The sequence below is a fragment of the Cololabis saira genome, chromosome 20, assembly GCF_033807715.1.
Source record: "Cololabis saira isolate AMF1-May2022 chromosome 20, fColSai1.1, whole genome shotgun sequence".
Taxonomy (NCBI): domain Eukaryota; kingdom Metazoa; phylum Chordata; class Actinopteri; order Beloniformes; family Belonidae; genus Cololabis; species Cololabis saira.
The window spans coordinates 8,291,796-8,363,687 of NC_084606.1; the positions used below are offsets into that span (position 1 = coordinate 8,291,796).

General features: G+C 45.5%; 3 protein-coding genes across 6 annotated transcripts in view; 1 reads left to right on the forward strand and 2 right to left on the reverse strand.

The window, feature by feature from the left end:
- Positions 1–5,876: 5,876 nt before the first annotated feature.
- LOC133420422 (NACHT, LRR and PYD domains-containing protein 3-like) lies at positions 5,877–44,423 on the forward strand. Its single transcript, XM_061710116.1, has 13 exons — positions 5,877–6,785; positions 14,818–14,950; positions 15,033–15,218; positions 15,342–15,458; positions 16,127–16,205; positions 20,822–21,032; positions 21,624–22,999; positions 24,684–25,273; positions 31,847–32,020; positions 33,817–33,990; positions 38,496–38,669; positions 41,813–41,859; positions 41,990–44,423. The coding sequence occupies exons 2-13, from the start codon at positions 14,862–14,864 to the stop codon at positions 42,514–42,516; spliced, it is 3,744 nt and encodes a 1,247-aa protein (XP_061566100.1). The 5' UTR covers positions 5,877–6,785; positions 14,818–14,861; the 3' UTR covers positions 42,517–44,423.
- A 5,711-nt stretch (positions 44,424–50,134) lies between these two features.
- Positions 50,135–57,920, reverse strand: LOC133420235 (uncharacterized). 3 transcript variants are annotated; one of them, XM_061709863.1, is made up of 4 exons: positions 57,664–57,920; positions 56,302–56,357; positions 51,529–51,888; positions 50,135–51,049 (listed from the first exon to the last, which is right to left on the reverse strand). In XM_061709863.1, coding segments are annotated over exons 1-4 (621 nt in total). In that variant the 5' UTR covers positions 57,666–57,920; the 3' UTR covers positions 50,135–50,846. The 3 variants fall into 3 exon arrangements, with proteins under 3 accessions (XP_061565847.1, XP_061565848.1, XP_061565846.1); XM_061709864.1 differs by having other exon boundaries at positions 50,135–51,046; positions 51,529–51,891; XM_061709862.1 differs by having other exon boundaries at positions 51,529–51,891.
- Positions 57,921–70,469: 12,549 nt separating this feature from the next.
- Positions 70,470–71,892, reverse strand: part of LOC133420233 (uncharacterized) — a 4,304-nt gene continuing 2,881 nt past the window's right edge. For both annotated transcript variants that reach the window (XM_061709859.1, XM_061709858.1), the window contains exon 6: positions 70,470–71,892. This exon is cut by the window's right edge and continues 316 nt beyond it. The gene's annotated coding sequence lies outside the window, so the exon portion shown is untranslated.

The window sequence follows — 71,892 nt, forward strand, 5'->3', positions numbered from 1 at the left end:
TACTCGGCTCCTGCTCTCTCTCCATATTCCTCCAGATGAAGCGTAGCACTGGCTTGTCAGTGGGTAGCAGGCGGATCTGGTGGAACATGCCCTTAATATCCCCACTCACCGCCACAGCATGTTGCCGGAACCTGATGAGGACACCAAGCAGGGTAGGTCCGAGGGCAGGTCCAGGAAGCAGAAGGTCATTCAGGGACAGACCTTGGTACTGAAATGAACAGTTAAAGACAATCCTGTCCTTACCGTTGTGGTTCACCATGTGGTGCGGAATGTACCATGATTCTGCAGACTGGTCAGCTTCATCGGCAGGCACCTTTGCCACATAACCAGCCTTCTCCAGTTTCTGTATCTCATTGCAGTAGACTTCTGCCCTGATCGGGTCCTTGGCAAGTCTTCTCTCCATGCTGCGAAGGCATGGCAGCACAGCTTCCTTTGGAGCGTGAAGTAGAGTAGCATTCGCTCGCCGGAGCAGAGGGGTTGCATAGCGTTGGACTCCATCGATCCCAACCCTAGTGGTAGATGATTGGAGCAGAGTCATGGCTTGCTGGTCCTGCTTGGAGCGGGTGGCTGCCTTCTCGCTTGTGTAAGGAAGAGTGTCGACCTGCCAGAGGCGCTCAACATTCCTGAAGAGCTCGGTGGCCGGGGAGACAGTGGAGATGCGGAGGCACTGTGAAGAAGGAGTAGACTGGGCTAAGCTGGTAGGACCCTGGAGTGACCAACCTAGTCGTGTACAGACACCGATGGGACCACCTGATGGGCCTGCACGTATTGGCTGTACAGGGACCAAGAGGTGTGGCATATCTGAACCTATCAGAAGCAGTGGCTGGGCATGGTCGACTGGTCGCAAGGGCAGGCCACGGAGGTGTTTGTACCGTTTCTGTAGTGCAGCCACTGGGTAGGAGTGTTCAGCGAGGCTCAGGCCTTCGGCAGAGAAGGCCTGGTGGATACGGAACTTCAAGGAGGGCATACACATTGGAGAAAGGTCAAAGGAGATGGAGCTGCCCTGGAGCTGTTCGACATGTTGTTGGACTGTCTGTAGATGGAGTGTCTCTGGCTGCCCGGAAAGGTTCAGGTGCTGAACGGCTTGTGGAAGAACAATACTCCGTTCAGAGCCGTCATCCAAGACAGCGTAGGTCTCCAATGTTTGGTCGCCATTCCTTAGGATGACCTTAACAACCTTTAACATCACCTGTTGTGGTCGGTTGGGCCGGTCAAGGTAGACCTTAACGGGTGGAGTAGTCACCATGTTGACTATGGTTCGAGTTTGCTGGACAGAGTCATGCAGAATGGTAAGGTGCTGTTCTTTGCATGTCTTGCAGGGGCGTTTCAGAGTACAGTCCTCTGGAGCATGGTTGCGCCCACACTTCCAGCACCGTTTACCCTCTCGGATCCATTTCACCACTTGGCTGGTGGACAGCTTCTTGAAGTTGTCGCAATTATTCAAGAAGTGCTCCTTATTGTCACAATGAGGGCAATATGGCTTAAACTTCAAGGCAGCCTTAGAGCGAGCAGGTTCTGAAGGGTTGGCGACTTCTCCAGCATTGAGAAGAATGGTTGTGGTCTTCTCCTTGTGGTAAGTGACACGATCCTTCTTGACTGGCTTGAGTGCATCACACTGATATAGCACTGCAGCTCGGCTTGAGAGGCGTTTGGCTTGTGACTTCATCTGAAGCCAGGTTGCCAGGTCTGCAAGGGTGTAGGTCATATCTGACCCAGTACGGAGGATGCCACGGCTCAGACAGTATTCGATGAAACTGTCCCTGAAGGACGGGGGCATTTTGCTTAGAAGTCGATCCACATGTGAGCCACATCTCAACTCGTACCCATTTGGGCCTTCAAGTGTCCCGAGCATTCCCACAAGAGACTGGATGGACAGGGCGAATGAGTCAAAGGCCTCAGAGTCTCCAAACTTGATAGCGGGCGAGTTGAGGATAGCACCTAGCTCCGACTGTACGAGCTGCCGGGGTTGACCATACTTGTCTTGCAAGGCTTGCAATGCAGTGGTGTAAGGTCGGACATCATACATGTAGGCTCTAGCCAGTTGTAGGGCACTGGGAAGTTTCAAGTGGCTGAGGAGCACTTGGTATTTATACTGTTCAGTCAGGTGCCCGTGGCTGCCCATCATGTTATCTAAGGCCATCTTTAGAAGAGCAAAGTCACTTTCGCGATCACGCTCAAAGACTGGCAGTATCGGCTGGGGAACCCCATATGGCGAGGGGATCAGCATCTCTGAGCCTGGATGCACTGGAGTGATTGTAGGCAGTATAGGAGCTGTATGGAGTGCAGCTGAACTTGTATACTGGTAGTTTTGAGCTGCGGGATAGGTGGTCACCCTATGGACAGGAGTCTGTGCTGCTGTGGGTCCTGCAGCATAACATTGCTGGGTCTGGATACCAGCTGTAGCTGTTGAAGCTTGGTATGACATCACCCGTGGCTCGGTGTAAACAGGTATGGAAGGAGCGGGATACGACAATGCAGGAGGTGCAGCAGAAAGACCCCTCACCTGTGCTGGTTTGGGTGGCGGGTACTGTGGTGCAGTAGGACACTCTAGAAGAGGCAACTGGGTTGATCTTCCTTCAGGAGGAGGCTCGGTTTCGGGAGCTACTGCAGAGCGCTGCAAGATAGGTGGAGGACAGGGCCGCTCAGACGCGGCAGGAGGCCTGGAAGGAGGTAAAGAGTGGAAATCAGGGTTGCTGTGACGGAAGGACGAGCCAGCAGGGGCATTAGGAGGTGGCGCAGTCACTGCTGGTAGAGAGTAGAAGCTCCTAGGTGATGCTGCACCACTACATGTTCCCTCCCTCTCTGGGTCTCGAAGGAGTGAGGTCAATAGCTTGGCTACCTGAAGTTCTTTCTCTTTCTTCTTAAGGCTTCTCTGCCTGTCAAGATGTTTGGCAATAGCTTCCCGTGCATCATGTGCCTCCTGCTGTAGGCGTTGTGCTTCCCGAGCCTGAGTATTGAGCTGCTGACACTCTAGATCCGCATTGTTGTCTTCTAGAACCTGGCACTGTAGCTCCTCGAGCTCCAGGCGATGAATGTTCTCCTGCAGGATAGCTTCCTGGACTGGGTTCAGAGCATGACGGGGATTTGTACTCGCGGATGAGCGGACAGAGCCAAGGAGGGAGCCAAGACCAGCATTGAGGGCAGACCGGGTGACCGAGTGGTGTGAGGGCCCACTCTTCTCAGATGGGGCTCTAGCCTCGCTAGCCTTGCTTCTGGATGCTTGTGACCGATGTGTGTGCTCACTCCTCACAGATGTGGACCTCGTCTCGCTAGCGTGGCTTCTGGATGCGTGCGCTAGATCCTTTGGAGGTTCATCTGGTTGTTGAGGTCCGTAGCCCACCACAAAGTCATCCAGGTGATGCGGTAGCTGTCGCTCTCTGTGGGGGCGAGTGGAGGTCCCTGTTATGTCCTGGTCTTTTGAATCCATAGTGTCGTGGAGGAGCTCTATCCGGCTCGAAGGACCATGTAATAGAGGTCTAGGGCCTCAACAGTTGCGCTGAACAGAGCAGGCGAACACTATGGATGTGTGACTTCGGTTAGGAAATCACGAGGCAGATCGTCAGGTTTAGGTGGCTTTAATTGAAGAACGTGTGGTTCTGTGAAACACAGTATAACAATAAAACATATTAATTACTAAATGAAAACACACTGACATGTAACATAAAATGTTACATGTGGGCATATAAATAAAGTGCATTCAAATTAGGTAAATAACTCCTTTACATATCAAACCAGATTGTTAACAAAGGAGAAATATCAATTGTGTGAACATTGTAAACGAGGAGCACCTGTCTAACTCAGCCAGCACATGCAGGCTAAAGCAGTTAATGTAGCTCATTCACTGTAACTAATTTACTGTTACTGAAACTCCTGCAGATACAGATCAACCTCTATGTAAGCTTTAATACATAAAGAGCAATTTAAACATAAATACTCACTTTAGGCAGGTACACACACTTCTCCAAACAGGAGAAATCCACACAGCTCTACACAGCTTCTCAGCAGACAGATCAATCAGACTTCCCACTCCGGAACATTCCGCACCTCTTAAAGGGCCAGTAACAGCACACAAACAGTGAACAAACTGAAACTATAAGCTGAACTCTAGGGCTTTCCTACAGAGGCTGTTTTTACCAGGTTATATTCCTGTGTACATTGTACATTTGGCGAAATAAAGTGATTTCTGATTCTGATTCTGATCATTAATTTATGTAAATCTTACATAAACATTTCTAAATTTTCTGGTAAGAAACCAAACTTGTTTTGAACTGTCTGCAGATATTAAACAATATATCTCCTCCCTCTGTGATTGCGAGAATAAAAAAGCTGTTAAAACTTGTGATCCATGTAAGCTGTACAATGTTTTTGCTGAGTAAGTTTTATTTTATTAAATATTTGTCTGTCCTGCTAAAAAACCCTGGCATACTTGATTGTTAATGATTGTTTGTTTGTGTATTAATGTTGTATACGACATTCCATCAGCGCTGGTTTTTTTTATATTATTATTGACAGATATATACAGAAAAGGTACAAAACTTCAGAATAAAATGCAGTTACAAATTAAGGATAGTAAATTATATTCAAATCAAAATAGAAGGCTTGAGGTTTAAGGAGGAAAAAAAATTTGTAATTTTTTTTTCACATAGGCTTCTCGTTTTAACCACTTTGGGGTTTATCCTCTGTTTAAGACTGTCTGAATATGATATTAATATAGCTTTGAGAACAATTATATTTGGAAGTTGGCCAGCAAATTTAGTGAAGTGAACATGATATTTAGCAATAATTAAGAGAAGGTTAACTAAGTATACTTTATCTGGGCTTGTCATACCATTTTTTGATACACCAAATAGTACATGTTGAATTCTCAATTTAAAGGAAGAATCAACTTTAGCATTTATAAAATTATTAAGGTCAATCCAGAGAACGTATATTCCAGAATAAGTGAGATATTGTTTCATCCACATTACCACAAAAAGAACAGAGTGTGTCAATGTTTATCTTATATTTAATAAGAATAGTCTTGACTGGATAGCATCTATGAAGTATTTTAAAAGTAACTTCTCTTACTTTGTTTGTAATAATCCTTTTTCTTGATAAGACCCATGTTTTTTTTCCAATCTATCTCATTATATTAATTTATTCCAATAGAAAACTGCTGCAGGTTTAGAAACAATATCTCTCTGTATAATATACCTAATGCAATGATTTGTAGCTTTATCACTTAGTAAAGGGCAAATATTACCAACATATATGTAATCAGGATTCAACCTTGGAATATTACAATTTTTACCTTTAGGAGCAAAACACAGTAACTTTCTAGCACCGTCTGCATCAAACACAGTTGAATATTCTAACAGGAAAAACATAGATTGAAAGAAATTCTTCATAATTGAGTAACTGACCATTATCATTCAATAGTTGACTAACCAGTAAAATATTATGATCAACCCATCTCTTAATATATAAAGATTTGTTTTTGAATCTAATATCTTGATTGTTCCAAATGAAATATTTGTGGGGAGATAAATTGTGTGTGTACATCATGGACCAGGATAGTAGAAGTTGGCTGTGAAAATTAGATATATTCATAGGTAATTTGGAAATATTGTAGTTACACCTGAGCAGAAAATTTAGTCCTCCTAATAAATTAAACACATGGGCAGCAATAAACCCAAATTGAGTTGGAATCTTTCAAGAAAAGTTTGATCTATTTGACCTTGAAGGAATTCATCAGCGCTGTTCTCAGTCTTGCTGTGAATGACGTGATAAAAGAAGAAACGGCCCCATTACTTCCTCCTTTTGAAAAAAAGGGCGTTTTTTCACAAATCTGGTTTTCTTTTCAAGCTTTTTCTTGTTTTCTCGACCTTTGCGGGAGGATTGATCCGTCGCAGGTCCGAGCTTTGCTCGCGGACTCGGACGTGAAGCTGAAACTGCGAGATGCGACAGTTTGAGGAAAGTTTTTGAAGGGAGCGCGTTTCTTACGCACATGTTTTTTTTTTAAGATTTCACAAGACACAATTCAAATACATGTGACATCAAAGTTAAAAAAAACTAACGGATCTTCACTTTATTTGGGATCCCTTTGGTGTGTTAGCGACTTTATATTGCATCTCTGGTCTGAAATCCTCCTCTTTGCTTCTCTTAGCAACTGCGGTAATGTGAGTTTGTTTTTCGTTGCGTGCGTACTAGAGTAAATACGGTAGGCACGGTTCTCGAGCAAAGTGAAGGTCCTACAAGATACATAACGCCTACGTGCTTTTACTGGAGAAATGTGGAGAAAAATCACCTCCAAAATGAGTCAACTTATTAGTTATATTTCACTGCCGTAAAGGGGAGAAAAATCACCTTTCAGTGCCATTTTACTGTAGTAATGTGAAGAAAAATCTGTTTAAAATTACCCCTATAATAAATGTTACTGTAGTAATGTGGAGAAAAATCTGTTTAAAATTACCCCTATAACAAAAGCCATTTACAGAATGCTGACATTTGATCTTACCTCACATCAATTCCTTCATGTTCCTCTTTTTTTTTTTTTGCATATTGTTCCTGTCATCTCACTCTACCTCTGGTACAATTTTGGTAACATTTTACTGTAGAAATTTGGAGAAAAATCATTTTGAAATGACCCCCTATGATAAACTATACTGTGTATAGAGGATCTTTGCTACCGTATTTACTCTAGTACGCACGCAACGAAAAACAAACAGCGGCTCACATTACCGCAGTAAGGCTTTCATTTGAGGAAGACTGCGTCAGCCTTGTGATTATTTCTCGCCCTTTTTCAGGTATGTTACCAGTACATTTGCAATGTAAATGGTCTAAATAAGTTTGTGATATATTTCTGAGTAGTTAGAGAATGTTTATGTTTGGTTAAAAGTAATGTAGAGCAGAGTTTTACCGAGTCTTGTCGTGTGTGTGTGTGTGTGTGTGCCATGTTGTGTACCTACGTCTAATTTTTCTATTGTTTACAAGTCTACAGGTGCATAATGTAAATGTATTTTGAACACTTGAACGTGTCATTTATTGGTTATTAAGTAGGTTTTATGATTATTTGCGAGAGTCTACTGAAGTTCTTGAGCTAATACTAGACATTATACGTTTAGTAAAATGAGATCTATCGGTGCGTCCGAAATGCCATACTAAAAAGTATATACTAAAAAGTATACTTAAATTCGGCACACTTTTGAGTAAATATCAGTAGTATGCATTAATTCGGATGTACTATTAAAAGCGCACATGTCACTTCCTGCCGTTGGGAGGGGGAGTTGTTACCATGGTAACCTGTCACAGCAGCAGCACAGCTCCGCTCTTTCCCGTTTATTCTGGCCGAAACAAGATGACATTATATAATATTATTAAATACGAATATTATAATATTAATATTATATAATAATATTATTATACTTATGACATATACGTATCACTTAGCAACCAAACACCGCTGCATTGCATTGTGGGAAGTTTCTGCTCAGCTAGTGTCCATCAATCCACACTAATACATTTCTCCAGAATGAGTATGGATAGTACATACTTTTGACTACGTTCTAATGTTTCGGACGCACAAAAAAATCTCACATACTCATTTTGCATACTCATTAGGGTGGAAGTATGCGATTTCGGACGCAGCGCATGTCTCAGAGCAAAACTTGCTGCGTCCGAAAGGCACCAACAGGCAAGTATCTTCTTGCTGTTTGAGCTTGCGTTTGCGTCCGTTCGGGTCCACCAACAACGGCAACGTTCCTCGCGTAGTACGTGAGGAGAGCGGGTCGTACCGGCGGTGACCGATAGGGGGCAGTAAGCAGAGCAACAGTTGGAAAAGTGATATATATATATTTAGTAGCAGAGGTAGTAGCAGTAGCAGATTAGAACAACAAACAAGTTTACATGACAATATTGGATGATGTAGTTATAACATTGCTTTGGTTACAATCCCTGTATAATATAAAGATAAAACAGGAGGTCATATATTTGGGGATTGTTATCTCTAAGGACAAAACAGCAATTGAAAAGATGAATATTTGGAACAATGTGGACAAGTGTAAGTCAATTCTAAGGGATGCAAAGGGATATTTCAATTTTTGGCAGTCTTATTATCAAAAAATGGATAGTCTGTCCAGACTCATTTATCCGGCATTCTCCTTACCCATCTCAACAAGAATGATCAAAACAATAAATACCGTTAATTCTAAGTTCATATGGAGAAATAGATGTCAATATATAAGAAAGATTGACATGGTAAAAAACTATGATGATGGGGGGTTGAATGTGATCGATTTCGATATTATATTACTGAATTTCTCCTCTGGGAGATCAATAAAGTCTTCTATTCTATTATGAACGGTGTCTTGAAACTGAAATGGTTAAAATCTTTCCTTACAAATAGATATAGACATAGACATTCCTTCTGGTTTATTGTTCCTAATATGATTTTCCAAAAAATGGGTGGAATAGACTTTCTTCTACGCTGGGACTGATTGTAGCTCATCACCTTTTAAACTCTCTGCTTTCCATCAGCAAGTCCTTCTCTATTGGAAATTGATGTATAGTCATAATTTTACACAACACACCTGTATGGAACAACAGGTACATTTTGCTCAGTAGAAAATCTGTTTATATAGAGGATTGGAAATCGAAGAGTCGAGAGTCTGGGCTATTGCACACTTTCTGGATGATACTGGTAATATGTTACAGTTTGAGGATTTTTGCAAAAAATACCAAATTCAATGTACTGTTAAGCATTATAAGTGATAAAAGCCATACCAGTTTCTCTGAGGTCGATGGTTAAAGAAGACATTCGTCACTCTAAGGTCTCTCCTGAACTGAGACAGCTCTGCATTAAAGATTTAGATTTTTGTGACTTTAAATTTAACAAAGTCATTAGAAACATTTTGCTAGAAGAATATTACCCTAACAACCCAATAAAAAGATGGTATATCCTAAAGGAATTTGAAGTGGAAAAGATTAGGAAAATAAGAAAAAAATATATTTCATTTCCACTTCCACCGAAAATAAAAGAGGTAAACTTCAAAATTTTACATGAAATTTACCCAACAAATTAGTTTTTGAGATTAAAACTTAATTTTGAATTGAATAATTGTGTTTTTTGTGAAAGGGAAATTGAAACTTTGCAACATCTTTTATTTCATTGTGATTCAGTGCAATATTTCTGGAGTGAGATGCAGAGCTGGTTACAGTCCAAGGACATTCAGCTACATTTAACAGTGAAGACATTTATATTTGGTGTTTTTGTTGAAGACAAGAATTTGGACTTTGTCCATAATAATTTGGTGTTATTGGGAAAGTTCTTCATTCACAAATGTAGATTTTTTAAGACCAAACCATGTTTGACCCATTGGAGAAATGAGCTAAAGCTCTTGAGTAAGTCCTTGAGTCTTGTTAAAGAAAAGAAAGCCCTTAAACTGTTTTCTTTACTTGAAAGATATGATTTAATATGAGATGGCCCTTGTGAGTTATTTTTTTTATTTTTTATTTTTTTATTAATTTTTATTTTATGTTGATAATTAGATTCTCAGTGTATATTTTGTAATACTGATGTTGCTCAACCCAAGGCAAAAGTTTGTAATTCTGATATGACTTTTATGTGCCATATAATGTTTCAATAAAAAAAAAACATTGCTTTGGTTGCCATCTCGGCAAAGGAAACGGTGCCGTCACTTGTGACCAGCTGGTATCAGACCGGGACCAGCTGGTATCGGACCGGGACCAGCTGGTATCGGACCGGGACCAGCTGGTATCGGACCGGGACCAGCTGGTATCGGACCGGGACCAGCTGGTATCGGACCGGGACCAGCTGGTATCAGACCGGGACCAGCTGGTATCGGACCGGGGCCAGCTGGTATCAGACCGGGACCAGCTGGTATCTGACCGGGACCAGCTGGTATCGGACCGGGACCAGCTGGTATCGGACCGGGACCAGCTGGTATCAGACCGGGACCAGCTGGTATCTGACCGGGACTAGCTGGTACCAGACCGGGACCAGCTGGTATCGGGACCAGCTGGTATCAGACCGGGACCAGCTGGTATCTGACCGGGACCAGCTGGTATCAGACTGGGACCAGCTGGTATCTGACCGGGACCAGCTGGTATCAGACCGGGACCAGCTGGTATCAGACTGGGACCAGCTGGTATCAGACCAGGACCAGCTGGTATCAGACTGGGACCAGCTGGTATCGGGACCAGCTGGTATCAGACCGGGACCAGCTGGTATCAGGACCAGCTGGTATCGGACCGGGACCAGCTGGTATCGGACCGGGACCAGCTGGTTTCTGACCGGGACCAGCTGGTTTCTGACCGGGACCAGCTGGTACCATACCGGGACCAGCTGGTATCAGACCGGGACCAGCTGGTATCAGACCGGGACCAGCTGGTATCAGACCGGGACCAGCTGGTATCAGGACCAGCTGGTATCGGACCGGGACCAGCTGGTATCAGACCGGGACCAGCTGGTATCAGGACCAGCTGGTATCGGACCGGGACCAGCTGGTATCGGACCGGGACCAGCTGGTATCTGACCGGGACCAGCTGGTATCGGACCGGGACCAGTTGGTATCACACCGGGACCAGCTGGTATCAGACTGGGACCAGCTGGTATCAGACCAGGACCAGCTGGTATCGGGACCAGCTGGTATCAGACCGGGACCAGCTGGTATCTGACCGGGACCAGCTGGTATCAGACTGGGACCAGCTGGTATCGGGACCAGCTGGTATCAGACCGGGACCAGCTGGTATCTGACCGGGACCAGCTGGTATCGGACCGGGACCAGCTGGTATCAGACCGGGACCAGCTGGTATCAGACTGGGACCAGCTGGTATCAGACCAGGACCAGCTGGTATCAGACTGGGACCAGCTGGTATCAGACCGGGACCAGCTGGTATCAGACCGGGACCAGCTGGTATCAGACCGGGACCAGCTGGTATCAGACTGGGACCAGCTGGTATCAGACCGGGACCAGCTGGTATCTGACCGGGACCAGCTGGTATCAGACCAGGACCAGCTGGTATCAGACTGGGACCAGCTGGTATCGGGACCAGCTGGTATCAGACCGGGACCAGCTGGTATCAGGACCAGCTGGTATCGGACCGGGACCAGCTGGTATCGGACCGGGACCAGCTGGTATCAGACTGGGACCAGCTGGTATCGGGACCAGCTGGTATCAGACCGGGACCAGCTGGTATCTGACCGGGACCAGCTGGTATCAGACTGGGACCAGCTGGTATCAGACCGGGACCAGCTGGTATCAGACCGGGACCAGCTGGTATCGGGACCAGCTGGTATCAGACTGGGACCAGCTGGTATCAGACTGGGACCAGCTGGTATCGGGACCAGCTGGTATCAGACCGGGACCAGCTGGTATCAGGACCAGCTGGTATCGGACCGGGACCAGCTGGTATCGGACCGGGACCAGCTGGTTTCTGACCGGGACCAGCTGGTTTCTGACCGGGACCAGCTGGTACCATACCGGGACCAGCTGGTATCAGACCGGGACCAGCTGGTATCAGACCGGGACCAGCTGGTATCAGACCGGGACCAGCTGGTATCAGACCGGGACCAGCTGGTATAAGGACCAGCTGGTATCGGACCGGGACCAGCTGGTATCAGACCGGGACCAGCTGGTATCAGGACCAGCTGGTATCGGACCGGGACCAGCTGGTATCGGACCGGGACCAGCTGGTATCTGACCGGGACCAGCTGGTATCGGACCGGGACCAGTTGGTATCACACCGGGACCAGCTGGTATCAGACTGGGACCAGCTGGTATCAGACCAGGACCAGCTGGTATCGGGACCAGCTGGTATCAGACCGGGACCAGCTGGTATCTGACCGGGACCAGCTGGTATCAGACTGGGACCAGCTGGTATCGGGACCAGCTGGTATCAGACCGGGACCAGCTGGTATCTGACCGGGACCAGCTGGTATCGGACCGGGACCAGCTGGTATCAGACCGGGACCAGCTGGTATCAGACTGGGACCAGCTGGTATCAGACCAGGACCAGCTGGTATCAGACTGGGACCAGCTGGTATCAGACCAGGACCAGCTGGTATCAGACCGGGACCAGCTGGTATCAGACCGGGACCAGCTGGTATCAGACTGGGACCAGCTGGTATCAGACCGGGACCAGCTGGTATCTGACCGGGACCAGCTGGTATCAGACCAGGACCAGCTGGTATCAGACTGGGACCAGCTGGTATCGGGACCAGCTGGTATCAGACCGGGACCAGCTGGTATCAGGACCAGCTGGTATCGGACCGGGACCAGCTGGTATCGGACCGGGACCAGCTGGTATCAGACTGGGACCAGCTGGTATCGGGACCAGCTGGTATCAGACCGGGACCAGCTGGTATCTGACCGGGACCAGCTGGTATCTGACCGGGACCAGCTGGTATCGGACCGGGACCAGCTGGTATCGGACCGGGACCAGCTGGTATCAGACCGGGACCAGCTGGTATCTGACCGGGACCAGCTGGTACCAGACCGGGACCAGCTGGTATCGGGACCAGCTGGTATCAGACCGGGACCAGCTGGTATCTGACCGGGACCAGCTGGTATCAGACTGGGACCAGCTGGTATCTGACCGGGACCAGCTGGTATCAGACCGGGACCAGCTGGTATCAGACTGGGACCAGCTGGTATCTGACCGGGACCAGCTGGTATCTGACCGGGACCAGCTGGTATCAGACCAGGACCAGCTGGTATCAGACTGGGACCAGCTGGTATCGGGACCAGCTGGTACCATACCGGGACCAGCTGGTATCAGACCGGGACCAGCTGGTATCAGGACCAGCTGGTATCGGACCGGGACCAGCTGGTATCGGACCGGGACCAGCTGGTATCTGACCGGGACCAGCTGGTATCGGACCGGGACCAGTTGGTATCACACCGGGACCAGCTGGTATCAGACTGGGACCAGCTGGTATCAGACCAGGACCAGCTGGTATCGGGACCAGCTGGTATCAGACCGGGACCAGCTGGTATCTGACCGGGACCAGCTGGTATCAGACTGGGACCAGCTGGTATCGGGACCAGCTGGTATCAGACCGGGACCAGCTGGTATCTGACCGGGACCAGCTGGTATCGGACCGGGACCAGCTGGTATCAGACCGGGACCAGCTGGTATCAGACTGGGACCAGCTGGTATCAGACCAGGACCAGCTGGTATCAGACTGGGACCAGCTGGTATCAGACCAGGACCAGCTGGTATCAGACCGGGACCAGCTGGTATCAGACCGGGACCAGCTGGTATCAGACCGGGACCAGCTGGTATCAGACCGGGACCAGCTGGTATCTGACCGGGACCAGCTGGTATCAGACCAGGACCAGCTGGTATCAGACTGGGACCAGCTGGTATCGGGACCAGCTGGTATCAGACCGGGACCAGCTGGTATCAGGACCAGCTGGTATCGGACCGGGACCAGCTGGTTTCTGACCGGGACCAGCTGGTTTCTGACCGGGACCAGCTGGTATCGGACCGGGACCAGCTGGTTTCTGACCGGGACCAGCTGGTTTCTGACCGGGACCAGCTGGTACCATACCGGGACCAGCTGGTATCAGACCGGGACCAGCTGGTACCATACCAGGACCAGCTGGTATCAGACCGGGACCAGCTGGTATCAGACCGGGACCAGCTGGTATCAGACTGGGACCAGCTGGTATCAGACCGGGACCAGCTGGTATCAGGACCAGCTGGTATCGGACCGGGACCAGCTGGTATCGGACCGGGACCAGCTGGTATCGGACCGGGACCAGCTGGTATCTGACCGGGACCAGCTGGTATCGGACCGGGACCAGCTGGTATCAGACCGGGACCAGCTGGTATCAGACCAGGACCAGCTGGTATCAGACCAGGACCAGCTGGTATCAGACCGGGACCAGCTGGTATCAGACCGGGACCAGCTGGTATCAGACTGGGACCAGCTGGTATCAGACCGGGACCAGCTGGTATCTGACCGGGACCAGCTGGTATCAGGACCAGCTGGTATCAGACTGGGACCAGCTGGTATCGGGACCAGCTGGTATCAGACCGGGACCAGCTGGTATCAGGACCAGCTGGTATCGGACCGGGACCAGCTGGTATCAGACCGGGACCAGCTGGTATCAGACCGGGACCAGCTGGTATCGGACCGGGACCAGCTGGTATCGGACCGGGACCAGCTGGTATCGGACCGGGACCAGCTGGTTTCTGACCGGGACCAGCTGGTTTCTGACCGGGACCAGCTGGTACCATACCGGGACCAGCTGGTATCTGACCGGGACCAGCTGGTATCGGACCGGGACCAGCTGGTATCAGACCGGGACCAGCTGGTATCTGACCGGGACCAGCTGGTATCAGACCGGTACCAGCTGGTATCAGACGGGGACCAGCGCCCCCCACTGGCCAGAGTGAGAACTGCAGGTCACGTACGCGTTCAATGTCTTTTTGAGAACGTGCACTTCGACGCGCCAAATGAACGCAGGATACGCGTGGCGGCCATGATGCGTATGCGACCTGAACACCAAGTATATCTCGGCCCTTAGGGTGGAAGTATGGAATTTCGGACGCAGCTTGTATTTTGTTAATGTCAGATGATATGTAACCTCTGTAACTGTGATTATTGTGAATATTGTTTTGCACTTGAGTAAATGCTATCGTTTGGGAAAGACTGCATCACTCGTAATTATTTCTTGCCCTTTTTCAGAGGCGTAACACAAGTGATTTCTACTGCTCAGTAGAAGCAAAAAAAAAACAAAAGAGAGGAACAAACCAGAGCAGGATCAGCTGGTCTCTGTACAACACCAGTGATGTGTGTTTCCTCTGCAGATGAAGGTGTGTGTGTGAGCTGACGTGGACGTGAATTCAGCAGAATGGACCAGTGTGAGGACGGAGAGGAGGGAGTCCCTCCCTCTAAAACCTCTCTGTGTGGGGAACATGAGAGTCGGAGCAAAGCTCAGAGGTGAGATGAGCATCTCTAACTGTCCCTGACTCTTCTGCATGTCAGAGCTCAAGACTCACATCACCAAACATCATTATTACAGGAATCAACCTGGACCTGGACCTGGACCTGGACCTGGACCTGGACCTGGACCTGGACCTGGACCTGGACCTGGACCCGGACCTGGACCTGGACCTGAACCTGGACCCAGCTGTGTGTCGTTGAAGAGTGACAAGTCAATGGAATATATTATTACCTTCAAAGGAGACCAACGTTCTGCTGTAAAGAGGTGAGTGTATCCAAACGCCAAATATTTATGTTTAATACTTTTTAAATAGACTAAATATTTTTATCTGTATAACTTATTTTCATTTAAATAGAATATTTACATTTAACTGTTGTCTTCTATCAGGGTCCATCAGAAAAGAGACTCTTTTGAACATGAACCCAGCTGTTTGTCCTTGAGGAGTGACAAGTCAATGGAATATGTTATTACCTTCAAAGGAGACCAACAGTCTTCTACAGAGAGGTGAGATGTATTTAAACGCATTAAATGTATTTAGATCAGTCCTAATGTTAGGAAATGTCCACATGTTTCTTCCCATGTAGTCCTGGACCCCCGTGCATGGTCCTCCTTCACCTGATGGTGATCTGAGCTTCCTCCTCTTAGATCTTCATCTCCTGTCAGGAGCTTTTTCCTCTGGTCGACACATCTGGAAGTCTTACCTTCCAGAGGACTGATCCTGATGATGATCCAGAGTTCCTCTTACTGATCCTGATGATGATCCAGAGTTCCTCTTACTGATCCTGATGATGATCCAGAGTTCCTCTTACTGATCCTGATGATGATCCAGAGTTCCTCTTACTGATCCTGATGATGATCCAGAGTTCCTCTTACTGATCCTGATGATGATCCAGAGTTCCTCAGCTGCTTCATGTCTCCATCAGTTGTCTGTCTTATTGATGTCGTAACTTTTCTTGGAGCAGAATTGGATCTTGTGAATGTGTGAATGAGCAGAGCTCTCACTGAGGTCATGTGTACGTTCTTGGTGGATCAGCAGGACTAGTAAACCTTCACCACCACCAGTCCTCTGATGGACTGTCCTCATCCATACAGGACTTCATGGACCTTCAGCTGGTGTTTGTCTCTGTGAGGACAGACATGATGTGAGCTAATTCTTCCTGGTTCCTCCACAGAGTGGACCAGCAGATCTCAGAGCCTCCCAGCGGTCCGTCTGTCCAGCAGCATCAGACACAGCTGGACTCCATATTTCAGGTCTGTACATGAACAACAACTGCTTCTCTATCTGTTCTGTTGATGTTTGTCTCCATGCTGGGGCCCGTTTCACAAAGCAGGTTTAGTGAAAACTCTGAGTCTGTTAACCCTGAAATGAGGGAAACTCTGAGTTTTCCGTTTCACAAAGGGAGGTAACTCAAACCAGAGAAAGAGAGGTAACTCTAGCCTGTTTTACAAAGAGAGGTAACTTAAGCTCTCGGTCAGATACCGTAGTAACAGACGCTCTGAATCTAACCTGGTCGCTAGCAGGTTTACTTCAATAAAGCCTGAGTTTCTCTCTGTCTCCTCCCTCAGTGGCATCAATTCAGCCAATGGGCCTTTACGCAATACACATCTGTTTTCTGCACCACGGACAGCAAGCAGCAGAGTTAGAGAGCAGAGAAAGCGTATCTGACAAACACCATTTAACTCGTTCACTTTATTCACTATGTCAGTGCAACAATATCACAGGGACATCAGATTTTAACTTCAAACAGTTAAAGTCCAAATGCAAAAAGGAGAGGGAGAGTAAAAAAAAAGTCAAATATTTCCCTTAAACAGATTTATAAGAGGGTAGGGTGATTTGATATCTTACCTTAAAATGAACTTGCATAATTAATCCATCAGTCGCTACAGCCTCGTTAATATCTTCTGCTGCTGGGAAAAACATTGGACCATCACTTGCCTTCTTTCTTTTTTTTTTTAAATTGCGTGGTTGTCTGCTTCCTTTTCATTTTTGTAAGTTAGTAACACTGCAGAGCTAAAAACCAGATTGATAGCGACCAGTGTCTTCAGGGACGCTGGGACATCACATTTCAAGATATGAGGGGGGTACGAGTGTTGGGAAAGATAATACCTACTGAAATCCATCATGTTCTGATATGAATTTGTAGTTATTTTATATGTATTAAGTAATAGAATAAATCAATACAAGAGTCTTTCCATAAATGTATTAAAAAAAAAACATTACATTTTCCCCTGAAGCCGAGGTGTGGCGGCTGCCGTACCCAATTGACGCCCCTGATCTAAATGACAATAAAATTTCATTCAATACCATTCCACCACTGTTTTCATCTGTAATATTACAAGACAGTGTGCTTAAATGTTAAATGAATACTGGATTCAAACTTACACATTGACTCGGGCAGCAACTTTCGCTAATTGTCTCCTTTACTGCTGCAGCTGTGTTTTTCTTTTCTGAAATATGCTCTCATACTCGCCATACGCACGTATTAACACTTCTAACTCAGGTGGCGTGAAGTATGTGGATCTTGAGATGCAAACTAATGTTTCCTCAAAGGGATTTTGTAAATTGAAATGTTAAATACAGTTAAAAAAAAAAGAAAAAGTATGTGGATCTTTTGTTGTCGCCGGTTGCCATGGTGAATCGTTGTATCAGGGCTCCATTAATTCTGGCTTTTGATAGTTGTGGCGCACGAGCTTAACTCCAGGTGAAACTACTTAGAGTTGAGTAAATTAACTAAAATCCGCTGTTCTGGAACCGAAAACTCAGAGTTTCCGATCTCAGAGTAGATCAACTAAGAGTTCAGGATTAGACTCAGAGTATGTTGAACCTGCTTTGTGAAACGGACCCCACAGGGGTATTCCAGGAAGCAGGTTCAACAAAGTCCGAGTTTAAACCTCAACTCCGAGTTGACTTATCCTGAGAAAGGAAACTCTGAGTTTTTGGTTCCAGAACAGCGGATATGAGTTAGTTCAATCAACTCTGAGTTTGTTAAGCTCGAGTTAAAAAGCCATCATCAGTAGAGCCCTGGGGCCTGTACTACGAAGCAAGTTCAACATATCCAGGATATCTTTTCCTTATCCAGATTCACTAAGCGGGACAATTGCAATCACGCTAAGCGGTCACACGACGGTGGTTATCAACTCGGTATATCAACCCAGGTTTCTCCAATCTGGATATGAGCGCGTGCACATAAAAGGGGCGGTGTTTTCAGCGCATGACCAATCGCAAGCATGGAGAAGTCCGCTGTCAGAGCCGCTTATTTCAGTAGCGAAGAGCAAACAATAATTTTACGGAAATATGATGAGTATAGGCATATAATACAGGCAAAAAGCAACACAGTTGCAGCTGCAAAATGCAGGAAAGACAGCTGGCAAAAGATCGCTGACTGTATAAATGCGTAAATTCATAGGGATATAAACATATATTTGAATATTCTGGGAATCTTAATCTTAAACTGTAAACCATGATCAGCAATATTAAAATAATAAAAGGCTTGCAATATTTCAGTTGATTTGTAATGAATCCAGAATGTATGACATTTTTTTTGTTTTTGTGTTTGCATTACAGAAAATCACAATATTCTAATTTTCTGAGACAGTCCTGTATATATTGGTTCTATAACTATTGTTGTTGACCGATAACTTGTGCTGATGCTGTACCAAAGAATTGGGTTTTTTTATTTATTTTATTTCATTTTTTATTTTTTCAGGAGGGGGGTATTTAGTATTTTAAAGTGACTTCTCAGAATGTTCGAGGGACGAAATTGAAAATCCCTTTTTTGCTATCCCCTTACAAATGCATCTTCTTTTTCATTTCTTCTTGATTTATTTATTTAATTGGTATTAGTTTTGGATTGACTGTACATCGGATTTTGGGTGATGATTTGTTTTATTTATTCATTGATTGATTTATTTTTTATTTTCTCCTCCACCTCTTTTTTCTTTTTTTCTGGATCGTTCATACAGGTACTCATCAGGGAAAGCAAAGGGGTTTTGGTGGTCCCTGAATACGCGTTCTCTTCGGAGGGATCCTCTCACGATCCGCGCACCAAGCTCCACTAGATTCTCTTCGAAAGGGCATGTCATTTTCCAAGAGAGCTGATTGGTCAGTGGGCGGTGCTTTTATACCCGGCGATCTGTATCTCGAACATAACCTGCTCCGGAGCAGGTTAGCGGTTCAGCATAAGTTACCATGGCGATGTGCCCCGCTAAGAAGTGAACCACCGTCGTAGTCCTGAAAACCCAGGGTTAAACCTGAAGTTACCTCGCTAACCCCAAATCCCGCTTCGTAGTACAGGCCCCTGATTCAACGAGTCACCATGGCAACCGGCGACAACAAAAGATCCACATACTTTTTCTTTTTTTTTTTTTTACTTTATTTAACATTTCAATTTACAAAATCCCTTTGAGGAAACATTAGTTTGCATCTGAAGATCCACATACTTCACGCCACTGGAGTTAGAAGTGTTAATACGTGCGTATGGCAAGTATGAGAGCATATTTCGGAAAAAAAGAACAGCTGCAGCAGTAAAGGAGAGAATTGGCGTGGGAGAGAGTTGCTGCAGTCAATGTGTAAGTTTGAATGCAGTATTCATTTAACGCCAGGGATCTCCAACTCCGGTCCTGGATCCACCTATCCAGCATGTTTTAGGTGTCTCCCTGCATGAACACATCTGATTCTAATCAATGGTCGTCATTAACTTGTCATCAAGGTCCGGACAGTTCTGTTGCTGACACAGCTCCTTGTATCATGGTGTGCTGAAGCAGGGAAAGATCTAAAACATGCTGGATAGGTGCTCTCCAGGACCGGAGTGGAGAACCCTGATTTAAGCACACTGTCTTATAATATTACAGATGAAATCAGTGGTGGAATGGTATTGAATGAAATTTTATTGTCATTTAGATCAGGGGCAGCCGCCACACCTCGGCTTCAGGGGAAAATGTAAAGGTTTTTTAATTTTTTTTTATACATTTATGGAATTACTCTGTGTCTATTTGTATTGATTTATTCTATTACTTAATACATATAAAATAACTACAAATGCATATCAGAACATGATGGATTTCACTAGATATTATCTTTCCCAACACTTGTACCCCCTCATATCTTGAAATGTGATGTCCCAGCGTCCCTGACGACAGTGGTAGCTATCAATCTGGTTTTTAGCGCGCTCTGCAGTGTTACTAACTTACAAAAATGAAAAGGAAGCAGACAACCACGCAATTTAAAAAAAAAAGAAAGAAGGCAAGTGATGGTCCAATGTTGCCCCAGCAGCAGAAGATATTAATGAGGCTGTAGCCACTGATGGATTAATTATGCAAGTTCATTTCTCTCTTATAAATCTGTTTAAGGGAAATATTTGACTTTTTTTTTTACTCTCTCTCTTTCTGTCTTCTGCTCCCTCCCTCTCGTTTTTGCATTTGGACTTTAACTGTTTGAAGTTAAACTCGGGTGTTCCTGTGATATTGTTGCACTGACATAGTGAATAAAATACGTTGCGTTTGTCAGATACGCTTTTTCTGCTCTCTCTGCCGCTTTCCCCATTGGCTGAATCGACGCCACTGAGTGAGGAGACAGAGAGAAACTCAGGCTTTATTGAAGTAAACCTGCTAGCGAGCAGGTTAGGTTCAGAGGCTCAGTTGCCATAGTAACTGACTCAGAGTTTGAGTTAACTCGCTTTCTGGAACTGAAAACTACGGATTTCCCTCATCTCAGGCTTAACAAACTCAGGATTTTCACTAAACCCGCTTCCTGGAATACTCCTCTGGTCTCTGGAGACCAGTGGACTGTCAGTCTGTCCAACATGGACCTGATGTTTGTGTCTGTGGTTTCAGTCTGATTGTGTCCTTCATGTGGTCTTCTGTTCCAGCTGCTGGAGGACAACATTGTAATGTTTGTGAAGAACGAGCTGAAGAAGATCCAGAGGGCTCTGAGTCCCGATTACCCAGAATCCCTAGAGCGTGTGTTGCAGGGTGAGGATGAAGAGCAGAAGAAGAGCATCAGAGAGGCGTTTGTGAAGATCACAGTGAACTTCCTGAGGAGAATGAAGCAGGAGGAGCTGGCTGAGCGTCTGCAGAGCAGTAAGAGGATTTCTATGAACATTTAAACTGCTGGATAAATGACCCAGAATGCCTCAGGAGATAAACAACATTCACAGATCAGCCAGAACATTCACCCCCACATGGTACCGCCCCCCCTAGAGTAGCACCCTCCCTGTGCAGGACAGCATTAATATGTTTAACCCACCAACACCACAAGGTAACTGGAAGATTTTAGTCCAGGTTTTCCTCTTCCAGGAATCCTGCTGAATTCCAGATTGTCTTGATGGTTCTACAGATTATTTGATCAGATCATCCTCTGGGGTTTTCAAATCCTAAACCTAGAAAATCCACTTCACAAACACCACAACAATAACAAGAACCAACAACCCACAATCCATCAGGGCTGTACTGCTAACATCCTGGTACTAGAAACTCCAGGAGCCCAGATGTTCTTGTCACTTCCACGTCCTGAATGTTTAGAGGTGTTTTGGTGGTAAAAGTGATTCTACTCAGTATTGTACAGCTCATCGTAATGTTAGTGCTGATCAGTATCGGTTCACATCCTGATTCTTTAGGAGAATTAAGTTGAACTTTATGAAACACTAATTTTTTTTTCCCACTTTTATTAAGGTACTTTTGCTAAAGTGTGTAAAAAGCAGCTGAAGTCTGAGCTGAAGAAGAAGTCCCAGTGTGTGTTTGAGGGGATCATTAAAGCAGGAAACCCAGCCCTTTTGGAGCAGATCTACACAGAGCTCTACATCACAGAGGGAGGGACCGGAGACGTCAACCATGAACATGAAGTTAGACAGATTGAAGCAGCTTCCAGGAAACCAAACAGAGCAGAAACAACCATCAGACAGGAAGACATCTTTAAACCCCCACCTGGAAGAAAAGGACCAATCAGAACGGTGATGACGAAGGGAGTGGCCGGCATCGGGAAAACAGTCCTAACACAGAAGTTCAGTCTGGACTGGGCTGAAGGCAGAACCAACCAGGACATCCAGTTCATGTTTCCATTCACCTTCAGACAGCTGAATGTGCTGAGAGAGGAGAAGTTCAGCTTGGTGGAACTAGTTCATCTGTTCTTCTCTGAAACCAGAGAAATCTGCAGCTTTGAAGAGTTCCAGGTCGCGTTCATCTTTGACGGTCTGGATGAGTGTCGACTTTCTCTGGACTTCCACAACTCTACAGTCGTCAGTGATCCCAGAAGGTCCACCTCAGTGGATGTGCTGCTGACAAACCTCATCAGGGGGAACCTGCTTCCTTCTGCTCGTCTCTGGATCACCACACGACCCGCAGCAGCCAATCAGATCCCTCCTGAGTGTGTCTCCATGGTGACAGAGGTCAGAGGGTTCACTGACCCACAGAAGGAGGACTACTTCAGGAAGAGGTTCAGAGAAGAGGAACAGACCAGCAGGATCATCTCCCACATCAAGACATCACGGAGCCTCCACATCATGTGCCACATCCCAGTGTTCTGCTGGATCACTGCTACGGTCCTGGAGAACGTCCTGGAGAACGTCCTGGAAACTAGAGAGGGAGGGCGGCTGCCCAAGACCCTGACTGAGATGTACATCCACTTCCTGGTGGTCCAGGCCAAACTGAAGAAGGTCAAGTATGACGGAGGAGTTGGGACGGATCCACACTGGAGTCCAGAGAGCAGGAAGATGGTGGAGTCTCTGGGAAAACTGGCTTTTGAGCAGCTGCAGAAAGGAAACCTGATCTTCTATGAACCAGACCTGAGAGAGTGTGGCATCAATGTCAGAGAGGCTTCAGTGTACTCAGGAGTGTTCACCCAGATCTTTAGAGAGGAGAGCAGCCTGTACCAGGACCAGGGGCCTTATGTACTAAGAGTGCGGCGCACAAAAAACGTGCGTACGCCACTTTCAACGCTCACGGTCGGATGTACAAAGAATGACGTGAACGTAGAAAGCTGCGGTCCTTCACTCACACATCAAGGCTTTTGTACGCACTTTTCTGAGGTTTTGTCCGTTGGCGACACTCACTGGTGATGCAGTGAAGTGCAGAATATGAGGAAACTTAACGTCAACAATAAATTCACGACCACGCGAAGGACATGACAATCCCGACATCACCAGATAAATTACACAAGAGTGGAGCTGCAACAATCTCACAATCAACCACATGATCTGAACATACAACTAAAGGCAGGAGCTCCACGATGGAACCAGCAAATCCTGATGGAGCTTTGGCTCCGTTAGAGGAACCTGCTGATGCAGGATCAGGAGCGAGTCTTCAGGCACCACACCAATCTGCTGGTCCAGGACTAAGACTGGACCATCAGCTGGTTCAGGTACCAGAGGATCTTCTGGATCTCTGTCCTGAACTGGACCAGCTGCTCCGGTTCAGACCAACATGATGCTTCAGCTGGAGCTGCAGGTCGGACATCTGTCTGTCACCATGACGACCGTATGGGAGGACTACTGGAGATAAAAGCCAGACCCTAAACATCCCATAACAGTGTCTGGACAGAAATACATTAAAATTAATTTTGAAGCAAAAACCGGTGTTGTGCCAAAAAGTGATTGCCTGCCAGAATCTGATTTCTTCTGATTTGTGGCCGCGGGAGCGCGCACAGCAGCCCGTTGAACGAGAGCGCTAAACCGTCAGATTTCAGATTATGAAGCTCAAGAATGAGATCAAGTCATATTTAGGCAGAAACAACTTTTCATTAACTGTATTTGGCCTTCAATCACTTTTTGGCACGACACCTGTCTCTCCTCCTGCGGATGAAACACTCCGAGTTACAGCAACTTTGCTCTTTATTTCTCATGTTTGCACCTCGATAATCCCGTCGGCACAAATTGTCTTTATTTCTGCAGCAGAGGAATCAGATCGTAATGCTTCATGTTTTAAATATAAATGTATTTTGTTCACATTGTTATACTTATGAGAGTGGTGATCGCGGACATCCATAATGTGTAAGACTCAATAAACGTGTACATTGGTCTTAATCCGTTAGTATATAATATGCATGACAATAAGCGGAACGAGGAGCCGTTTTTCATCCACCAAAAATTCTGGTGTCGGTTCTTAAATTACAAACAAGAAAAGCACAGTGTAATGATGCACTAACGCTGCCCATAAACATTAACAAACCCGTACGATCATAATAAAACCACAACTCTTCACCGAACGCAACGCAAAGCAAAGAACACCATAATGTAGGTGTCAAACTGAATCCCAGAAGGGCCGGTGTCCTGCATGTTTTAGATGTTTCACTGCTTTAACACACCTGATTCTAATTAATCATCATCACCAACTTGTCACCAAAGTCTGGATAGTTCTGTTAATGACACAGTCACTTGTATCATGGTGCAATGAAGCAGGGAAACATCTAAAACCTGCAGGGACACCGGCCCTCGAGGACCGGAGTCCGACACCCCTAAATGCCCCAAAATGAATTATTTATTCCAGCTCAGAGCATTTTCTTGTTAGGATGAGCGGTTTTTAATGGATAATTATCTTCATATCATATTCAAACATATTTGAGGGAGGAGACAAGGCGGAGTGTTGTGCTCCCGCATGTGCGCTCAAATCCACGCTGATTGGGATGTACAGAGAAACCTGCGTGGATTTGGGCGTTGGCACAGCTTTGTACATATGAATTTTTGCGGTCTTGTTAATTCCACGCACGGATTCACGTTGAAATCCACGCACTCTTAGTACATGAGGCCCCAGGTCTTCTGCTTCATCCATTTGAGTGTCCAGGAGTTTCTGGCTGCTCTTCATGTCCATCAGACCTTCATCAGCTCTGGAGTCAACCTGCTGGAGGAACAAAGAAACACAGAGACTGAGCTCCATCAGAGTGCAGTGGACAAGGCCTTACAGAGTCCCAACGGACACCTGGACATGTTCCTCCGCTTCCTCCTTGGTCTTTCACTGGAGACCAATCAGACTCTCTTACGAGGTCTGCTTGAACCAAAACAAAGAAGTTCACAGAACAATCAGGATACATACAAAACAGTTGAATACATCAAGAAGAAGATCAGTGGGGATCTGTCTGCAGAGAAAAGCATCAACCTGTTCCACTGTCTGAATGAACTGAACGCTGGTTCTCTGGTGGAGGAGGTCCAACAGTCCCTGAGGTCTGGACTTCTCTCCACAGATAAACTGTCTCCCGCTCAGTGGTCGGCTCTGGTCTTCATCTTACTGTCATCAGAAGAAGATCTGGAGGTGTTTGACCTGAAGAAATACTCAGCTTCAGTGGAGGTTCTACGGAGGCTGCTGCCGGTGGTCAAAGCCTCCAAGAAAGTTGTGTAAGGACGAACACGGACACATCTGTTTTAGTTACAATTACATGTTGTGTTCTTGGAGGAAACCAGTTAAATTCACTATTCAACTAAGTTCAGGTTCATGTGGGACCAGGGGTCCGTTTCACAAAGCAGGTTCAACAAACTCTGAGTCTAATCCTGAACTCTTAGTTGATCTACTCTGAGATCGGAAACTCTGAGTTTTCGGTTCCAGAACAGCAGTTTAGAGTTAATTTACTCAACTCTAAGTAGTTTCACCTGGAGTTAAGCGCGTGCGCCACAACTATCAAAAGCCAGCATCAATAGAGCCCCGATTCGACGATTCACCATGGCAACCGGCGACAACAAAAGATCCACATACTTTTTCTTTTTCTTTTTTTTAAACTTTATTTAACATTTCAATTTACAAAATCTCTTTGAGGAAACATTAGTTTGCATCTGAAGATCCACATACTTCACGCCACTGGTGTTAATATGTGTGTATGGCGAGTATGAGAGCATATTTCGGAAAAAAAAAAAAACAGCTGCAGCAGCAAAGGCGTGGGAGAAAGTTGCTGCATTCAATGTGTAAGTTTGAATGCAGTATTCATTTAACATTTAAGCACACTGTCTTATAATATTACAGATGAAAACAGTGGTGGAATGGTATTGAATGCAATTTTATTGTCATTTAGATCAGGGGCAGCCGCCACACCTCGGCTTCAGGAATTACTCTGTCTATTTATATTGATTTATTCTATCACTTAATACATATAAAATAACTACAAATGCATATCAGAAGAACATGATTGATTTCACTAGGTATTATCTTTCCCAACACCTGTGGTCGCTATCAATCAGGTTTATAGCGCGCTCTGCAGTGTTACTAACTTACAAAAATGAAAAGGAAGCAGACAACCACGCAATTTAAAAAAAAAAAAGAAAGATGGCAAGTGATGGTCCAATGTTGCCTCAGCAGCAGAAGATATTAATGAGGCTGTAGCCACTGATGGACTAATTATGCAAGTTAATTTTAAAGTAAGATATCAAATCACCCTACCCTCTTATAAATCTGTTTAAGGGAAATATTTGACTTTTTTTTACTCTTTCTCTTTCTCTCTTCTGCCCTCTCCCTCTCCTTTTTGCATTTGGACTTTAACTGTTTGAAGTTAAACTGGGATGTCCCTGTGATATTGTTGCACTGACATAGTGAATAAAGTGAACCGAATGAGTTAAATTGCGTTTGTCAGATACGCTTTTTCTGCTCTCTAACTCTGCCGCTTACTGTCCGTGGTGCAGAAAATTAATGCGTATTGCGTAAAGACCCATTGGCTGAATTGACGCCACTGAGGGAGGAGACGGAGAGAAACTCAGGGTTTATTGAAGAAAACCTGCTAGCGAGCAGGTTAGTTCTATTTCGTCCCTACTGACCGCCAGGCGGTGCTGTAAGCACTGGATATCTCCCCCTCGCGCATGCGCATGTCGAGTACAATACCAACAATGTCACGTCACCCGTGACCCCTGCATGACCCCCGGAAGGGTATATCTTCCGGCGTCAGCATGGGATCTTCTCCTTATTTCTTCTCGCATCGCGCGTCTGAAGTACAGGACGGAAATAGGAGCTTTGTGAAAGCTTCTTCCTTTCCTCCTTTTCCTAAAACCGCCGGCCCCGTGCAGCTTCGTGCCGTAAGGTAGGAGTAACGATCTCTGTCGTCCTCCGAGAGGCTGTGGCCGCGCGGTATTTATTGGTATTTATTGGTGTTCGTTGCGGCGGCGGCGGCGTCTCCCGCCCCGCCCCCCTGGCCCAGCTGACAGAAGGTAAGCTGTTGGCTGCGCCCGACACCTGACCATTCTGTGCAGTTATTTTTTCTGCGGAAAAAAAAAAAAAAAAAGAAGACAGAAAGGGATTATTTTTTTCTTTGGAAAAAACTATACAAACACCTTTTTTGGTCTTTCTTACAGCCGTGGTGAAGGCCACGCCCCTCTCCCACCGGCTCATTTGTGGTGACGGCAGCGTTTCGCTCCCTCTCCCACTTTATTAATGTGACATTATTTTTTCCTTGCAGATTATTTTTTTCTTTTGAAAAAAATAAAAAAAAAAGGAAAAAAAGAAGACAGAAAAGGATTATTTTTTTCTTTTGAAAAAACAATACAGACACCTTTTTTGGTCTTTCTTACAGCCGTGGTGAAGGCCACGCCCCTCTCCCACCGACTCATTTGTGGTGACGGCAGCGTTTCGCTCCCTCTCCCACTTTATTAATGTGACATTATTTTTTCCTTGCAGATTATTTTTTTCTTTTGAAAAAAAAAAAAAAAAGGAAAAAAAGAAGACAGAAAAGGATTATTTTTTTCTTTTGAAAAAACAATACAAACACCTTTTTTGGTCTTTCTTACAGCCGTGGTGAAGGCCACGCCCCTCTCCCACCGGCTCATTTGTGGTGACGGCAGCGTTTCGCTCCCTCTCCCACTTTATTAATGTGACAACATTATTTTTTCCTTGTAGATTATTTTTTTCTTTTGAAAAAAAAAAAAAAAGAAGGAAAGAAACGAGAGAGGATTGTTCTCTTCTTTTTGAGTAAAGACGCCTATTTTTGCCTTTTCTCATAGCCGTGGTGACGGCAGCGTGGCCCTCCCCTCTCCCGCCTGCATATTGGCGGTGACGGCAGCGTGCTCGCTGTGGTGACGGCAGCGTTTCCGCTCCCCTCTCCCACTGACACACCTGTGTTGACGGTAGCGTGGCCCTCCCCTCTCCCGCCTGTATATTGGCGGTGACGGCAGCGTGCTCGCTGTGGTGACGGCAGCGTTTCCGCTCCCCTCTCCCACTGACACCTACGTGGTGATGGCGGCTCGTCCGCTCCCTCTCCCACCGGCACATCCGTGGTGACGGCAGCGTGACCGCTCCCCTCTCCCACCGACACATTCGTGTGGACGGCAGCGTGACCGCTCCCACCGACACATTCGTGTGGACGGCAGCGTGTCCGCTCGTCTCTCCCACTGACACATCCGTGCTGACGGTAGCGTGGCCGCTCCCCTCTCCCACCGGCATATTGGTGGTGACGGCAGCGTGCTCGCTGTGGTGACGGCAGCGTTTCCGCTCCCCTCTCCCACCGACACATCCGTATTGGCGGTAGCGTGGCCCTCCCCTCTCCCGCCGGCACATTGGCGGTGATGGCAGCGTGCTCGCTGTGGTGACGGCAGCTTTTCTGCTCCCCTCTCCCACTGACACATCCGTGCTGACGGTAGCGTGACCGCTCCCCTCTCCCGCCAGCATATTGGTGGTGACGGCAGCGTGCTCGCTGTGGTGACGGCAGCGTTTCCGCTCCCCTCTCCCACCGACACCTACGTGGTGACTGCAGCGCGTCCGCTCCCCTCTCCCACCGGCACATCCGTGGTGACGGCAGCGTGACCGCTCCCACCGACACATTCGTGTGTACGGCAGCGTGTCCGCTCCTCTCTCCTGCCAGCACATCCGTGGCGACGGCAGCGTGTCCGCTCCCTCTCCCACCGGTCGCGCTCCACCGGTGATGGAGCGTTCATGCCCCGGGTGCATGGTCGCCCTGGACCCTGCGGATGACCAGGACCTCTGCGTGTCGTGCCTCGGCCCTGAGCAGCGGGGCCGTTGGCCAGCCTCCCCTCATCTCAGCCGGGGTCTTCTCTGAAGCGATCGGCAAAGAGAGTGGTGGGGGCCCCCAAACGACGGCGGATGACGAGCCAGCTCTCCTCGAAGGTAGATCGCTTGGCTGCCGACATGGAGCAGATGACGGCGCCCCTCCTCAATCTGCAACCTGGTACTGGCCAGGTGGAACCTGCCATGCCAGAGTTTGGTCTGGGGTCGCCACCGCCGCTGCCGGAGGACGCCATCTCCATTGCAGCCTCGGCGAGCCACTTCAACGTGTCATCAGGGGACCCGGCCTCACAGCGCTCGGGGTTCTCCTCGCACTCATCTGCCCAGAGCTCTCGGGAGGGGACGGTTTGTTCCTCCGTGCAGAGCATTATCCGCACTGCCCTGGCACACTTGCAGCCGAATGCACCGCGTGCGGAGGTGGCCTCTAGCGCCTTCCACAGGCGCAATCCTTCTCCGGTGGAATTCACATTCCGTCTTCGTCAGATTTTTTTTGAGGGAGCTGCACTCATGCTGGAGAGATGTCACAGCCGGCTGATGACCGTGCTCTGACGGCGATGGAGGACGCTGCTGTGGCTGGTCTCCACCACATGCCCCCCCCATCGAGCCCTCCATTGCAGCACTGATAGTGGCTCCTGATGAGGCTCTGAAGCCAGATCCCGAGTGCCCCTCTACCCAGAGTAGGGTTACTGATGGGTCCGCACGCGCTACATCAACGTGCTGGAGCTCTGGGCTCTGCACTTCACACTAACATTTTTTGCAACTCCTGCGGGGGAGGCACGTGCCGGGTCGGTCGGACAGTGTGTCCACTGTTCCTTGATCGGCCACCAGAGGGGGCCCCGATTCTGCACAGCTGCTGCAGGTGTCCCGGGGCCTCCTAGCGTGGACAGCTCCTCGCCTGCCCGGCCTTCGGGCGATGTTCCTGCCTGGAGACGGGAACCGGGTGACGGACTTCCTCTCCCGGCGCAAGCCGCCTTTGCAGAGGGTCCTCCAGAGGGCTTACGGGCTCCTCTTGGTGGCCCCCTTCCGACCGGGGAAACATAGTTTCCACTGCTGCGGAGGCTCTGCTGCGACACAACATGACGCCCCCCAGAGGGACCGTCTTTTCCAGCCGGGGATTCAGGTTTTGCACCCCGACCCCGTCGTTTTTGGCTCTGAGTCTGGCCGCTGCGGCGCCCGACCCATTGTTGTCAAGCTGTCCTGAACCTGTCAGGGCTGGCATCTCGAATGCCCATGTGCCTCCCACCCGCCTCTGGTATGAGTGCGAGTGGGGGAGATTCTCTGCCTGGTGTGCAGACGGGGCAGAGGACCCTGTTCTTTGCCCCGTGGCCACGATCCTGGGGTTCCTTTCGGTCCCTCCTGGATGGTGGCCGTGCTCAGTCCACTTTAAGGGTGTATGTGGCGGTCATTTCATCGCAACATGCCCTGGTTGAGAATGCCACCGTGGGGTGCCACCGGCTGGTTTCTCTTTCTCAGGGGGGCTCTGAGGCTGCCCCCCCCCGAGGAGCCCAAAGGCCCCAGTTTTCGATTCCATTCGATTTTATTTATATAGCGTCTAATACAACAGATGTTGTCTCTAGACGCTTTCCAGAGAACCAGAACATAAACATGAATATAAACCCCCGAGCAGTGTGGGACCTGCCCATGGTGCTAGGTGCCCTCTCTTCTCCACCCTTTTGGGCCCTTGGCCCGGGTGGGCCTGAAGTGGCTCTCTATGGAGATAGCTTTTCTCCTCGCCATGACATCGGCGAGTCGATGAGTTACATGCCCTGTCAGTCAGCTCAGGGGCTACGTTGTGGCCGAACGTGGCGTTCCTGCCCTAGGTCCTGCAGAGAGTGGGCCGAGCCCTTTGTGCCCCGTACGGGCCCTTGCTGCTTATGCTACCGCGCCTGTGCGACGGTCGGAGCAGCTTGTTCTCTGCCATGGTGGCCCCAACAGGGGGCGTGCTGTTTCTGGACAGCGCCGTCCCACTGGGTGGTGGACACCGTCGAGCCCACCCACAGGGCCAGTAGCCGCCCCTTACCAGTGGGGGTGAGGTGCCACTCGACCAGAAGCGTCGCAGCTTCTTGGCTGCCCTGCAGGGGGTGCCTCTGGAGGACATCTGCACCGCGACTTCATGGACGTCGCCAGACACGTTCTCCAGGTTTTACCGGATCAATGTCGCCACTCCCCAACCATTGGGCGTGGTTCTACTCCCGGGTCCTTCTGCCCCTGATCAGTGAGGTATGTGACCGGGATTCTATGTGACATTGTTGGTATTCGTCATCCAGTGCTTACAGCACCGCCTGGCGGTCAGTAGGGACGAAATAGAACGAAAGTTACGCCTGTAACTACGGTTCTATGAGTCCCGGATGACCGCCAGGCCTGCCGGTCACTCCGAATCCTCGTGCTCTCGCGAGAAGATTCTAGGAGAAGATCCCATGCTGACGCCGGAAGATATACCCTTCCGGGGGTCATGCAGGGGTCACGGGTGACGTGACATTGTTGGTATTGTACTCGACATGCGCATGCGCGAGGGGGAGATATCCAGTGCTTACAGCACCGCCTGGCGGTCATCCGGGACTCATAGAACCGTAGTTACAGGCGTAACTTTCGGTTCAGAGAGTCTGTTACTACGGTAACTGATTGAGAGCTTAAGTTACCTCTCTTTGTGAAACAGGCTAGAGTTACCCCTCTCTCTCTGGTTTGAGTTACCTCCCTTTGTGAAACGGAAAACTCAGAGTTTCCCTCATTTCAGGGTTAACAGACTCAGAGTTTTGACTAAATCTGCTTTGTGAAACGGACCCCAGTTCTCATCAATGATTCATCTCAGGGAACTGTACATGCAGAGAAGAGAAATGCAGCAATCACTATGATCCATGCTTATTTATTATTATTTGAAATAATCAGCATTTATTGATGCTATATAATTTTTTTTTTTGTTAAATGACAATCAACTTTTAAATAACCCCATCATTTCTCTTTAATCTCCTCTGCAGGTTGAGTGGTTGTCACCTCCCTTGGGACATCTGTGCAGTTCTATCCTCAGTTCTCAGCTCTCAGTCCTCCAGTCTGACAGAACTGGACCTGAGTAACAACCCCCTGCATGATTCAGGCCTGGAGCAGCTGTGTCCTGGACTGGAGAGTCCACACTGTCACCTGGAGTCCCTCAGGTCAGAATCCACCAAGTGTTCCTGACCGTTAGAACTGTTTGTTTGGTTGTTTAATTAGATCCCTGTTAGCTGCTGCCCTTTCACAGCAGTTTCTCTGGGGTCTCGTCAGAATCATCAGCTTAATTACAACATTATCATTAATTCAAATACATACAGTGCCTTGCGAAAGTATTTGGCCCCCTTGAACTTTGTGACCTTTTGCCACATTTCAGGCTTCAAACATAAAGATAGAAGAATCAACAACAAGTGGGACACAATCATGAAGTGGAACGAAATTTATTGGATATTTCAAACTTTTTTAACAAATAAAAAACTGAAAGATTGGGCGTGCAAAATTATTCAGCCCCCTTAAAGTAGCACAATGTAACTTTCAGCTTTTGTTGAGTTTGGCGGCTCCTTTGGACAAAAGCGGTAGTGCTTTACCAGAAAGAACACTACGTTTCCCATGAGCACCAGCATGTTCTGCCGGAAAACTCCTGTCCCCGTCGCGTGCATTTGTTTTGATAGCGAATGAAGACGGGACGGACTTTCAAAACTACTTTTCTGTTTCAACAAGTGAACAGACGGAACGCAAAAAAAAAGATGTTAAACTGCTGGAAAGGAACTGGAATTTACCAGGATACCTTAAACAAGGAAGTCAGGGAGCGGTATATGGAGAAAATAATGATTATTAATGGTTTGTGTCCATATGAGTGGAGCTCCATTCTTTAGTAAGGATTTACTGCCGCAGTTCTGCACAACCAACGTCTTAGGCTACCTTGTTTAAGAGTGTCTGGCAGCTGCTTTGGTAAATGTTTGACTCGCCATGTGTTTCAATAAATTTGTATAATAGTACAACATACAGTACATGTTTTTTATCACTCTTACTTCTCTTTTTTTTTTTGACTGCTATATTATGGTGAAGAGGCTCCGAGACATGAGCAATATTTTTGTTTTCCTTGTGAGATTATTTTTTTCCTCTGCAGCTACAAATAGAGTTAATATCTTTTCCTCAACAAACTAGTTTTATCTGAAGATTGGGGTTAATCGCACCGCAGAGAGCTGGCCAGCAACTGCGTTTAGCTGGAGAAGTGGGGAATAAAACCCGATCCGACCCCGGTCTGTGTGTTTGTTTGTTTGTGATACTGTGTGGAAGGTTATGTTTGGTCATTACAGCCGCGATCCAACCGAGCCGACGACTCTTTGTTATCTCAGATACTTGGCCTCCGTGGTTCTGCCTCCGAGCAGGAAAGCGGTGAAAAGTTAAACCATTAGCGATCTTTTCCCCACGTCTGTTATGTGGAGCTGCTGCAGCCACAACACAGCAACGGGTTACCAGCTTCTGCTGAGCTCTGCACTCCACGCCCCGCCCATTTTCTTCTCGACTACGAATCGGGAAGGAGGGGGAAGTGACGTATGCCGTAAAGCAGTCAAAGCTGTAAAGATTTGTAGTTTTTTAGTGTGGCAGGGTTCCTACCATGCACCTCAAAGTTACATAGTGCCAGTGAAGGCGATACAGACCCCTCAGACCATGACAAAGGTTCATTAAACCTGTTGGAAGTTGATGTACCATCACAATGACTCTGGAAATATCATATTAAGGTGGAAAAGTTACATAGTGCTGTTTTAAGTCAAGTTGAAAACCTTTTTATTGACTTATGTCTGTCTGTCTTTAATTACTGCTTTCAAATTCTTACATTTTCAAGTCATTTTTTAAAATGTTTTTATGTTAAGCACTTTGAGTTGTCTTGTACATGAAATGTTATACACAAACTTTCCTAAATAACCCCATCATTTATCTTGAATCTCCTCTGCAGGTTGAGTGGTTGTAACCTGTCAGGGGACATCTGTCCACTTCTATCCTCAGTTCTCAGCTCTCAGTCCGCCAGTCTGACAGAACTGGACCTGAGTAACAACCGCCTGCAGGATTCAGGACTGAAGGATCTGTGTCCTGGACTGGAGAGTCCACACTGTCACCTGGAGTCTCTCAGGTCAGAATACACCTAGGGCCAAATCCACAAAAGGATTGCGCGGCTTTTGCGGCCGCTAAACCGGTGCAAATGAGACAAAAAGAGAGCGTCTAATTCACAAAGCACCCGCAAAGGGCGAATTGCACCACAAACTGCGCTGCCAAGCAAATAGTGGCAGTCTGCGCCGGTGCCATTTGCATGCATGCAAATTAGGTAATATTCATACATTCGGCACAAGATTGCCCCCTTTCTATGCAAATAAGCCTCATTGCAAAAAGCGCCTAATTCAAAAAGGCCAGAGCTATTTGCCACACGCAAAAATAGTGGAGCACATACCGTGTTTCAAAAGCGTGTATTAAACTGCGCGCAAACTCACTCCTCACTCCCCATCTCTCTGTTTCTCTCTCTCTTCAATGTCATTCAAGCCTGAGTGATACTGAATGATATTAAGGGTGAAATCTACAGTCAGACATGACTGTAGACAGTCAGATCAAGTGGGGTTGTGGACTTATCGGATTTAAAAATAAAAGTAACAGGACGGAGTTCAGGATTCATCCATACATAAGGGGCTGCTTTATTACAAACAATTCCACCATATAAACATATAAATGTAGAATGTGTGTGTTTAACAGCTGACCTGTAGGTGTGTGTAGCAAAACAAAGAACATGAATTACCATTAGATCCTGATCTGATCCCGATCCGGTGTTAATGAAGTTACTGGTGCTGTGCCTTGTGCGTAAATGCGCACAGCCTCTTAACATTTGACATTTAATTAGCTTATGTCATACAGACACTGAGGTCTTTTGATGTGTGTGTGGAGATGATGGCTATGTTCTACCACACGATGGTGGCCAGTGCACTCTTTTTTGCTTCTTTTTTTTTTTTTTTTTGCTGCTTTGCCTGCAGCGGTCGGGTCCGCAGCCTCCGCTCACTGCGCTGCAGAACGAGCGGTTAAGATAAGAAATCAAGATAAGAAATCCTTTAATAGTCCCCCAGAGGGGAAATTTCCAGGTTACAGCAGCAAAGGGGATAGTGCAAAACAAGAGGCATCAATATCACACAATATCACACAACAATAATAATAATAATAAACACTATACACTATAAACAGTATATACAATAATAATAATAATAAGAATAAGAAGGAGAATAAAAATAGTAATAAATAAAAAAATTCTAGTATACAAAAAGAAAAACAGATGGATATTTACAGATGTTATTTATGCCCGTTGCAGAATGGTTTTTATTGTCAGGATTGTTTGTATTGTTTGTGGTCTACTGTGAGCAGTGCTGGTTGTGTAGTCTCACAGCTGCAGGGAGGAAGGACCGTCTGTAGCGCTCCTTCACACACCTAGGGTGAAGGAGCCTGTCGCTGAAGGAGCTCTCCAGCGCTCTGAAGGTGTCCTTCATGGGGTGGGAGTCCTTCTCCATCATGGATGACAGCTTAGCCATCATCCTCCTCTCTCCCACCACCTGTACTGTGTCCAGAGAGCAGCCCACGACAGAGCCGGCCCTTTTGATGGTTTTGTCCAGCCTCCTTCTGTCTGCAGCTGTGATGTTGCTGCCCCAGCAGACCACTCCGTAAAAAATGGCTGATGCCACCACAGTGTTGTAAAATGTTTTCAGGAGCTTCTCCTGCACACCAAAGGCCCTCAGTCTCCTGAGCAGATAGAGTCTGCTCTGGCCTTTTCTGTGGAGTGCAGAGGAATTAGTAGTCCAGTCCAGTTTATTGTTGAGGTGAACACCCAGGTACTTATAAGATGTCACCATCTCAATGTCCTTTCCCTGGATGTTCACCGGTGTCGAGGGGGATTTATTACACCTGCGGAAATCCACCACCAGTTCTTTGGTTTTCCCCGCGTTGATCTGGAGGTGGTTCTGCAGGCACCAGTCCACAAAGTCCTGGGACAGTTCTCTGTACTCGCTATCGTCTTCATCAGTGATGAGGCCGACGATAGCAGAGTCGTCAGAGAACTTTTGGAGGTGACAGGTTGGGGAGTTGTAGGAGAAGTCAGCAGTGTAGAGGGTGAAGAGGAACGGCGCCAGGACCGTTCCCTGCGGGGCCCCCACACTGCAGACGACCATGTCCGATGTGTGGTCCCGTGTCCTCACATACTGTGGCCGGTTGGTGAGGTAGTCCAGAATCCAGGATGTGAGGTGACTGTCAACCCCTGCATTCTCCAGCTTGTCTCCCAGAAGTGCCGGCTGGATAGTGTTGAACGCACTGGAGAAATCAAAGAACATGATCCTCACAGTGCTCCCAGGTTTCTCCAGGTGAGACAGGGCACGATGTAGCATGAGGATGACGGCGTCATCCACCCCAATACCAGGTTGGTAAGCAAACTGTAGTGGGTCCATCGCTGGGCTCACCATGGGGCGGAGATGTCGGAGGAGCAGCCGCTCCAGGGCCTTCATCAGGTGGGATGTCAGAGCCACCGGCCTGAAGCTGCTGAGGTCCTTGGGGTGCGGGTTCTTGGGAACAGGTACCACGCAGGATGTCTTCCATAGTGGTGGTACCCTCCCCAGCCTCAGGCTCAGGTTGAACATGTGTCCAACAATCCCGCACAGCTGGTCTGCACAGGACTTCAGGAGCCTGGAGCTGATGCGATCCGGACCTGCCGCCTTCCTCGCGTTCATTTTCCTGAGCTGATTTCTCACCTGGAGGGTTGTGAGGGACAAGCTGGAGCAGGGGGGGGGTGTATCAGAGGTAGTGGAGGGGGGTGGGGGGGTAGAGCAGAGAGTAGGAACAGTGGGGGGTCGGCTGTGGGATGAGCTTTGTTGTTTTGGGAGTGGAGGTGGGGGTGGGGGTGGGGCTGGAGGTGAAGGTGAAGGTGTCGATGACAGTGGGGGGGCTGTTGTTGAACTGAAGGAGGAGGGGGAGGGGGGGTGTCCTGTGGTGGCAGATGAAAGGGGTTGCAGCAGTGTGAGCTGGGTTGGGGGAGGGGGAGAAGGTTGATCAAATCTATTGAAAAACAAATTTAGATCGTTCACCCACTGTTGGTCCCCCACAGCCTGGGAGTCTGGTTTCTTGTGGGCCGAGATGTTTTTCAAGCCTTTCCAGACTCCTTTGATGTTGTTTTGCTGCAGTTGTTCCTCCATCTTTTTCCTGTAGCAGTTCTTCCCCTCCCTGATCCTCCTCCTTAGTTCCTTCTGAGCAGTCTTCAGCTCCTCTTTATTTCCTGATCTAAAGGCCCTCTTCTTCTCCCTCAGGAGAGCCTTTATGCCAGGATTAATCCAGGGTTTGTTGTTGGAAAAACACCTTACCGTCTTTGTTGGTACGGTGTTTTCCACACAGAAGTTGATGTAGTCTGTAATACAGTCAGTGAGACCATCAATGTCGTCCCCATGAGAGTCACAGAGTTCCTCCCACACAGTTGTGTTAAAGCAGTCCTGCAAAGCTTCTTCAGCTTGGCTGGACCATCTCGTCACTGTGCGGGAGACAGCTGGTTCCCTGTGCACCAGGGGTCTGTACACAGGCTGGAGATGAACCAAGTTGTGGTCGGATCTGCCCAGCGGGGGGAAAGGTGATGAGGTGTATGCCTCCTTGGTGTTGGCATAAAAAAGGTCCAGAGTTTTATTGTCCCGGGTGCAACATTCAGGAGATCCTTGCGTCCCCGCAGCAATAAGACTGTGTTTAACTCGGCCTGACACTCAGTTTCACACACTCACCTCTGCCACAACTGGACTATATTTTAGTTTGCACTTTACATGATATTTGTTTAAAAACCTTATATGTCATGTTTATTTTAATATTATGAATGTGCTTTTATTGTCTGAATGGAAGTGTGGTTGATTTTTATGTTTATGTTTTGATGAGCTGCTGGACGGTTGAATTTCCCTTTGGGGATGAATAAGGTTCTATCTATCTATCTATCTATCTATCTGTCTGTCTATCTATCTATCTATCTATCTATCTATCTATCTATCTATCTATCTATCTGTCTATCTGTCTGTCTGTCTGTCTGTCTGTCTGTCTGTCTGTCTGTCTGTCTGTCTGTCTGTCTGTCTGTCTGTCTGTCTGTCTGTCTGTCTATCTATCTATCTATCTATCTATCTATCTATCTATCTATCTATCTATCTATCTATCTATCTATCTATCTATCCATCTATCTATCTGCATGCGAAATACTACAAGTACAAATACGTGGAAACAGCTCCGCTCACTCAGACAAGTGCAAATTGCACTCAGCTCCAAAACTTTATGGGCGTGTTTGCGCCGGTATATCATTAGAGCAAAATCTTTTGTGAATAGGACCTTAAAGCGGGGCAAATTGCGGGCGCTAATGCAGCGCAATTCACAGCGCTATTTGCGGGCGCAATCTATTCTTTGTGGATTTACCCCCAAGTGTTCAACTGTGGACCGTTACAACTGTGGTTGATATTGAAGGATTGTTGATGTGTTTCTGCTGATCCTTTGACTTTTCCTTCAGCACCATCATCAGGTGAACACGAGGACAGAGTCAGCTTTAGTCTCAGAGCAGTTCTCTCAGAGTCTCTGCATGTGTGTTGTGTTGTGTGTCTACAGGCTCTCAGACTGTCTGATCTCAGAGGAAGGCTGTGCTTCTCTGGTCTCAGCTCTGAGCTCCAACCCCTGCCACCTGAGAGAGCTGGACCTGAGCTGCAACCATCCAGGAGAGTCAGCAGTGAAGCTTTTGTCTGCTGGACTGAAGGATCCCCGCTGGAGACTAGAAAATCTCAGGTATGAAGACAGAAGGACATCAGTGTGCTGGACTCTCCATCGTGTTGTGTTGTGGGTCATCACCTTTGTGGCTCTCTGGATTTTGTTGTGGTAATTTTTATTAATTGCACAGAGTAAAATACAGATACCTGCACCCGACATGTGAATGCTAGTCCTCATAGAGGAAGGTATACATTACAAAAGAGATGTGACCCTTTCATCTGCATTTACATGTTTTATATCCCCCTCTTCTCAACCTGTTCCTTCCAGCTGTTGGCCTTTTGTTACAAACTATATAATGTCAGATTTTTTCCCATGACACTTTGAGCAGAGATCTTTCAGCAGATGGAGCTGCTGCAGCTCATCTGGTGCAGCAGAGCTGATAGATGCAGTTCAAAACTGAGCCGTTCTTGACCCAGTAAACATCCCAGAACCACAGGAGTGTGGTTTTCAGGCCCATCACAGCACAATAACAGCGGGGGGGGGGGTAGCACAGACACAATGAATGGGAAAGCCGGTGTTCTGTCGATCCATGCTACCCGTCGAGGTCTGCTACTTTGTGGTTCGGCGCACAGTCGATTTTCAAAGTTTGATTGCCACGCCTATCATTTTTGGCATCCCTTCAGTCCACGCTGCGGTTAACGGTGAGAAACAGCCACTCCCTAGATCCGCCTCTGGTTGGCTGCGCTGTTTCTTACCTTGCTCTACGCTGACTTTATTAAATCCAGCTTCACCGTCACCACCTTTTTTTAAATATTTGTGTAGAGAATCTCTGAGGCCTCTATTTTCTTCTTCTCTTGCAGGGCTCCAGACTAACTTTTTTCACTAGGAGCACAGTAGCCCCTAACTTGTGCCCCTAAAAATTTTTAGGGGCACAATCAGAAATTTTAGGAGCGCACATCGTTTATCGACACGCTAACCAAATGTTTACATTTCTACTACATTTCAGTGTATTAGTGATACGTATTTCATAATAGATTAATTAATTCAGGGATTAAAGCAAAAAAAAATATTTTTGACTGAAAAAAAATTTTCAGGCCAGTTCATATTCCCCCTCCATCTATGCGCTGCACCACACTTTAAGAATGGCCCCTTTTCTGCCGTGCGGCCGTTTCCCCAAAGGTTTCAAGTAAAAAAGTTAAATGCTGTATTAGCCCTTCTGTTTTCTGTTTTTTTTTATCACCATTTGATTCGATCCGATCCGATATTAATGTGGGTTAGTGTTATTAAAAATGTTTTTTGAGCTGTTGCCTGAATTATACGACTGTAAAATAACTAGTGAAATAATAATTTCACAATAATTATTGTGAAATAACTAAAAAATAAATAACTCAAATGGGTCTTTCAATATCCATTTAAAGTGCAAAAAAGAAGGAAATATCAACAGCTCATGCAGTAAACAAATAATTTTAGCTTGTCTAATTTATTCTGTCACCAGACACACAGCTTGCCATGAAGCATCAGGGATTTTTCAGGTATGTCATGACAAACTGTGTGTCCAATAACAGAAGAAACCAAACAAGCTATGAACTTCATTGAATTTATATAACATTTTGAAATTTAAGCGGAAATATCCAAAACACTGAACACTGGTTTTGCACGGGTGGGGGTGTGTATGAGTGTGTGTGTATGTGTGTGTATGAGTGTGTATGAGTGTGTATGAGTGTGTATGAGTGTGTATGAGTGTGTATGAGTGTGTACTTGTCTGTGTGTAATGTGTCTGGAGATTCAATGATCTGCAAGTTTTGCCCGCACACAGTTGATTGGACACGAAAAGATACATGCGAAAAAAGATCATGTACTTTAACGGCGAAGTCTGTAGGTGTAATAATCATAATTTTGTATTACAGTACGACGCGCTCTCCTCACGTGGAGCGCGAGAGCGGGGTCTGTGTCTTAACGCAGCTGGTTGTCTGTGTGAGCGGACATTAACGCATAAGGCAGCATAAACACAGACTCAAACAGCAAGTAATTTCCAGCATTAACAGTCCTGCTCAGCCCGCTGTCTGTATGGAGTAAACTTTGGTTCTGTATTTTCTGCGCTGGTTTCTCAGGCGGCCGCTTCCACATGTTTGTTTTCTTCACGAGGGCAGCGGAGGCGGGCGGGGGAAAGAAGCGCAGTGTCTCTTAGCGATTTAGTCTGAGTTTTAAAAACCAGCGCTTTGTTAACGCTACCGCTGCTCTTTGACGCCGTGTTCATTGTTTGATAGTTTCACACCACGCGCATATGTGAATTAAATGACGTGACTACTGGTCCCCCAGTCTCTGACAAGTCGTCTTCCCTGAGGGACGGGGTGAACCCGCCCTCCTCTGTTTCTGATTGGCTGATACCAAGGCTCTGGCTAGATTTATTGGTTTACAACAGCGTCAGTTTAATGTCCAACATGATTTAATTGGATAGTCTAAAGGCTGATTTATGGTTCCGCGTTACACCAACGCAGAGCCTACGGCGTTGGTGTAACACTGGCAAATTTACTGGTCGCACGTGTGCGAGTGGACACGAAATTCAGTCGCACATACTCAAATTTTGGTCGCAAAATGCGAGCATTTGGTCGCAGTCTGGAGCCCTGTCTTGTTCTCTTTTCTCTTCTTTTCTGAGCACCGGAATTGTGCTGACCGGACATTCTGAGCGCACTGAACTTCAAATTAAATGATAACATCAAATTTTGATCAGCGGCTAAACCATTTTTGTGCTGGAGGTGTGGGGGTTCTTAACCACTATTTCAAGGACAATTAGGAAGAAAACAAATAACAACCTTTTATGTAACTCAAATACTACATATTTTTTCCACAAATAGGCATATTTTGAAACATGATTCCATAATTTAATGAGGACCCAGTTCTGCCCCCCCCCCCTACCCTGGGCCCGGGACAACAGACCCGTTTGTCCCCCCTATCGGCGGGCGTGATAACAGCTGCACCTTCACTCATCCATGACATGGTCTCCTCCCGCTGCTGATTCAGCAGAGATGAAATCAGATGAAAACAATGTGTTCAAACTGTGCTGGAAGGTGACGACCACAGGACAGACTTCAGAGATGCTGCATTCAAGTGCATCTGTCCAAGTGTTCAGATGCACTGAACTTCATCTGTGTGTGAGAGCCATGTAATGTCCATGTTTGCTGAAAGAGACTGAGCTGGTCTGACCCCCCTCCTCCTTTCAGGGTGGAGCCTGCTGGACAACGATGGTTGACACCAGATCTGAGGAATTGTAAGTGTGTTTTTATTTCATTCACACGTTCAACCATCTTCACACAGACACATCATTCATTCATGAGTCCATCAATAATCAATGACAGATCAATAATAACTGCAACTGGGTTGTTTGTTCTCTCCATCAGATTCCTGTCAACTCACCATCGACACAAACACAGTCAACAACTACATCAAACTGTCTGACAACAACAGGAAGATGATGTTTGTGGAGGAGGATCAGTCATATCCTGATCATCCAGACAGGATTGATTACTGGCCTCAGTTCCTGTGTAGAGAAGTTCTGACGGGTCGCTGTTACTGGGAGGTCCAGAGGAGCGGAGTAGTTTATATATCAGTGAGTTACAGAAGAATCAGCAGGAAAGGAGACTCTGGTGACTGTTTGTTTGGAAGGAACGATCATTCCTGGAGTCTGGTCTTTTCTGATGATGGTCAGTACCATGTCTGGCACAATAACAGAGTAACATCTTCATCCTCCTCTTCCTCAGTCTCTGACAGAGTAGCAGTGTACGTGGATGTTCCTGCTGGAACTCTGTCCTTCTACAGCGTCTTCTCTGACAGACTGATCCCCCTCCACACCTTCAACACCACATTCACTGAACCTCTCTATGCTGGGTTCTTGTTCAGCTCTGGTTCCTCAGTGTCTTTGTGTTGAGTTCAGTCTCCAGAGTCTCCTCCTGTCAGAGAAACTGTCTCTGCTGGACTGATAGTTGAGTCTGTACATGTCTGTCTCTGTTTCCATCAGAACACCTGAATCACATGTTGATGAAACTGTTCTGAATGATTCCTTGGAAACTTCTTCCTCTTCCGGTCCTTTAAAGGTGAAAGCTGCCGTTATTCCAGGATCCACATGTTGTTCTTCTGTCTGTTTCCAGTCAGAGCTTCACGGTGAACAGCATCATGTTGTTTCTCTGCAGCTCAGATCAGCTGAGATCATTCACTTCATGTCAGATGCAGTTAGTTTGCTGCACATGTGACCAACTGTGATGTCAGAGAGGAATCAGTGAGCTGCAATCAGCCAAGATGAAGTTACAACCTGCTGACAGATCTGAGCACAAGGTTGCTGTGCAGCCAGGGTTCATCCTGGTCTTTATTCTCACCCACTTCCTGTTCCAACCAGGACATCACTACTGGACTGTCAGGTCTCTGTCATGGTAAAGTGTTTGTTTATGTGTGAGCTCTCACCAAGATGAATAAGATGATCCATCAATCTTCTAGAACTGCTTCTTCATGTTCAGGGTCCCGGGGGTCGGCCTTGTTGATTTTACACTGTACCTAGAAGGGCTACTTTTTGAATAAAGTTCCCCTTTGATGACAATATTTGATATTCACTGATTAAAAGCGCTGCCTCAACATTTCCTCAAAATAATTATCAAATTGATTTATCATGCTAGGAAAATGATCACGTATGTAACATTTTAGTAGCAAATCATGAACATCTTCAAATCACGTCCCATTAATGCAAAATTAACCCCCATAACACTTCATGAGGTCCCACATTTGTACTTAGAATAAAATATGTAGCACTGGTCTGAAGGTCTGCATGACAGATGGTTGATTTAAGAACATCCAGCCACCAGGGGGGGCTGCTGCACTCGACCCCCCTGAGTGATGCTTATCGTGGTAAAAGCTGGATGATGTGGATGAAGCTGTTATATTACTTTGTGTCATGAATCTGATCTTTGTGGTTCAATGTGCGTCCAGAGAAACATAAGTTATATTGTTGTTTATTGGAAGCACTTCTTTGTTGTTATATTTTATAAGTCTGCTGGTGAGTATTTCCAGCAGTGTTATTTACTTCACTAATCGTTCAAAAGTTAGTTATGTTATCTGAATGTCACTGACTGTTTTCTTTGTTTCCAGTTAAATGTGATAGTATCCTATCATGCATAGTATCTCATGTATATGATGTTCATGCTAATAACATTATTATTTGGATTGTGTGCTCTGGTTAAAGGAGCATGAGGCAAGAATAAGAAATGAGACTCATTAGCGACACGACGACCGTCGGGGTTCCTGCAGCCAACAGCGAAGCCGGCACAGGAGCGCGTGTGTAATCTCATATGATTTGCAAATCAAGCTCTAAATATGACTTACAATGTTGTCTTACCTGGTAAGTAGGAAATGAGCCATGTCAGCATCCGTTTTCAGTCCCAATTCAAGTTGAAGCTGCCTCCATGACTCAAATGCGTATCCAATGTTTACTCGTGCGCCGCCGAGAACGCGCATGCAGCGTCATTTGACGTCACATCCGCAGGACAGCGCGGGAAACTCAGCCCCAGCACTGCAGCACATTTTGCAGCACACACCCTGTTCAAGGCAACGGAGAGATACACTAGAGGGCTCATTCTTTTTGGTTTGGAACGCTTCATCTGACATTATTACTAGAAAACTTAAAACGTATACGCTTTTTTTTTCATAAATCCTGCCTCATGCTCCTTTAAACATGTGTTTATTGCTGTTTATCGATTTCTATTATTCTTTGGTTTATTCCAGAACCACATACACACACCACATCTGTAAGTGCACTCTCTAGACTGGATTAAAGCTCTGTAAAGGAAATTGAAAGCTTCCTGCATCTTCATTTAAGTCTTGAAACACGCGCTTCACGATTAAAATACAGAGAAAGCCAGTGTACAACTGTTAATCATTAAGCCTCCAAAACATATTGTCCTTGGAGCCGGATAAGGTCATTACGAAGTGATAATGTCTTATGTTCCCCAAGTGAAGATGTACGTCCACACAGACGAACGCGACAACCAAGACTGATGGAAGATTATGAAGGGTAGACCTTCCCACAGGCTGTCAGTCACCCTGCAGGAACCCCCACTATGATAGAGGAGACTGAATGGAGGTATAGAGAGGGATTTGCTGAGATGACACCCCTCACCCGGCGTTGTGGCCGCCATCACCAGGCCGCCCAGTGTAGGTCGAGAGTCCTATAAGACATGCAGAGGGAAACACCTCGAGGCCTTGCATGAGGTGAATCTCCAGCCTGGCAGGAATGAGCTCCAGCAGATGCTGTTGCTGAGTTTAACAACTTTTGCATATATTGCTTGCTGGTGGATGATGCAGTGGTAATGAAGTAACGTGAATGCCTAAGTTACAACACAAATCACTTAAAACACACACACACACACACACACACACACACACACATACTATTTTTCATCTTCTGTGCTCAAACAAACTCTTTAAAAACTCATCTTAACATCTGTTCATTAAAGATAAAACCAGAGAACGTGAATGTGTTTATACATAGACTTTTATTTATAAGCTGCAAAAGAAAAATGAAAAAGTTCAACGGATTAAATCTGCTGTAACAGAACAGTTTATGTAAACATTGATGTATATTATGTGATGGATGTTAGATCGAGCTTTATAGTCTGAAACTCGGATAGAAATGGAGGCGGATTCTCAGTTTTTCCAGTAAAAAAGACTGATTAAATTAAAAGTGTGTTATAAAAAACGAGTCAGTTCCAGGAATCTGTTTATGTCGGGACATCTTCTAACAATCTGTATAGATCTTGTTAGAGTTTGTGGATTTTTGAATTGTCACTTTTTAGCACATTTATAACCATTTTTCTTCACTTAGAAATATATTAAATGATTAGATCAAAACATTAATGTTACACGTAAAAGTTAAATCTAGATCTTTCCAGTGAAACTAAGTATTTAGTTAAAGGTATTAATTGCAATCGTATTCAAAAACATTTATTGTTATACTGGGTGAAATGGTCCTTCCATCCTAAGAGTAGCCAGTGAATAATGTGTTGAGAAAAAGGAAAGAAAAAAATCAATCCTCTCTGAAAGCTGTAATCCTGTAAAAACTCCAACCAATCAGTTATTTGCGCACCGAATGGCTCGGATTGGTCAGAAGACCAGAGGCTTGGCAGGAAGGGAAAGAACCAATCAGATGCCTTCTAAACTGGCTGAAATTGGATCTGCAAAAGGGACAAAACGTTGTTGAGTCAATTAAAACTTCATGAAACACGTACAGTTTACATTCATTTTTCAGATGTACAATGGAGGGTTTGCTGTTATTCCATTTGCATTTATGTATGTGATATTTACCTAGTAAAATAATTATGTTGACCATGTTTGATATATTTCTTGGAAGATTATCCATATAAATTAAGATTTGGTTGGAGTCAAAAGCTCCTGCTTGGAGGTGCAAACACTAACAGAGCTGTTCTGCAGAAGAAATGAGTCGTGCGTTCCTCCAGGCCACGGGGCAATGACGTTTGACAGAGACATACTTGCATCGCAGATTATTTGTGCATGGATTGAATTAAATCCTTTCATGTCCACGCTTTTATGGCGATGTGGGTGCAATCTATAGCTCCAATTATGTTTGGGAATCCGGCGATGGCATCAAATCCTCGTTTAATTTCGACTTGGTCATGTGTTTATGGAAACTGGGTGTAAATTAGGGCCAGAGAAATTATTGCATCCAACACTGCCGGCATGATTTTGCTTAGTGTCGGCTGCGAAATATGTCTCCAAAAATGTTCCGGTGGCAAAAAATCCCAGGGTCGACAGGAGCTGGATGTGACTGGGATGCGTTTTGTCTCTCGCTCCAACATACAGTAGGTTGTAAATCACGGCATAGATCCGTCAGAGTGTTTTTGGGGAAGCGGTACCTGCTGAGCAGCCACTCCGTGCTCTCACAGATCAACAGATCAGCGCGCTCTTTGAAAACGCGCTCCCTCGGAGCGCAAATCCTCCAACACTGCAAGATAAGCCATGGTAGCCTACTTGTATTTTCTTTTCAGGTCGTCCTGCCAAAGCTGTCTTTTATAGCTTGTCACACCAATTATTCAAAATGTCTAAATTACTAATGGAGAATTTTTATTAATTCTAACATGTGTGAAGTTTGAGATCGCTGAACACTGTGACTCTTTAATGGGTTCTATTTGTAGTTTCACTGTTCTACCACTAGGTTTTGTGTGTACGCACGGTCGGATTTGTGCTTACATTTACACGCGTTTCTGCGCACAGGTACATGTTGATAAATTCTATACTTTGCGTGGGAATGTTCTTACTTACGCACGTTCTTACCCCCCCCCCACCATATATCTATTATTTACCATGTTTATATTATTTACCATGTTCATATTATTTATCATGTATATATTATTTAGAAAAATCTCTTGCAGCCACTACACCAAAACAATCCCTCGTATGTCCAGTAACGTACTTGGCAATAAACCTTTTTCTGATTCTGATTCTGGTTCTGTCCAGTAGTGGACAGAACCAAATTGCGCCCGCAATTGCGCTCGCAATTGCGCCCGCAATTTACCCCGCTTTAAGGTCCTATTCACAAAAGATTCTGCTTTAATGATATGCCGGCGCAAACACACCCATAAAGTTTTGCAGCTGAGTGCAATTTTCCCTTGTCTGAGTAAGTGAGCGGAGCTGTTTCCAGTGTTCTCCATATTTCAGCACACAGTGTTGTGCAACTCGGGTAGCTTGGCTGTCCAGTTATCGAAGGCTAATGATAATTCTATTAATAATTATTATTAATTAATAAAGTCGACTATTTATCAAATTGAATGACCAATATGATAAATAAAATCCTCGGGGCACCACTCCGGGGGCCTTAAATCCGGAGAAATTGGATAACTAAACAGCAGAAAATCAGTCTCATTATGATTTGAATTATCCTGCAGAACAGCAAATCTTACTATATCTTACAGAATAACAGTGAAGGCGTGATATCCGAACACTAGGCTCTGCTTAAACAAATCAATTTGTGACCAAATCTTGCATGAAATAACAACCACCACTCATGAAAAATCAATCAGGATTTATTTACATACAGGTGTCAAAAGATGATAAACGCAACACCCCAAATAAACCTGATGGCAGAAATGGCTTAAGTATTATAAAACAATTAATTAACTAGGAAAACAACAATCAATAAAATGAAATGAAAGTTAAATGCATGGAATGAAAAGAAAAGAATCAAATGTAATAATAATAAAGATGATAAAGAACACAACAATGATAACGTACAGTAATACGCATACAGTAATCTCATTAAACATAAGTTCAGCTTTACACCGTTCTAACTGACTGATCGCCCAAACGCCACCTCACGTCTCCTCTGGATTCTGGGTCTGCGGGCTCTGTCGGGGTTCCAGTCCGATGCGGCCTCGTTTCTCTCGGCTCCACCATGCGGCTCGGCTCGGCTCAGTCCGGTGGAGACCCCACGGGCAGGACGATCCTGCAGGGGTTCCCCGGGGCGGGCAGCTGCTCAGCTTGCTCTCCAAATTCCTCCTTTGAAAAGAGATGCAGTCTTTCTGCGTCTCACAGCCGGGCAGGTCTCTCCGATCACGGAGCCGCTTGACGCGCCTCCAGGCGTGCGAGGACAGTCCACTGGAATCAGGGCCGTCGCCGTCTTTCACCAAGGCGCGGGCTCACGGATCTGGAAGAATCTGGCTTCCGGGCTAAGGGAACTCAAGCAGAGAAAAGGTTAAGAGGAGCAGGAGGGCCGGAGCGCTGCCTCGCTCCGTGACCGCAGCGGATCTCCAGGCTAAGCTGGAGCGAGAGCATGCAGAGCATGGGCCGGCCGTGGAGCAACGCTCCGCTGGATCTTCTCTCCCCCCTCCCAGGGGGGGAGGAGGAGATGGGCACGCAGCCAAAGGTCTAGCTGCTCAGGATGAGAGGGTGATCGGAAGAGCGAGAAAGGGAGCAGCTGCAGAGTTTTGATCCTACGCGCGCTGCGGTGACGTCATCGGTGCCTTGTTTGTGATTGGATGCGCGCCGCTTGTAGGTGCCGCCCCCCCCCCACGCAAGGCATGCTGGGGGATTGTAGTTCATGGAGGCCTGGCTTTTTGGGCTCCGCTGCGTCCGGCCCAGGTGTCGTAAATCCCCAAGGAAGTCTGTTCCCTTGCAGAAACTTTCCTTGCTTGCTTTGATCTGTTTTGACCCCCCCCTCTAGGGGTCTGGTTTACTGGGTTTTGCTGTCCTGCTTTCATCTGCCATGCAGCGGGGGTCGTAAGCGGCTATCTCGAGCCCGGCCGAGATAACCAGAAGTTAGCAGCAGGGGGTCAAAACTGACTTCAGGAAGGAGGGCCAAACTCTGGCTTTACTGGTCTTCATAATCACAAAAATGTTCACCCAATCATGAATACATAATCATTTATAAATTCAGAGTTCACAGGGGCACATGGGCGGGCACAACAACAGATTGGTCCATAATGAAAACTGCAGAGAGCACAACAGCCTCAACTTTCACGTATTTGTACTTCTCTAGTATTTTGTATGTAAGACATAAGCTAATGAATCATTAACACCGGATCGGGATCAGATCAGGATCTGACGGTAATTCATGTTCTGTGTTTTGCTACACACACCTACAGGTCAGCTGTTAAACACACACATTCTAGATTTATATGTTTATATGGTGGAATTGTTTGTAATAAAGCAGCCCCTTACTGTATGGATGAATCCTGAGCTCCGTCCTGTTATTTAAATTTTTAAATCCGAGATAAGTCCACAACCCCACTTGATCTGACTGTCTACAGTCATGTCTGACTGTAGATTTCACCCTTAATATCATTCAGTATCACACAGGCTTGAATGACATTGAAGAGAGAGAGAAACAGAGAGATGGGGAGTGAGGAGTGAGTTTGCGCGCAGTTAATACACGCTTCGAAAAGACGGTATTTGCTCCACTATTTTTGCATGTGGCAAATAGCGCTGGCCTTTGTGAATTAGACGGTTTTTGCAATGAGGCTTATTTGCATAGAAAGGGGGCAATTTTGCGCCGGGTTCACTACTGCTTCACGAACCGGAACCGGAAATGCGTTGCTACCAAGAAAACCAATCACAGCCGTCTTGATCTGCGTCGCCTCGACGCGTTATTCCCTTTTTTGGGAGGTGCACGTCAGGCTATGGCGTAGCCTACCCCGCAGGGTGCTCGTTGCAGCGTAACCTACGCTGTAAGCTCTGCCTTGATTTAACGAGGAAACCATAATTCAGGCTTCAGGGTGACGTGAGGCTTTGGAGCGTTTTATTATCACATTTAGGTTTAGATTTTATTTGAACTCAGATGATGATGATGATGATGATGATGATGATGATGATGATGATGGTGATGATGACTGACAAGAAACTGATAAACGTCCAAGTTAATCAGTAAATATCAATTTTTAACTTTGTCTTCCCTCAAACTAGAAGACAGATGTTTTAGCAGCTGGATTTATTAATGTGACAGAATTATTGGATGTTGACGAGTCACATGACAAACAAATGACACATTTAAATGTAAAAAAATATACTTTTAATTAATTAAATCTTTCACATGTTGCTGTTTTTTAAAAAACAGAATGTTGATTCTTCAAAGTAGAGCATGTTTTTAATACATTTTAAATTGAAAATTATTTTGGGTACGTTTTTTCACATAAATACGTGATTTACCACAACAACATCCGGTCCATCCGTCACTCTGTTGTTGTGTTATATGTGATTAATGTCCTGTGTCATTTTGTGTCCTCATGTACTGTCCATGTAATTGTCCTATGTGTATTGCCTTTAAGGATTTTGACTAATGTAAAGCGTCTTTGAGTGCCTTGAAAAGCGCTATACAAATAAAATGTATTATTATTATTATTATTATTATTATTGTTATAGGATCAGAGTTGGTGATTTTGAATCCGTTGTTGTGGCAACACTAATACGGAGGATAATAATGTCACTAAGTACTTTAGTGAAGTCAGAGCAGAGGAGATCAGAGGTTTGTCCAGATGTGCAGGTAACATCTGTCACAGACCAGCAGGTTTTATTTGATCAATAACTTTACAAATGATCAGTTGTAGTTATTGATCAAATAATTATTTATCTCTGGATCTCCTGAATTTGGTTCCTCCCCCAAATTCAGGACAATGGCAGTTAGTTTTCTTGTCCTCCAATCAGATGTTGAAGGAGGAGTCCTGCAGTCACTCAGTTTAGTGACTCAAATCATCACGTTGTGATTCATCAGAGGTGTATGATTCCTTGAGGGTTTCTCCTTTTCTTCACTAAAACTGTAACAAAAATAATCAGAAGAGCAGCTGCTGCAACAACTCCAACTCCTGCTGCAATTATTCCTCCCACTCGTGCTCCATCGTAGGATCTTTTCGTCTCCTGAGGTTCTTGTTCTGGGACCATCGCTGGTGTCTGAGGTGGAAGATCAGCAGCTGCTGAAAAAGAAGTCACAACAAAATTCACATGTTTTCAAATCGGTTCTTGTCCAAAATTAATGAGACAACTGCTTCAAGTTGAACCGGAAAAATCAGGACAATTTCATCTTTGTGAGTGTACAAAAAGTGGATTAAAAGGGCGGCTGGTGCAGGATTGTCCTTCCTGTTTTAACTCTGTTGGATTTACTAGTGTCACCGTGAGGACAGTTCATGGCTGCTGTGGACACAAATACAACATTTGTAGTGGACTGATATGGAGATTCAAAAATGACCTATTAATCCACTTTTTGTACACTCACATAGTTAAACTAGGGGCTCTAGCGGAGGATCCACTTCTACTGAGAAACTTCCTGACACTCACACATTACATAACACACAGTGGTGAATGTTGGTTCCAGTGTCTCAGGTCCACTTTCAGACCACAGTCAGTCCAACAGTGAGAATCATCTGTTTCATCAACTTCTACTGAGAGGACTTACCAGAGACGAGGACTTCACAGCTGGCAGACCCCCATCCAGACTCTGTGTCCAGTCTACACCAGTACTGTCCTGAGTCCTCAGTCCTGAGTCTGGACATGTGGAGTCTTAGTCGTCCCTCTCTCAGAGCATCTCTGTCGCTCTGGACTCGTCCTGCAAACTGTTCATCGTGATAAAAGGTCATCTCAACTCCGTTCACCACATGAAACAGCATTAAGGGTCTGAGATAAGTTCTGAGTTCACAGTAGATGTCAGGAGGTCTGGAGGAAGGTTCAGGTTTGGGGGTGAAGGTCCACTCCAGGGTGATGTTGTGGTTCTCCTCTGTCTGATAGGAGCTCTGTGTCACATTCACTACAAATGTTGCTGCTGAGGAGACAGAGAGGGACAGAGAGGAGCAAGTTGACACATGTACCTTTAAACCAGTAAAGGACCTGATGTGAGATTCTAAAATGTGAGTGTGGTATCAGAGTGTGAGAAAGTGAGCAACCCCTCCCCTTCTCACCATCACCGGACTTTTTTTTAATGTGTGTGGCAGAGTGGAGGATTGGGCGGGGTCTGCTGAATGGAGGAAGCTTGTTGGGAGGCTATGCCCCATTGTGCCTTTTTTTTAGACTACTGATTTTGCCCTTCGCCTGTATGTCTTTGTGCTTTTTTTTACATAAAATAAAAAGCCTTATTTTTTTGGAATTCTACGCTCTGCAAGGGTTTTTTACACCTCATCACCCAGGTCCAGTTTTGCCTTGTCCCCTTGTACGTGGGGAGGCCGCTCTGGTTCCTCACATTTGGTGGCAGTGGTGGGATCTTTGGCGCCACCTGAAAAACTGGAAAGAAGAGGTGGGAAGCGAGGCTGTGGGTTTGTAGGAGTCTGGGAGACCCGGAGACCAGGAGTCTGGGAGACCCGGTGACCAGGAGTCTGGGAGACCCGGTGATCAGAAGTCTGGGAGACCCGGTGACCAGGAGTCTGGGAGACCCGGTGATCAGGAGTCTGGGAGACCCGGTGATCAGAAGTCTGGGAGACCCGGTGACCAGGAGTCTGGGAGACCCGGTGACCAGAAGTCTGGGAGACCCGGTGACCAGGAGGAGTCTGGGAGACCCGGTGACCAGAAGTCTGGGAGACCCGGTGATCAGAAGTCTGGGAGACCCGGTGACCAGAAGTCTGGGAGACCCGGTGATCAGAAGTCTGGGAGACCCGGTGACCAGGAGTCTGGGAGACCCGGCGATCAGGAGGAGTCTGGGAGACCCGGTGACCAGGAGGAGTCTGGGAGACCCGGTGACCAGAAGTCTGGGAGACCCGGTGATCAGAAGTCTGGGAGACCCGGTGATCAGGAGTCTGGGAGACCCGGTGATCAGAAGTCTGGGAGACCCGGTGACCAGGAGTCTGGGAGACCCGGCGATCAGGAGTCTGGGAGACCCGGTGACCAGGAGGAGTCTGGGAGACCCGGTGACCAGAAGTCTGGGAGACCCGGTGATCAGAAGTCTGGGAGACCCGGTGACCAGAAGTCTGGGAGACCCGGTGATCAGAAGTCTGGGAGACCCGGTGACCAGGAGTCTGGGAGACCCGGTGATCAGGAGGAGTCTGGGAGACCCGGTGACCAGGAGGAGTCTGGGAGACCCGGTGACCAGGAGTCTGGGAGACCCGGTGACCAGAAGTCTGGGAGACCCGGTGACCAGGAGGAGTCTGGGAGACCCGGTGACCAGGAGTCTGGGAGACCCGGTGACCAGGAGGAGTCTGGGAGACCCGGTGACCAGGAGTCTGGGAGACCCGGTGACCAGAAGTCTGGGAGACCCGGTGACCAGGAGGAGTCTGGGAGACCCGGTGACCAGGAGTCTGGGAGACCCGGTGACCAGGAGGAGTCTGGGAGACCCGGTGATCAGAAGTCTGGGAGACCCGGTGACCAGAAGTCTGGGAGACCCGGTGATCAGAAGTCTGGGAGACCCGGTGACCAGGAGTCTGGGAGACCCGGTGATCAGGAGGAGTCTGGGAGACCCGGTGACCAGGAGGAGTCTGGGAGACCCGGTGACCAGGAGTCTGGGAGACCCGGTGACCAGAAGTCTGGGAGACCCGGTGACCAGGAGGAGTCTGGGAGACCCGGTGACCAGGAGTCTGGGAGACCCGGTGACCAGGAGGAGTCTGGGAGACCCGGTGACCAGGAGTCTGGGAGACCCGGTGACCAGAAGTCTGGGAGACCCGGTGACCAGGAGTCTGGGAGACCCGGTGACCAGGAGTCTGGGAGACCCGGTGACCAGAAGTCTGGGAGACCCGGTGACCAGAAGTCTGGGAGACCCGGTGACCAGGAGTCTGGGAGACCCGGTGACCAGAAGTCTGGGAGACCCGGTGACCAGGAGTCTGGGAGACCCGGTGACCAGAAGTCTGGGAGACCCGGTGACCAGGAGTCTGGGAGACCCGGTGACCAGAAGTCTGGGAGACCCGGTGACCAGGAGTCTGGGAGACCCGGTGACCAGAAGTCTGGGAGACCCGGTGACCAGGAGTCTGGGAGACCCGGTGACCAGGAGTCTGGGAGACCCGGTGACCAGGAGTCTGAGAGACCCGGTGACCAGGAGGAGTCTGGGAGACCCGGTGACCAGGAGTCTGGGAAACCCGGTGACCAGGAGTCTGGGAGACCCGGTGACCAGCAGGAGTCTGGGAGACCCGGTGACCAGGAGTCTGGGAAACCCGGTGACCAGAAGTCTGGGAAACCCGGTGACCAGGAGTCTGGGAAACCCGGTGACCAGGAGTCTGGGAAACCCGGTGACCAGGATGCGGCTTGTAAACGGGAGGAAGCGTCCTCGGCAACCGGGAGGAAGAGTCCTCGGCAACCGGGAGGAAGCGTCCTCGGCAACCGGGAGGAAGCGTCCGGCAACCGGGAGGAAGTGGCTGATTTTCTGTCTCAGCAACGGGGTTGGCGAGACTCCAGAGGGGGAGGGAAGTGTGAGAAAGTGAGCAACCCCTCCCCTTCTCACCTGACTTGTTTTTAATGTGTGTGGCAGAGTGGAGGATTGGGCGGGGTCTGCTGAATGGAGAGGCTATGCCCCATTGTGCCTTTTTTTTAGACTACTGATTTTGCCCTTCGCCTGTATGTCTTTGTGCTTTTTTTTACATAAAATAAAAAGCCTTATTTTTTTGGCATTCTACGCTCTGCGAGGGTTTTTTACACCTCATCACCCAGGTCCAGTTTTGCCTTGTCCCCTTGTACGAGGGGAGGCCGCTCTGGTTCCTCACACAGAGCTATTGAATCTCTCCATAAACTCCATCTGGTCCAGAACCCAGAACCCAGAACCCAGAACCCAGTTAGTTAGTTAGTTAGTTAGTTAGTTAGTTAGTTAGTTAGTTTATTTGTCCACAAGTGGAGATTTGTCTTTTGTCTCATAATACAAAAACAACAGTAACATGACACCGCAACAAACACTTAACATTTACACGCAAAACATCTTAGTGGCAAAAAAGGAGGAACAACAAGGGCATGTACTTAAAAGACAGGTCTACCGAGACTTGCCCTCATTCACAGCCTTAATGGCGTTGGGAATGAATGAGTTTTTAAATATGTTACGGTTAGCCTTAGTAAACTGTACCGTCTACCCGAGGGAAGTCATTTAAACTCGCTGCAGAGTGGGTGATTAGGATCATTTACTATCCTAGCAGCTTTTTTCCCAATCACTTCCTTATCAATACCACTTAAGTTTCTCTGTCTTGCCGGTCTGCAAGTACAAGTCGCTACACGCTACGTTACGCAATGGGAGGAAACTCACACAACCTGTGAGTCACACAAAAAGGCACCAGATGTCGTTCCTCCCGAGAGCGTACAAGCTTTATCAGAAGTAAAACAAACTTTTTTAGCATTGTCATTTTATTTTTTTTCTCAATAGAGCGGTCCTCTTGTGTCAAAGTGTAAGAAACATCATTATTCATATTGTTATGCAATGATGTATCTCATATAAACTTGAACTTAAACATAAACTATTATTTTTGAGGCTAGATTCAGTATTCTTTGTAGCTTGCATCTATTTTTTGTGTTAAGGTTGCCGTACCACATTGCCATGATAAAGGTTCAGATTCCCTCTATGAGGTTCTTAGACAGTCTCCATAATCTGCTTGCTCACACTAAAAGAGTTGAGCTTGCGTAGTAAATGTAGCCGTTGATTACAAGATTTAAAGGTGTGGTCAGTGTTGTTACTAAAGTTAAGATTGCTGTCAATAAAGGTATCTAAGTATTTAAAGTCTCCTACTACCTCTACAGTGTGATCCTTGATTGTAAGGGGCTGCACAGGATCTTTTTCCAACATGACAGGTTCCTTTGTTTTCGTCACATTAATCTCCAAGAAGCTCAAATCACACCAGTTATGGAGAGAAGACACATGTCATCTACGTCTCTCACCAACGGTATCCCCCTTCTTAAGTAGAATATTATATATAGTAAAAATAGTATATTCTCCTAAAGTGTCCTTGAGTACCTTGAAAGGTGCTGCTAAATAAAATGTATTATTATTATTATTGTTATTATTAATATCAGAGCTCTTATTATCAGCCACAATGGCATATTTGGAAATATATATATATATATATATATATATATATATATATATATATATATATATATATATATATATATATATATATATATATATATATATATATATATATATAATTATAATTTTATTTTATAGATAAAAATGAAGTAATAAACTAGACATAGATATAAGGACTGAGAGCTCTGAGTCGTGGATCTGATAGTGATGTTAAAGTGTGTTTAAGTTAATAAAGTGAAGGTTTAAACTGACCACAGACATGTGATGTGAGGATGATGAGCAGCAGGATCCTGCAGATCATCTTCTCCCTGTGAGGGACACAGAGCTGGAGAGTCACCCACACAGAACATGTTCAGGACTTCAGCATTTCTCTCACTTTGAATCAGACATTGAACCCAAACGGAAACAGATGATTTACAGAATAACGTTGTTTAAAGGAGAAACAGCACACTTGTAGCTTGTTAATATATGCCAGTTTACTGCGTCGACTCAGATCACAGTACAATGAAAGTAGCACCAGTGCAAAGCATGTTGGGAGGTTGCCAGGCCTAACGGAAAGTGCAGTTACACTAAACATCCAATAGGTGGTACTCTAATACCACCCATAACAAACGTCTAATGAAATAGCCTCTGTAAATCCAGTCAGTTCAGGTTTGCTGTCTATTTTCAGTAAAAACAAAACGCCCCCGCACACTTTGTTGCAGCATGCATAACACCTTTGGGATGCTGCATCTCTCTAATGTGATGGAACAAGTACTGAGACGGAGGAGGAGAGACATGCAAGTTTTTCTGTCCAACCACTGAGACAAACAACAAGCTAAGTCAACTGTCATCAAAACAAGACTCTAAACTGCACAAAAGACGTTCATAAATGTAATATGATAAACCAAGATTTGTTTAGTTTTTTTTTTTTGTTAGATTAAAATAAACGATAAACAAAATAAAAAGGCACTTTTTAATTTTTGGACAATTGAAAATAGAAAGAGCAAATGATACACTGATTATTACGGACCAACTTGGTCAGTAAATCATAATTCTTACTTGAGAATCCCGGTTTTGGTCGTCATGTTTTTTGCAATTTGCTAAACTCAGTTCAATAGTTCAATAATAACGAGAGAACCCAGGCGCACTGGCACAAAGATGTGACGATTTCATTCAAACCTTCAAATCATTAAGATAAAAACAAAGAAAACCTGTTTCACAAGACTTTACCAGTATTTCAACTGATGAGTTTAACATAAAAAGATGTGAATAGTTGTAGTGAGTTTATGTTGAAGGTGATTCTGGAGGAAAGTGGAGCAGAAGATGAGAATGTGAAGTTAAAGAGAGCAGACGCACTTCTTAGAGACACATAAACCCTGCTGGATAAAACTGGAATAAACACAATAAACTGTTGATATGGAGGAAATCATGCAGTTCAGAAACACGTTTTCTTGCCTCTAAATTGTGTTTCTGTCACATGACTGAGTTAAAAACATGTTGAATTATTGTGCAGTTTAGTGTAAAAGTAAGTAAACTTTAACAAAGTTTAAAACATCTTAATAAAAGTCTCATAAATATAAACTCATGTTTGAACAAATACCAATCAATGAATACATTCTCCAAAATACTTACATTTGTAGGTCTCCTTGTGTGATGGAGCAGAAAAGCACACGTGAACAGCATGTGTTCAGAGAGGCTGGAATTGTGGTGTTCTCCTTTCCGTGTCTCAGGAAAAATCTCACTGTTCAAGTAGATTCTTGACTGCCGTTGTCGTGCCAACAGGTCTCGTGCCAAAAAGTGATTCTGCCAGAATCTGATTGCGGCCGCGGGAGCGCGCACAGCAGCCCGTTGAGCGGATTAAACGGTCATAATATGCAGATACACACACCTGTACGTCCGCAATTATAGCAAAGGTATGTGTCTTAGAAAGTGTAACGTTTGTTTTTACGTAATTATCACAACTGTGCCCAAAAGAAAGTGTAGTTTGTAGCGAAATCAGGCGTGACAATGACGTGATAGACATGTCTCTACATGTGCTTGGTATGTCTGATGCCTTTGTTTAGCCCTGTCTTTGGAAATTAGACTATAATGAATGTGATTTATGGGTGTGTTTTCAATAAAGAAATGATCACTTTTGCAATATGACTGCATTTTTTTTTTATCTGAGCTTCTCATGAGCTTCATATATAAATACTAGAGCTCACAGGACAACTTTTAACTCTTTTAAAGGACCATTACAACACACAATAGGCATTTTCACCTGCCAAAAATTGATTGAAGACCAAATGCAGTTAATGAAAAGTTGTTTCTGCCTAAATATGACTTGATCTCATTCTTGAGCTTCATATATACAGTAAATACTAGAGCTCACAGGACAACTTTTAACTCTTTTAAAGACAAAATGGGTCTTTTTACCTGCCAAAAAATGATTGCAGCTCCTTACTTTTAACTAAAAAATGTATTCTGACTCAAAATGACTGGTCTTTATCCTGAAGCATCATATCTGACAGATTACAACCTCGCCTAGTTCCCTTTATTTTTTTTAAATACCTATAAATGACTAACACAACCCATAAAATGTACATTTCAACTAGCCAAAAAGTGGTCACAGCTACTTCCTTGTACTCATTTTCTTTCTCAAAATGACTTTAAATCGCTGCAATATCAACATTTCAAAGACAAGACCTTGTTGAATGTCTAAAAGAATGTTCCGGTATCTATGTGTGTGTGTGTGTGTGTGTGTGTGTGTGTGTGTGTGTGTGTGTGTGTGTGTGTGTGCTGCAGCAGATGTGTCTTGGTTGAGAAAGCTTGACATTTGTTAAGCTTGCAGATTTACTTTAAAATGCTTTCTGTAGTATTTTTGTTACTAAAGGCTGTTATAGTAAATGAGTGCTACTGCCATGTGCACTGTTACACATGGCACAAAATTACTTTTTTTCTGGGAGAACATGATGCATAAAGGGGGCCTCAGAGAAAAAATAGCCTAGGGGCCCATGACTACCTTAATCCTCCTCTGTGGAGCAGCTACTGGTTAAACAGTACAATCAGGACTTCAGTGACTACCGTTTTACACCAAGCTGGTTCCAGGGCTGGTGCTAGTGCTGGTGCTAGAGCCGGTTCGCGGTTGTTTCTAAGTAAGAACCGTTTGCTTTTACACAGCTGGTGCTGCCCAGCAGCTGGCCAGAGAGCCCTGTCATCACGTCACCACTCCCCCTCGTTTTCATCCCCACCCTGATCAGGAAGCTGAGAGCCAAAAGCTGTTTTAATTTCAGCTGTAGCGCTGTTAATATGGCACTTTATTAAGTTTTAATATTTTTTCAGGTAAAGTAACCCTTTAAGATCCCCAACCTGGGCTCAGTTTATCCAAATAACGCCTGTTAAGAAATTTGACTTGAGAGCCGGTGTTGTGCCGGATTCAGCACCTCTGCCGTGAAAAGCACCCCCTCGTCATACACACAATGAGAAAAATTATATTCTCATTCCACACACTCACATGAACACATACTTAGGAGTTTATATTCAATGATAAGTAGACCAAGAAAAAAAACAACACACTGACACTTCAATATATTTATATATACACACTCACACAAACACATACTTAGGAGTTTATATTATATATATTTACAAATATTATGGAAGACAACACAGTAAGCAGGCTATTAATTAATGACATCAATAACCATTTACCCGATTTTTGTTATGTGTGACTGTGATTGTGGGAAAGTATGACTATTGTGGAATCCATGAGCGCATTTAAACATGAATCATTAACACAAAACTGGACGCTAAACAGTGTGTACGACGAGGGGGTGCTTTTCAGAGCAGGGGTGCTGAATCCGGCACAAAACAGGCAGCCCCGGGGCACAGCAGCTCCTCACAGCCGGCTCAACCTGCGCCATCTTCCCGGGGGAGAAACCTGCAGCTTTGTTGAGAATTAGGCTGGATGAAAAAAAGAATTTAGGAAGATAAATGTTGGTTTAATAGATGAAATCTATCAGTTGTAGCTACGCCTGTTAAGAAATTACGGCGTACGGCGCGCGTCGCCGCGTACATCAACGCAGAGCCTAGGGCGAGGGGGAGTATTGGGACGCACCCCAAGTGTTGATGCTGGCTTCTCAAGCCTTTCTTGGACAGCAAAAGTTTGCGATCCAGCAAGTTGACTATTGCTGCTTCTGCTTTACATCCATTTTAACGTTAGATTTTAACAGTCTGTTAAATTAACCGCCGTCTTCAACATTCCGTTGTTTAAAAACGGCGCTCTTCCGTGTTTACTCTGCTTTGGTTGTTCAGTAACACCGCCCCCAGCCCCGCCCCCAGCCCTTGACGTAAGTACGTAGCCCCCAACGTAAAGCGGTTCTAGACCTGGCCCAGCAAAGAGTCGGTTCTCCTGTAGCACCAGTTTTGAGAACCAGGAACCGGTGCTTAGGCTGTGTAAAACCAAAGAACTGGTGCTAAGTCTGGCTCTAGCCCAGAACCAGCCCTGGAACCAGCTTGGTGTAAAAGGGGTGAAAGAGCCAGCATGGAAACAGAAGAAATCTCCAGAGAAGATTTAAAATGAATGGATATTATGAATCAATCTGCAAAAATGAAAGATGGACACCACTACCTAGACTTACCTTTCAAGCAAAACAATCCCAGCATGCCCATTAACCGTTGTATTGCAGAACAGCGGATCCAGAGCCTGAAACGCAGGTTTGGAAAGGATGAGAAATTTCAGAAAGAGTACACATCTTTCCTCACAGAGATGTTTGACAGCGGTTATGCTGAAATGGTACCAGTATGGTCCCCAGCAGACACTGTAGTCTTACCGCTTCCTGGGGACCATCATTACCCAGGACCTCAAGTGGGAGCTGAACATCACCTCCCTCATCAAAAAAGCACAGCAGAGGATGTACTGAAGAAGTTCAACCTGCCAAAGACAATGATGGTGCAGTTTTACATGGCCATGATTGAGTCCATCCTCACCTCCTCCATCACCATCTGGTACGCTGCTGCTACTGTAAAGGACAGGAGCAGGCTGCAGCGTATCATCCGCTCTGCAGAGAAGGTGATTGGCTGCAATCTTCCATCTCTCCAGGACCTGCACGCCTCCAGGACCCTGAAGCGTGCAGGAAAGATTGATTTGGATTGGAACAGCACTGTCCCAATCCAGCACAGAAATCCTGGTCCACTCATTCATCTCATCCCGTATTGATTACTGCAACGCCCTCCTCACTGGCCTCCCAACCAAACTCACCGACAAACTGCAACTCATACAGAACTCGGCCGCCCGGATCATCACCCGCACCAAGTCATCTGATCACATCACCCCCGTTCTTATCCAACTCCACTGGCTCCCAGTCCAATACCGTATCATTTACAAAAACCTTCCCCTTCGCAACCTAGCCCCCACTTACCTCTGTGACCTATTGCAAGATTACACCCCCTCCCGCACCCTCCGCTCAACCTCTGCTGGACTCCTTTACACTCCCACCTCACACCTTAGCACCATGGGTGCCCGAGCTTTCAGCTGCTCGGCACCCAGACTCTGGAACTCCCTCCCCCCACACATAAAACAAATACACTCCATCACCACATTCAAAACACAACTCAAAACCCACCTGTTCAAACTTGCCCATTCACTATAACCGGATATCACGCACTACTTCCCACCAGTTTGTTTGTCTACTGTTATATTATTTGTATTGTTGCTTGTATGGATGTTTATTGTATTTTTAATTGTATTTCTTGTGTTTTTATTCTGTAAGGTGACCTTGGGTGTCGTGAAAGGCGCCTCCAAATAAAATGAATTATTATTATTATTATTATTATTATTATAAATACAGCATAAACTAACAGCCTGAGAGTCATAAACATGAGGATGAGCAGCAGGATCCTGCAGACCATCTTCTCCCTGTGAGGGACACAGAGCTGGAGAGTCACGATGCCCCTTTTACACCAAGCTGGTTCCAGGGCTGGTTCTGGGCTAGAGCCAGACTTAGCACCAGTTCTTTGGTTTTACACAGCCTAAGCACCGGCTCCTGGCTCTCAAAACTGGTGCTACACAAGAACCAAGTCTTTGCTGGTCCAACTTAAGAACCAGGTTACGTCGGGGGCTACGTGCTTACGTCAGGGGCTGGGGACGGGGCTGGGGACGGTGTTACTGAACAGCCAAAGCAGAGTAAACACGGAAGAGCGCCGTTTTTAAACAACGGAGCGTTGAAGACGGCGGTTAAGTTAGCAGACTCTTTTATTATTACATCCATTTATTTAATAATGGATGTAAAACAGAAGCAGCAGTGGTCTACGGTACAATCCATCAACAGTAATGTCAGTGGCCGCAGGGAAGCGTTCCAGCCCTTGGACGCGTCCCCCGCCGCTCGATCCGTGGTTCCTCCAGCCTTCAGCCCGCCGATCGAGCGTTGAAGACGGCGGTTAAGTTAGCAGACTCTTTTATTATTACATCCATTTATTTAATAAAAATTCATGGCCCGCGGGGACGCCTCCCAGCCCGCCTCCCAGCCCGCGGGGAAGCGTTCCAGCGCTGGGACGCTTCCCCGCGGGCTTGGACGCGAGGCTGCCGCTCGATCGGCGGGTTCCCAGCCCGCTCCCAGCCCGTGTCCCAGCCCGCGGGGACGCCTCCCAGCCCGTGTCCCAGCCCGCGAGGACACCTCCCAGCCCGCGGGGACGCCTCCCAGCCCGCGAGGACGCCTCCCAGCCCGCGGGGACGCCTCCCAGCCCGCGAGGACGCCTCCCAGCCCGCGGGGACGCCTCCCAGCCCGCTCGATCCGTGGTTCCTCCAGCCTTCAGCCCGCTTCCGCATCGCAGCTCTCCGGGAGCATCTACTCATTCAGACTTGGATTACAGTATTCCATTAGGTTTATATTATTATTTTTTATTTATTTAACAGCTAAGCTAATTGTACCGGGAAATGGTGACGTATACAGTAACGTGATGACGTGGCTCTCTGGCCAGCTGCTGGCCAGCACCAGCTTGTGTAAAAGCAAACGGTTCTCAACCGGTTCCTACTTAGAACCAACCGCGAACCGGCTCTAGCACTAGCACTAGCACCAGCCCTGGAACCAGCTTGGTGTAAAAGGAGTAGATGAGACCAAAGCTCAGACTTTCCAGCTCTGAGAACCAACATCTAGTCTGACTGGAGAGACTTAGTCTCCCTCTAGTGGACACAAGGAGACACTGCTGCTTCCGTCTCCTGTTGTTTCTCTGTTCATGGAGACTCTGCTCTGGACCAGTTTGATAAAACACTTTGTCATGAAGCACTTTTAGATGTTCATTTGTATATTTAATCCATATAAGGTCAAAAATAAATAATAAAAGAGGTTCTGCATCAAAATATGTGTTTTCCTTTATGTTTTCAACACAGAACCAAACAATCTACTGTCCTACAAGTGTTTGACCAAATATATCAGGGTAGTTTTGAAGAGTTCTTGAGTAAAAGAACCAAAACCAGACCATTAAAGAACTCTGTTACAGTAAAAGTATGATTGGATGGATAGATAGATAGATAGATAGATAGATAGATAGATAGATAGATAGATAGATAGATAGATAGATAGATAGATAGATAGATAGATAGATAGAAGTGGAGACGAGGTCCAGTACAAGCAGGACAGAACCAGTCCCACAAAGGAGATCCAGTCAGTTCAGGAGCTGCAAGAAACTGAGAAATAGCTCAGTTAACGAGCCCTTGTTGGTCTGGAGAGACCTCCAGTACATCACCATCTACAGGAGAACCCCCCCCCCCCCCCCCCATACTAAACACTTGTAGTTGGATGAGTGTCGCCTCTTTCAGGGGCAGATAATGTTCCTCTCCACTTCTCCTGTTAAAACTCCTGTTTCAGGTCCTCCTTCCTCCAGAGTTGGAGTGTACCTGGACCACGGAGCTGGTCTTCTGTCCTTCTACAGCGTCTCTGAGACCATGACCCTCCTCCACAGAGTCCAGACCACCTTCACCCAGCCGCTCCACGCTGGACTCTGGCTTTCATATCGTGGAGCCTCTGTTGAGCTCATGAAGTTGAAGTAGACGGAAGTTATTCCAGAAACAGCTGCTCAACATGTGGATTTTAGTTTCAGTTCATCTTTATGTTTGAGTTTGTTTTGGTGGCTCCTTCCTGTGTCTCCGTGGAGGTTTTCTCTGCCCAGGATTATTTTTTCACCCACAGAGAATTTAATAAAGTTATTTTAATGTGTCAATAAACTGAAACCTAATGACCATTAAAGATGAATAAAGCTGCTTATTTTGCCTTTGAACCTCAGTCTCATTGTATTATCTATAAATATCTTCTAATTATCTGGGGAGAAACGGATCATATTTAATATATTTTGTAACTTCAATAAAAATGGTTCATGTATACGAAGATGAAACAGGAAACAGTTGAGAGAAAAGATTTTCTCCAGGAAGTAATTCAGGCTCCAGATGTGATTGTCATGAGCAGATCGATGGACGATCTCCAGGCGTGTTTGGACTCTGCTGACTGCGATGTGTTCAGGGCTGCCAACAGTCTGGATGAGAACACAGAGGCTGTGACGTCCTCCATCAGCTTCTGTAGACTGCTGTGTACCATCATGCACCAGGGTGCTACGGCCGAGGACAAGTCCAGGACCAACTCCAGGACCCTCCCACCATGTATATATTATATATTATTTACCATGTATATATTATTTACCATGTACACAATTATTTAGAAAAATCTTTTGCAGCAACTACGCTAAAACAAATCCCTCGTCTGTCCAGTAACGTACTTGGCAATAAATCTTTTTCTGGTTCTGATTCTGGTTCTCTCCAGTGGGGTCAGATTTCAAGTGGGAAACAGAGACGTACAATGGTCGTATTCTTGGTGGGAGTTTAGAGTCCAGCAGTTTCACTTTCCTCATCCATCATTTCAATTCAGGACCACAAAGATCTGCTGGACTTCATCCGGGTCTTTGGGGGAAAGTCAGCGCACACCTGGACAGGTCACGTGTCCATCGCAGGACTCACTCCCACATCACAGTTGGATAAAACGGAATAAAACCGTCTGTGTAAAACTCCGCCATCTGCTGGACATCTGGAAGAACTACAACTATTAACATGTTTTCATGGAAACAGGAGACAGAATGATGTGATAATACTGTTTTAGATTTACATTTTACACAGCGTTTTTGTAATCAGGGTTTATTTAAAAACGATTAATTTTGTATATTTGTGTTGTAATAAAACATGATGTAATTCTCTTTTTATAAAAGGTTAAAACAAGAGAAAGAAATAGTTATATATAGTTATATACTAAATAAAATATTCATAATCCCCGGATGGAAACTGAGTTGTCATGGCAACAACAATACGGGGAAATATTAAACAACAAAGTATATTGAACACATCAGGAAACATGAATACTATTCACTGTCCTCCTCATTTGAGGTCCCAAGCAGAAACTACAGGAAACAACGTTTATTCCTGCTGACATGGATACTGTTATATTCTGATATTATATTATATTGATATTCTGGTACTTTGGTATCAATGACAACAGAGAGTTTAGTGTAAACAGTAAATATATCTGACAGTAATGACTGATATGAAGTAAAACGGTGAAGAAGCATAACAGCGTGTTTTAGGAAGAACAATGATTGACAAGCACAGCGGTGTAGAAGTCAGCACTCCTGCTTTACAGCAAGGAGGTTCTTGGTTCGACTCCCAGCAGGTTTTTAGGTGGAGTTTGCATGTTCTCCGCGTTGTGGAGGTTCTTCCCTTGGAGACCTGGGACAAACTCCAGCAGCTCCCCGGATGTTGAAGGAGGAGTCCTTTTCAGTTTGGGATTACTGTAAAATCATCAAGTTGTGATTCATCAGAAACTTGTGTACGATTCCTCGAGGATTCTCTGAGACAAAATGAATGAATGAAGTTTATTCAGTCATTGCAACACAAAAAACACCAAAAAAACATTGTACACAGCATTAACTATTAAACCAAAAAAATGTGTTGAACAATAACTGAAAAGGCATAGGCAGAAGCAAACTGCTTATAAAAGCCTATCCTATATTAACAACTTTCTATTTTTGGCTACCAACCTCCAGAAAACCAAAAAGAGAATAGAAAAGCAAAGAAACAACAAAAGGCAAAGAAACAATAGAAAAGCAAAGAAACATTAACAGATGGTCAATTGCACTTATAAGCTTCAAAAATAGCTTTACAAACCATTTTCTTAAATACAACAAAAGAATTACATGTTTTTAAATTTATGTTGGCATCATTCCAGAATTTAACTCCAACGATGGAGACACATCTCCTTTTCATACTTTTTTTAGCCATTTGTACTGTGAAATTACAGACACCTCTAAGATTGTAACGAGTCTCCTGAATTGAAAAGAACCTCTGTATTGGGTCAGGGAGCATTTTAGATTTTTCTTTAAACATAATTTGCATGATTTTAAAATAAAACAAATCATAAAATTTAATAACATGAGAATTTAGAAAAAGTGGATCTGTGTGAGCGTAGTAATCAGCCTTATTGATGATACGTATGGCTCGTTTTTGAAGTTTTATTATTGCATTTAAGGTGGTTTTAAAGGTGGATCCCCACAATTCCACACAAACCACAAAACAGCAGGTAATTTTTCTCAATTTCTTTCACTAAAACTTTAACATAAATAATCAGAAGAGCAGCTGCTGGGGAGTGGCCGAGCGCTTGATGGAGTAGGACGTGTATTCGGTGGCTCCTGCCAATTCCTATTATAAGTGTTATCTAATTGTGCTTTTTTGTAACTCAACCTATCATTTTATCTTGTTGGTTACACGTTGTGCCCGTTGATAGTTTTTTTGGGGCATTTTGCAATGACGGGAAAGGGTAAATCGCGTACTATTCAGATGCACCTGAAGCCGTGCTCACAGGCCGCCGCATCCGAATCAGCCCCGTCACCGCCCAGTATGGACTCCGATGCCCTAAAAGTGGACTTAATGGCTTCTCTGAAAGAGGAAATTGCTGGAATCATGAAAAAGGAGCTGCAAGAAGTTCTCGGTGATGCCTTGTCACCTATCAAGTCTGAATTGCAATCGGTGAAGTCTCAACTAGCTAATGACAAGGCTAGTACCGATGCTGAGTTGGCTAAGCTAACAGGAGTAATGGGAGACGTGGAAGAGGCGCTCTCAGGATGCACTGACGACGTAGTCGAGATGAAAGCATCGATTGACCGCCTCACCGCCAAAGTTGTTATGCTGGAGGAAAAATGTGAGGACTTAGAGTCAAGATCACGCCGCAACAATATCAGGATTCTCTGTGTCGCAGAGGGCCCCGATTCTTGTTCCCCCACAGCTGTGGCCGCAATGCTCAAGGAAGCGCTCGAGTTGGAGAAGTTACCCCTGGTTGATCGGTCTCACTGTACCACTCAACCCAAACCTAAACCGGGTGAGCGACCAAGAGTGTGCAGGCTCCACTACTACAATGATGGTGTCGACATTTTACGTTGTGCAAAAGAGCCTCAGGCAATCAAATTTGGGGGCAAAGTGATATCGATCTTCCCGGATTATACTGCGAAGGTGGCCTGTGCTCGCGCTGCCTTCAACGGTGTCAGGTGTGTTCTCCGGGACATTGAAGGAGTCAGGTATGGACTCTTGCACCCGGCGAAGCTACGTATTACTCATGGGGGTGCAGAGAAGTACTTTACCTCTCCGGAGGAGGCGAGGCTTTATGTGAAGACTGATCCCAGGGTGAGCCGCGCTTTTTTTTTCTTTTTTTTTGCTGAACTCCCAATGTAGGTTGCTTTTTATATGTTTTACCAATATTGCACATATTTTATTTCTTTTTTGAAATTGGTGGGAGTCACTTCTCGCTTTGTTCTCCTGCCCTTGGTTACTCTGTTTCTGAGTTGTTCCTATTTTGCTGTGAACAACCGTTTTTCAAAATGACTGTTCTTGTTCTTTATGGGGACTATGGGTGTACTTGTTCAGGGTTTTGGGGGGGAGGGTGTTTTAACTTAACTTTTAAATGTTTTTTATTCTATATATATATATATATATATATATATATATATATATATATATATATATATATATATATATATATATAAATATATACATATATTTTTATGTTCTTAAATGAGTAATAACACCATAAGTTCTGATATTGCTGGGCCAGGCACATCTCTTCGTTTCATTAGTTGGAACATCAAGGGCATGGGACATCAAGTAAAAAGGTCGAAGGTATTTACACACTTGAAAAAGTTAAAGTCCTCTGTAGTTTTCTTACAAGAGACTCATCTTCAGACTAAAGACCATCATAGGTTGCAGCGCCCATGGGTGAGTCAAGTTTTTCACTCAGAGTTCAACTCCAAATCCAGAGGAGTCGCTATTTGTAATCAGTAAGAAAGTTCAGTTTTCACCCACCGATGTCATAGCTGATAAGAATGGCAGGTATGTGATAGTTGCAGGGTTGTTGATGCATAAAAAAGTCTTATTAGTCAATGTATATGCCCCAAACTTTGATGATGCTGGTTTTGCCAATAGCCTGCTGAGTAAAACACCTTTTTTGAATTCACATTTGTTAATTTTTGGAGGCAACTTGAATTGTGTCTTCGATCCAGCGTTAGATCGTTCCAATCCTCGTAGTCTGAATATATCTTTCATGTCTCAAGCATTCTCTGATTTTATGAATCGTAATGGCTTGGTTGACCCCTGGAGATCCCGCAATCCATCTGTACAAACATTTTTTTTTTCTCTAAGGTACACCATTCTTACTCCAGGATTGATCATTTTTTTATTGATCAGTCTTTAAATTCCTGTGTAGTTTTCCTCTGACTACTTGAGTATAATTATATCGGATCATGCACCACTATTGTTAGATATTCAGATAGGTTTTCACAAATGCAGTCCACCTCTATCGAGGTTCAATTCTCTTCTATTGGTGGAAAAGGAATCATATATTACTTATTTCAGTCAATTCCTCTTTTTCTGCCAAAATCTTTTTTTGATTCATTGAACAAAATTATTAGCGGTTTTATCTGGGATGGGAAACCACCTAGAGTTCGTAAGTCTTTGCTGCAGAGATGCAGACTCAGCGGGGGACTTGCTCTGCCCAATTTTCAGTTATATTATTGGGCAGCTAATATACAAAAGATCTGCTACTGGTTAAAATCATTTAGCTCCGCCTGGTGCAGAATGGAATTGCTATCTTGCAGGGGGTCTTCTATTCCTGCTCTTATTTTTTCCTTGTTGCCTGCAAAACCTGCACCATATACAGATAATCAAGTGGTCCTAAACACAGTTAAAGTCTGGTTTCAATTTAGACGTTGTCACAATTGTTTGATTGCCTCTGCTTCAGGCCCTGTGGCCAAGAATCATCTGTTTCCACCCTCTATTTTAGATTCTGGGTTTTCAATTTGGCAAGACAAGGGCATTAATCAAATTAGAGATCTATACACTTCCGGACAGTTAATATTCTTAAAATTTTAACAAACGTAAATATAAATTCCTCTATTTTTTTGCCTCCAGTTGTATCTAAGATGAGTCACAACAAAATAAAGCATATTTTCTCCACTTTAAAGATTAAAAATATGATTCACAAAGATCAGGATAAAAGTGCTGTACAGATGACAAAGATACTGCAACTTGTGGTACTTAAATTAACCGCTGATTTCTGCAAAATCTTGCTTCATTTGTTCCCTTCTGGGATAAATAAAGTATTTTTGAATTAAATTTAACTGAATTAGATCTATTGCACGTGTCTAAAGTTCCTCTCCACAACGGACCTCAATCCAGGGAAGCCTCACCGCTGGAGGCCTCCGCTGGTCGTCGGTGATGTTCCAGCTGTAGCAGGCGCTACTTTGGACCTTGTGAAGGTTTGTGAGAGCTGGAGCGCACGATGACATGTTTCCTGCAATAGTTCAGATTGGTTGCCTGGAGGATGCTACGTCCACTCCTGTTTAAACCTGAAGCGCCAAACCGACGATGACGTGCGTGCAGACACATCATTCAAGTAGGATCCAGTTTCATTTTTAATAAAGGTGAGTTGTTTTATAAGTCACATGATGTTTCTATATTTTGAAGGTTGACTTTAAATCATGCTCTGCTTTTGTTTATCTTCTGATAAAATATGTTTCATCACATCCTCGTTGAATATTACAGCTTTAAGATGTTTGCAGTCGGTTTTCTGTACTTATCTTTGAATGATTAAAGGTTTTCTGTCGTTTTGCCTCCGGCCTCCGACTGGCTGAAACCAGTTCGGACACGTTTGAATGTTTGCACAGTTAACGGCAGCAAAACTAGCTACGCCGGCTTTCACTTTTACTTTACAAATATACTTTGCTACTTCAGTGCAAGAATAACTTAGAAAAACATGTTTGACGCACAGAAAGAATAAAAGTGTCATTGTTGTGATGCGTTATCCTCTAACTAATGATCACTGCAGTTTGGATAGAAAATGTTTATTTACAGTTGTACAAAGAGACTTTAAATATGTACTTGTAATACCATTAACATAAAAAATGTCAAAAACATTTTTATCAAAGGATAGAAAACTATATCTGTACAGTGCATATATATACAACAACATACAGGGATATAATGTCAAATTAAGACAGTAAGTAGCACATTGAGTGTTCTTAGGAACGGATGACTGAACACAGCAGCTCCTTCTAAAACAATTACAGTACAGTTGAAAGATTCAATAAATTACATCATCAATCAAGACTAGCTTAACCCCCGGAGACCTGGCGTCCACATGTGAACATCATATTTTGCTGCCCATTTCATGTTTTATTTGTTAACGGGGCAAAACAAATAAAACATTATGTGTAAAAATTCTTAAAGGTTACAAAAGTTTAAAGAAAAATACATCTTAGAATATTCTTCTACATGCCTTCGAAAGGCATGTAGAAGAAAAGTTTTAATTCGAAGACTTTCCCTGAGTGGTGTATAAAAGTTTAAACTATTTAGTATTGTATGACTCACTCACTGAGTCCTTTATCCCAAAATATTCTATTATCTATTTAATTTGTTCCTTTAGACCTGAAATATAAACTACATATGGAGGTGCTGGATTTTCACAGTGGCATCTGAAACCAAACGGTTAAGTCATTTGAAAAGGGAGGTAAATCCAATTTTTTGTCTATTGCAAAATGACACAGACTACGTCAGGGATGGCCAAGTCTGGTCCTGGAGAACCACTATCCTGCATGTTTTAAATGTTTCCCTGTATTAACACACCCTCATACAAATTAATTTTATAAACCTTAATGACAAACTTGTGAAGTCCATTAATTAAAATCCGCTGTGCTGAAACAGAGAACATCTAAAACATCCAGGACAGTATATTTCCAGGACCTCTAGTTAGTGTAAAGTCTAGTGTGTTAGAGTCAGTAGTCATAGCTGCAGCTATAGAACAAGACTATAGTAGTTAGTCTCAAACACAGCTTCATGGTAGATATGCTGCTATAGGCCTCTGCTGCAGGGGGGCACCGACATGATCCACTGGGCGGTGCCTCTCACCCTTCTTCTCCTCTCCTCTTTCCTTCTTCTTTTCTCCTCTTCCATTTTTTTATTTATTATAAGTATCTCCTAGCCATCATTTTTGTCCATCCTTCCTGTGGTTTTTGCATGTTTGCAGGCCGGATCTTCAGGAGCTGCTGGCCTGCAGTCCCCCCTCTGATCACCCCACTGCTGCTTCCACCTGCCTGTGTGGATGTCTGCTGTGTGCTTGCTGACGCCCTGGCCTGCCGACCCCCCCAGTCTGGCCTCCGGCAGGAGGGTCCTGGTCCTGGTCCAGGTTTCTTCATCCTAAAGGGGAGTTTTTCTTGCCACTGTTTGGCTTAAGGTTTTTCTCCCACTAGGGGAGTTTTTACCTGCCATTGTTTATGTAATAATTGCTCGGGGGTCATGTTCTGGTC

Excerpts from the sequence above, each read along its gene's own strand:
- LOC133420422 (XM_061710116.1), top strand. The coding sequence starts at position 14,862 with ATGGACCAGTGTGAGGACGGAGAGGAGGGAGTCCCTCCCTCTAAAACC. Across the intron at positions 21,033-21,623 it reads GGCTGAGCGTCTGCAGAGCA|GTACTTTTGCTAAAGTGTGT; the intron begins GTAAGAGGATTT and ends ACTTTTATTAAG. Across the intron at positions 38,670-41,812 it reads TGGAGACTAGAAAATCTCAG|GGTGGAGCCTGCTGGACAAC; the intron begins GTATGAAGACAG and ends TCCTCCTTTCAG.
- LOC133420235 (XM_061709862.1), bottom strand. Across the intron at positions 51,892-56,301 it reads CCTCACATCACATGTCTGTG|CAGCAACATTTGTAGTGAAT; the intron begins GTCAGTTTAAAC and ends CTGTCTCCTCAG. Across the intron at positions 51,050-51,528 it reads CTGTGAAGTCCTCGTCTCTG|CAGCTGCTGATCTTCCACCT; the intron begins GTAAGTCCTCTC and ends CTTCTTTTTCAG.